This window comes from Ciconia boyciana, chromosome 4, assembly GCF_034638445.1.
Source record: "Ciconia boyciana chromosome 4, ASM3463844v1, whole genome shotgun sequence".
NCBI lineage: Eukaryota > Metazoa > Chordata > Aves > Ciconiiformes > Ciconiidae > Ciconia > Ciconia boyciana.
The window spans coordinates 1,286,605-1,358,072 of NC_132937.1; the positions used below are offsets into that span (position 1 = coordinate 1,286,605).

The window sequence follows — 71,468 nt, forward strand, 5'->3', positions numbered from 1 at the left end:
AAAACAGTTGGGTTTTTTAGGTGACAGTGCTGCAAGGTATTTGTTCTCATACACTCAAGTGTTGGTTTTGAAATTGTGTATAACTTTTAGAAGAGGAAGAATTTTACTTAACATTTAAGTTTAGTTTGGGGTGGGTGGGTTTCAGTGTGTGTGCTTTGTTTGATGCAGTCAGCAAGTATCAAAGATTCCATCTACTTGTGTTCTGGCTTTTTGTTAGTAACTTACAAGTTTTGTTAGGATACTCTCAGGACTCCAAGGTGTTTCTTTTTCTTTTCCAAATTTTTAATTACTGAGTTAGTATTTGTCTCTGGAAGGCTTGCTTTCGATTTTTACTCTGTTTAGGAACTAATTAAGTCTTTGGATATTGCATAGCTCTAAGTAGATCACTAATAGTTTCTGCTTTTGAAATATGCATGTGACTTATGGTTAGTACAAAATAACATAGTGATTCATGGTATTGTAATGAATATCTGCTAATTTATCAAACAGATTTTTGCTAATATATTTTCATGCACTTCTGTTTTAGTGGAGTAGAAGCTAAGCAGCCTAACTCTGCCATCAGGAAATGTGTCAGAGTCCAGCTGATCAAGAATGGCAAAAAAATAACAGCTTTTGTTCCCAATGATGGTTGCCTGAACTTCATTGAGGTGAATAATTTTCAAGAAACAACCTATAGGAAGCTGTGTATGAAAGTAAAGAAGCACATAATTGACAGAATCAGGTGATGGCTAGGCAAGGGTTCATGGCATTCTGAACCCTGTATATCTTAATGCTGTATCTGCAGAAGCAGATGAGAAATGCCAGAGGTGGTTTTGTACTTTTCACTTGCTAAGGTAAGCTGGTCCTCAGCAGTACTCCTGCAAGCTAAATGACACCTCGGCTTATGTTTCCCTTCTCCAAAATACTGAAGGGGATAATCCATAATTCATGTATATCTATCAATAGACTTCAGTATTTACTGTCTTTCCACCCTTTCCTTAGAAAGTCTGTGATGTGGCTCAAATTTAATGTAAACTAGTTTAGAATTATGTACAGGTTTAATGATTATAGCTCTGTATTTGCACTGTCTTTCATTCTAGGAAAATGATGAAGTTCTGGTTGCTGGTTTTGGTCGGAAGGGTCATGCTGTTGGTGACATTCCTGGAGTTCGCTTCAAGGTTGTCAAAGTAGCCAATGTTTCTCTGTTGGCCTTATACAAGGGCAAGAAGGAGAGACCAAGATCATAAATTGATGTGCCAAGAATATAAATAAAATTTGTAATTGGAAAAACTCTTCTACTTGGTATGTAAGGCTTATGATGTGGGGTTTTGTTGTTGTGGTGGTGTCTTTTGGTGGTGTGTGTGTGTTTGGTTTTTTTAATGTGCTATTGTAGTCAATCAGGAGCTGGTGGAACACGCTGATGTTTTGGCTGTTGCTAAGCGGTGTTCACTGGTCAAGGACTTTTCAGCTTCCCCTGCTCTGCCAGGTGCACAAGAAGCTGGGAGGGGGCACAGCCAGGACAGCTGACCCCAACTGGCCAAAGGGCTATTCCATACCATATGGCGTCATGCTCCGTGTATAAACTGGGGAGGGTTGGCCAGGGGGGCAGCGATCGCTGCTCGGGGGCTGGCTGGGAGTCGGTCGGCGGGTGGTGAGCGGTTGTATCACTGGTTTTGTGTGTGGTCCGTCCCCCCCGTCCCCCCCCCGGGTTTTGTTCCTCTCTCGCTCTCTTGTTGTTTTCCTTCTCATTACAATTTTGTTGTTGTTGTTGTTGTTCCAATTATTAAACTGTTCTTATCTCAACCCACGAGTTTTCTTACTTTTGCTCTTCTGATTCTCTCCCCCATCCCACCGCGGGGGGGGGAGGGTGAGCGAGCGGCTGTGTGGTACTTAATTGCCGACTGGGGCTAAACCACAACAGTCATCAGGAGTAGTCAGCATGGCTTCACCAAGGGGAAGTCATGCTTGACTAACCTGATAACCTTCTGTGGTGAAAAGATGAGGGAGAGCAGTGGATATTGTCTACTAGACTTCAGGAAGGCTTTTGACACTCTCCCATAAGATCCTCATAGAGAAGCTGATGAAGTACGGGCTGTGGAGACAGTGAGGTGGATTGAAAACTGGCTGAATGGCCGGGCCCAGAGGGTGGTGATCAGTGGCACGAAGTCTAGTTGGAGGCCAGTAACTAGCAGTGTACCTCAGACATCAATACTAGGTCCAGTCCTGTTCAATGTCTTCGCTAATGATCTGGATGATGGAGTGCACCCTCAGCAAGTTTTCAGATGACACAAAAGTGGGAGCAGTGGCTGATAGGCCAGAGGGTCGTGCTGCCATCCAGAGGGACCTTGACAGGCTGGAGAAATGGGCTGACGGGAACCTCATGAAGTTCAACAAGGGGAAGTGCAAAGTCCTGCACCTGGGGGAGGAACAACCCCAGGCACCAATATATGCTGGGGGCAACCCAGCTGGAAAGCAACTTTGCAGAAATGGACCTGGGGCTCCTGGTGGACACCAAGTTGAACATGAGCCAGCAGCGTGCCCTTGTAGCAAAGGTGGCTAATGGTATCCTGGGCTGCATCAGGAGGAGTGTTGCCAGCAGGTCGAGGGAGGTGATGCTTCCCTTCTACTCAGCACTGGTGAGGCTACACCTGGAGTACTGCGTCCAGTTTTGGACTGCCCCGTGCAAGAGAGACATGGAGGTACTGGAGAGAGTCCAACGAAGAGCCACTAAGATGATTAAGGGACTGGAGCATCTCTCCTATGAGGAAAGGCTGAGAGAGTTGGGACTGTTCAGCCTGGAGAAGACATGGCTCAGGGGGGATCGTCAAGGTATATAAATACCTGAAGGGAGGGTCCAAAGATGATGGAGCCAGGCTCTTTTCTGTGGTGCCCAGTGACAGGACCAGAGGCAATGGATGCAAACTGAAACACAGGAGGTTTTGCCTGAACATCAGGAAACACTTTTTGACTGAGGGTGACCAAGCACTGGCACAGGTTGCCCATAGAGACTGTGGAGTCTCCCTCCTTGGAGATATTCAAAAGCTGTCTGGACGTGGTCCTGGGCAACCGGCTCTAGGTGGCCCTGCTTGAGCAGGGAGTTGGACAAGATGACTTCCGGAGGTCCCTTCCAACCTCAACCATTCTGCGATATGTCTTGTTTTCTCTTATTTGTTGTTCTCCCAGTCCTGCTGTCATCTGTCAAGTTCACCAGTAACGGTTTTATGTTTTTCCCTGGATCGTTCATAAAATATTATATAGTAGGTCAATAACTAATTGCAGTAAAAGCACATCTACTTGGTTTTGGTTGTCTGTTTACAATTACCCTTAGAAATCTGTTGTTTAATGTATGACGTGTATGGGTTATTTTCATGTTATGTTGTGTGGTTGCAAGTGAAATATGTAGAAGAATATGATTACATCAGTTATTAGAATGGATTAATTATTTTGTATAAGTATTTGAAAATAATTTTTTCTGTTGACCTAAAGATTTTGTGAATTTATGATTAATTCAACAAAGAGTTTAGGTTCTTGCAAATTTTTAAAAGCCAAAATGTTTAATCAAAATTTTTATACTGGAACATTTCAACTATGTGTCAAAACAATACTTTGATACCAAAATGTGATTTTAAAAAAAAGGTTAAAACTTCTCAAAGCATAACGGAACATGTATTTTACTGGATGAAATATGATCCAAAATAGTTTTTGGTTTTTTTTTTTTTTTTACTTGGGTTAAAAAAATCCTGGCTCCTGCACTTTTGTCAGGCAGAATTTGTTTATCAACCTTCACAGTTTTATAAGGGGCGGAAGGCTGATGGCTGATACTGTAGAAACTTAGAAAACTATGATAAAGTGTTGTCCAAAGCTAACTACGAGGCAAAAACATCAGGACTTTAGTTGAAAGATACCTGAGTAAACAAAATATAACAAAATAATATAACATGGCCAAGAGGAGTCAATAGAAAGGTAAAAGATAGATAATCACAATCGACTACCTCATCAAGCTCCGACCATTATCCTGGCAAGCAGCTACGTCGTATAATCCTGATGATTCATTTATCACATGCCAATTTAAAACTTCCTAATTTCTGCCCTTCATTGCTTTTGTTGGAAGGAACCTTGCTGCTCTGGTGTGTAAAAGCCATCAAATTTGAAGTCCAATACTATTCATAGATAGTTTATACACTTTTGTTGCTATGCCAATACTGTAATTTAATTTAATAATTATTCTTCCTCCCTGAGGTTTACCCACTGGTGTATTTTAAGAGATCAGTCATATTCCCTCTTGATGGTGACTTGGATATACTAAACAAGCTGTGGTGGGTTAACCTTGGCTGGCTGCCAGACCCCTACCCAGCTGCTCTCTCAGGAGGACAGGGGGAGAAAATAAGATGGAAAAGCTCATGGGCTGAGATAAAGACAGGGAGATTGCTTACCGATTACAGTCACAGGCCAAAAAGACTCGACTGGGGAAGATTAATTTAATTTATTGCCAAATAAAAATAGAATAGGACAGTGAGAAACAAAGACAAAACTCAAAACACCTTCCCTCCACCCCCACCTTCTTCCCAGGCTCGACACTCCTTCATTCCTGACTCTTCTACCTCCTCCACCCTGCCGAGCGGTGCAGGGGGGATGGAGAACGGGGAGCTGTGGTCAGTTCGTAACAGTTTGTCTCTGCCAATCCTTCCTCCTCACGCTTTTCCCCTGCTGGAGCAGGGTGAAGGCAGTGGTCCATCCTGGAAGACAGATGTATGTCTGATAACACTTCACAGGTGGCTTTCAATACAATAAGCAACTCTTTAGACTTGCCTGTAAAGGTATGTCATGTAGATGCTCACATGCGCAAGAACTGCGCCACCAAAGAACATCAAAACAATGAACAGGTAGATCAGGCTGCCAGAATTTAAGTGGCTTAGGTGGATCTGGACTGGGAGTGAAGGGGGAGCTATTCATAGCTCAGTGGGCCCATGAAACATCGGGACATCTAGGGAGAGATGCAACGTACAGGTGGGCTCACGATCGAGGGATGGATCTGACCATTGAGGCCATCACACAGGTAACACAAGAATGTGAAACATGAGCCATAATCAAGCAAGCCAGATGAATAAAGTCTACCTGGAACAGCGGGCGGTGGCTGGGATATCAATATGGTGAGGCCTGGAAGATCGATTATTTTGGATCACTGCCACGAACCCGCCAAGGCAAGCGCTACATGCTTAGCATGATGGAAGTGACTACCATCTGGCTGTAAACCACTACCCTGTAAACCATTCCACAACCCAAAACACCATCTTGGGCTTTGAAAGGCAATTCTGTGGCAACATGGAACCCTAGAAAGAATTGAGTCAAAGGGACTCATTTCTGAAATAACCGTATAGACTCCTGGGCCAAGGATCATGGCATTGATTAGGTGTATCACATCCTCTGTCACCCATAAGCCTCTGGAAAGACTGAACGATATAGTGGACCGTTAAAGACTATACTGAAAGCGATGGGCACTGGGGCATGGAAGCACTTGGATGTAAATTTAGCAGAAACCACTTGGCTGGTTAACACCAGAGGGTCTGCTAACTGACCTGGTCCTGCCCAAACAAAGCCCCTACATACTGTAGAAGGAGGTAAGGTCCCCATAGCGCATGTAGGAAATTGGCTGGGCAAGACCGCATGGGTTGCTCCTCCCTCTGGAAAAGACAAACCCATTTGTGGGATTGCTTTCTCTCAAGGGCCCAGGTACACTTGGTGGGTAACGCAGGAGGATGGGGAAATCCAGCGTGTACCTCAAGGAGATTTAACCCTGTGGGAAAATAACACATAATTTCAGTTGGATGTTGTAAGAAGTTGTGATGGGTTGACCCTGGCTGGACGCCAGGTGCCCACCAAGCCGCTCTATCACTCTCCCTCCTCAACTGGACAGGGGAGAGAAAATATAACGAAAGGCTCGTGGGTCAAGATAAGGACAGGGAGATCACTCAGCAATTACCGTCACGGGCAAAACAGACTTGACTTGGGGAAAATTAATTTAATTTATTGCCAATCAAATCAGAGTAGGGTAATGAGAAATAAAACCAAATCTTAAAACACCTTCCCCCCACCCCTCCCTTCTTCCTGGGCTCAACTTCACTCCCAATTTCTCTACCTCCTCCCCCTGAGCGGCACAGGGGGACGGGGAATGGGGGTTGCGGTCAGTTCATCACATGTTGTCTCTGCCGCTCCTTCCTCCTCACACTCTTCCCCTGCTCCAGCGTGGGGTCCATCCCACGGGAGACAGTCCTCCACGAACTTCTCCAACGTGGGTCCTTCCCATGGGCTGCAGTTCTTCACAAACTGCTCCAGCGTGGGTCCTTTCCAGAGGGTGTAGTCCTTCAGGAACAGACTGCTCCAGCGTGGGTCCCCCACAGGGCCACAAGTCCTGCCAACAAACCTGCTCCTGCATGGGTTCCTCTCTCTCCATGGGATCACAGGTCCTGCCAGGAGCCTACTCCAGCGCGGGCTTCCCATGGGGTCACAGCCTCCTTCGAGCGCGTCCACCTGCTCCAGCGTGGGGTCCTCCATGGACCTACTCCACCGTGGACCTCCACGGGCTGCAGGGGGACAGCCTGCCTCACCATGGTCTTCACCACGGGCTGCAGGGGAATCCCTGCTCCGGCGCCTGGAGCACCTCCTCCCCCTCCTTCTTCCCTGACCTTGGTGTCTGCAGAGTTGTTTCTCTCACATATTCTCACTCCTCTCTCCAGCTGCTGCTGGTGTTGCGCAGGGTTTTTTTTCCCTCCTTCTTAAATATGTTATCACAGAGGCACTACCACTGTCGCTGGTTGGCTTGGCCTTGGCCAGCGGCGGGTCCGTCTTGGAGCCGGCTGGCATTGGATCTATCAGACATAGGGGAAGCTTCTGGCGTCTTCTCACAGAAGCCACCCCTGTAGCCCCCCGCTACCAAAACCTTGCCACGCAACCCAATACAGAAGTACTACAGAAGGAACCACCCAAACCAATGGAGAATGAGCCTTGCAAGAAATGGGGCAAGCACAGTGGTGACCCAACTTGAGCTGGTTTTGGCACCCAACAATCCAACACAACACACTGCCTCTTCTGTCCTGAATGACCACTGTAACAGATGGAGCCCAAGTCATGGACTAAATGAAATGAACATATTTTTGTGGACATTTGGGGGATGGCCCATAGAATACAGGAATTATATTTGTGTATATGTCAAAGGACAGGGAGGAGGGTGGTGGCTGATGAGGATGTATTGGATAGTGTAGGACCTGAGCATGATGCAAATGATTTGGAATTGTGGTGGAGATTATACTAGGTGTACTAGGTCTGGCTGGGATGGAGTTAACTTTCCCCATAGCAGCCCATATGGTGCTGTGCTTTGCATTTGTGGCTAAAATAGTGTTGATAACACACCAGTGTTTTGGCTATTGTTGAACAGTGCTTGCACAGCATCAAGGCTTTCTTGATGCTGTGCAAGCACTGTGCACTGTGCACCCCAGCAAGTAGGCTAGGGGTGATCAAGAGACTGGGAGGGGATACAGCCAGGACAGCTGATCCAAATTGACCAAAGGGATATTTCATGCCCTATATATTTCATGCTCAACAATAAAAACTGGGGGTAGAGGAAGAAGGGGATGGGGTTTTTTTGGCTTCCGAGGTGGCCGTTGCTCTGAGACTGGCTGGGCATTGATCTGCTTGTGGAAGGTGGTGAGTGATTGCCTTTGCATCACTGTGGGGTTTTTTTTCCTCTTTCCTTCACCTATTAAACTGTCTTTATCTCGACCCATGGGTTTTCTCGGTTTTGCTCTTCCTATTCTCTCCCTCGTCTTGCTGGGGGAGTGAGCGAGCAGCTGTGTGGGTGTTTGGCTGCTGGCTGGGGTCAACCCATAACGTCACTGAAGTATAGCACCTTGGTTTTGGATTGTCAGACTGAGACATCAGGGTCATTCTCACAGGGATACATGGCACGGGTATCTCTTCTATAGACCCTCTGTCCTAGTCGACCTAATCAAAATATACATCAGCTGTGTCTTCCTCTGTGATGGTAAAGAAGAGGGCAAGGCACATTAACTGATTCCTCTCTAGATCTTCCTCTCCAGACATTCAAGTCACATGCTTGAATGGAACGTCTGAAATCATAAGGCTGGCCTTTGCTATTTTACATCATTCCTGCTCAGGTTGCTTCCTATATTCCTAGCAGTTTTCAAGTGATCTTTCTCAGTCCCCAGTCCTTTTATTTCTTTCTGTTCCTGAACTACTCATATTTTTGCCTGTCCTACCGTTCCCACACCCTTTTCTCGAGAATTCTTTGCCTTACTTTCCTTCTCTGAATTAACACTTTATAAAATCATAGAATCATAGAATGGTTTAGGTTGGAAGAGACCTTAAAGACCATCTAGTTCCAACCCCCCTGCCATGGGCAGGGACATCTTTCACTAGATCAGATTGCTCAAAGCCCCATCCAACCTGGCCTTGAGCACTTCCAGGAGGGGCATCCACAACTTCTCTGGGCAACCTGTTCCAGTGTCTCACCACCCTCACAGTAAAGAATTTCTTCCTATATCTAATCTAAATCTACCCTCTTTCAGTTTAAAACCATTACCCCTCATCCTATCACTACACTCCCTGATAGAGTCCCTCCCAATCTTTCCTGTAGGCCCCCTTTAAGAGCTGGAAGGTCGCTATAAGATCTCCCCAGAGCCTTTTCTTCTCTGGGCTAAACAACCCCAACTCTCTCAGCCTTTCTTCATAGGAGAGGTGTTCCAGCCCTCTGATCATTTTCGTGGCTCTCCTCTGGACCCGCTCAAGCAGGTCCATGTCCTTCTTATGCTGGGGGCCCAATCTATACTAGACTGCAAAATGCTGCTACACTTCTAATTGGGTTTTCCCTTTCCCACCTCAAATTTTCTCCCTTTCTACCTGTGAAAAAGTTAGCATATTTGTCAGAGTCCAATACTCTCTGACCAGGTTCTTTTAGATATTCCACACGAGGAGGGTTTAATGTTTAATATCAAATTTACTTATTTGAAGATATTTGGTGATACATGGGATTTTGATTTAGAAGAGTGATACAGCAACATACTGAAATTACAACACAAGCATAATATAGCAATTGCAATATGCAGTTGAATCATAATACAAGTGATTCTCATTACCAGTCTCTATATGCTCACTGTCATGACACTGGGCGTCCCCAGTCACCAGGAAGGAATATGTGGGTTGAAGCCAGCTCAATCCCGTTGCTCTCTTCAAAGTTTGTTTTATTAGTTGTCCAGTTTTTATACTTTATGTTGGGCTGAGCTGTAGTCAATCAGATTCAGTGTTATACAGGTATACGCGGAAGGTCGGTCTGATCTAAATTTTTAGATGTCAGAAGTATACTAGAGCTGGCGGAAGGCCGGGACTTACGTAAAGTTGATAATGGGGATTCAGACCGGGATGTGGAACGTCTAATCAAAAATTATTGTCCTTGGGAGTGAAACGCATCCTGGAGAAATATGTAAGCCAAGTAAGATGTTTTGGGAACAATCTGAAGCTGCTAGCAGAAGTGTGATAAGAAGCACCCTCACGTGAACTATCCTCATTATAATACTAAAAGTCACACCCCTTGAGCTGGAGACCCTGGCCCAAGCAGAGACCCCTCACCTCTGGGCATGCGTAGAATATTAAAGTAGTAAGACAAGAAAATGTAGACCAATAGAAAACTGCTTTGCGTAATTACTTATGCATATGTATAACTAGACTGTATAAATACTGCACCTGTATGAACGAGCAGTGTGCTAGCTTTGTGGAGCTACCACCTAGCACCCGGTCTTGCGCAAAACTTGAAATAAACTGATATGTCGGCTCTGTGTGCGTATTGGGTGTTGCACACCGGGCAACGAACTCCGTTTGTGAGACGACAGAGCCACTTATACGCTTCCCCCCATTCTGGTCTGTCTGGCTCAGGAAGACATTACTCCCTACTAATTATCTCAGGGAACCTGATGACTCACTGGTACAGCTGTATATCTAAAACAAAGGTTAGCCTCCAGTCCCCTTTGTGCTGAGATAAATTCAGCTTTCTTTACAATACTTGGCAGTCATCCTTTACATTCTTCCCTGAGCTCATTATTTTTTCCCTTCTCCTCTGAGCCTTCTTCCATTGTGGGGGTGTGTTGGTCAGTCACAATGTTATAAATAGCTAAGCAAATTTTAGGATCTCCTAGTTCACTCCCCTAGGTCTCTCTGTTTTCCCATGTAGCTAATGATTAATTCCACCAGAAAGAAGTTAGATCCTCCTTTCCTCTGTTCTCCATAGTCCATGAGCCAGTCCTTGAGGAAGGATTCGCTTTGCCTCTGCAGCAATGTGAAGGGTAGACTGGAGCATGCCAAATCCTATGACCTACATGCTTTTTCCCCACATTGCTCACTAACTGCAGCCTGAGTTCAAAGTGTCTACACTGGACTGGATATTTGCTGGTAGATCAAGTGCCATTTTAGCACTCCAGCCTGCTCATGTCCAGTCTGGCCACATTCATGAACAGAGCTATGGACCTATGATCGAATTTGGAAGGAACTCTGGGACTCTGGCTGAAATGAGCTCTTTGTACAGGCCTTCAGTGTGGACAGCTTACTCTTGAAAGGAAGCCTGGACCAGTGCTTAGCTGACATTTGTACCCATACTACACCCTTCTCCACTTAAATATTCGCACAGGAGATAGTCCCAGTCTGCTCCTGCAAACAGCTATGTATATAAATATATACACATAGCTATGTATATACGTACACCCCCCCACACACAAACATTCCTTTCTTGCTTGGCAGCTAATGGCAGGTACCTGCTGATGTGATGACAGAAGTCAGCCCTACTTCACTGACCAAGAGCTCCTGTCTATTGCATTCCAGATGCAAGATTAAGATAGGGTCTTTAGTATTTTAACTATCAAAAAGGACTTACCATCTTAATAATTTCTCTTTGAATGATAGAGTATTCACTAATCTCTCAACAGCTTGACTTCAATAGTACTGCTTCTATCCAATTTAAGGAGGAATCTGGATACTTATGTGAGAATCCCAGCTTGAAAAATGAGATGAGGAGGGTAGTGATAAACAAGTACTGGTTAAAAACAATCTCTAAATTTTCTGTGAAGTACCAGAAATGTATGATGCTAAATTTAGAATAATTACACCAGTAAAGACACACAGCTCAGCTAAGTGTTAGAAGAAAATATATCACGCTGGATCCAACAGCCTGAGAGAGGCGAGGCTGCTGCCACTCCATGTCCCCATGTCCAACCAGTAGTGAGGCTGGAGATGTATTCCCAGCAGGCACATGCACACAGAACACACTACATATATACGTATATATGTATATACGCGTATACATGGCCAGCCACACAGATCACAGACAGACACTCAGACCATTCACATGAACACGGACAGCACCAACAACCTCATCCTGCTCCCCTCTCTGTCTGAGCAGGATGGAAGTCCACTACTGAGAATATATATACACACATGTGTTGCAAATTAAGTTTAGTTAACTGAATTCTTTTAACTGTATTCTTTTGTCTGAATAGTTTTGCTTAGCATGAGTAGCTAAAGTTGCTGAAGCCTTAGGCCGCAAGCTGCGAACTTTCACCTAGAAAAGTTGAACTTATCTTGAACTGTTGCTTAGTTATGTGAAGGAAGGCCCTGAGACCAATGCAAACTGGAAAATAAGAAGGCCACGATTGTCAGCAGAAGTTGCAACCCGTCCAGATAAGAACAGCCAATGGCCCGTCTGGAGTCAGAGAAAGAATCCAATAAGGAACAAGAAGACTCCAAACCAGAAATTGCCATTGGACCAAGAGGCGCGTGCAAGGCGCGTGAAGAGCGCGTGAAGAACAGGTGCATAGATTGTAAGGGTATAAATACCCAGGGATTTCTTTGTTCTGGGTCCCTCTCCAGAGGCACCCAGCTCGAGCTGCTCCTATTGCTGTACCACTCAATTACATTATTTATTTTTTTTCCTGGGATCAGACATCTGAGACTCTGCTGCGGGAAACCTAGGGCAAAGAAATTTCTTTAACATATGTACAAGGTGGATCCCTCCAGCAACTGGTCTCAGACACTCAGTCTGCCCAGTAGCTTCCCCTGGATCCCAGTCTCCCTAGTTGCTGGCACCTGGACATAAGAGCCCCTAAGGCCGCAGCCCTACTCCAGTGGCTGGTACAGACAATAGGGGTTTTTTTGTTTTTAAATGTACAGACTTGATTATTCTATCCAGACTGAATGTAAAAAAGAAAAGCAGCCCTGCCGCTTTTGAAAAAACACAATGTGTTTTCTTTTCCTTTTTGAAAACACACAAAATATGTGTTTTCTATTTAATCTGTAAACATAGGTTGCTTTAATAAATATACATTTGGATCTAATTACTGCCCCTTCACAGTAATCCCAAAAAGGGAAATGAATGTTTTTTCTTTTAGGGAATGGATTCCTTGATGAGGCAGCTGTGCCTGTTCAGTTGGCATCTGCAGAATGCTAGAGTTTGGCAGTATTGACGAAAAGTAGCTTTCAAAATTAATAAATCGTTGTTTCTGTGGCAGAATTTTACCCTGGTCTAGACCCACTAAAAGATTTAGGGGAAATGTAGGTATTTAAGTCCAACATCGCAGTAAGAAATCCTTGCTTAGTGTCGTGGTTTAACCCCAGCCAGCAACTAAGCACCACACAGCTGCTCGCTCACTTCCCCCAAGCAGGATGGGGGAGAGAATCAGAAGGGTAAAAGTGAGAAAACTCGTGGGTTGAGATAAAGACAGTTTCATAGGGAAAGCAAAAGCTGCGCATGCAAGCAAAGCAAAATAAGGAATTCGTTCACTCCTTCCCATGGGCAGGCAGGTGTTCAGCCATCTCCAGGAAAGCAGGACTCCATCACGCGTAATGGTTACTTGGGAAGACAAAACGCCATCACTCCGAATGTCCCCCCCTTCCTTCTCCTTCCCCCAGCTTTATATTGCTGAGCGTGACGTCATATGTTGTGGAATAGCCCTTTGTTCAGTTGGGGTCAGCTGTCCCGGCTGCGTCCCCTCCCAACTTCTTGTGCACCCCCAGCCTACTCACTGGTGGGGTGGTGCGAGAAGCAGAAAAGGCCTTGACTCTGTGTAAGCACTGCTCAGCAATAACTAAAACATCCCTGTGTTATCAACACTGTTTTCAGCACAAATCCAAAACACAGCCCCATACTAGCTACTATGAAGAAAATTAACTCTATCCCAGACAAAACCAGCACACTCAGTTACCATCTAAACTCCTTGGGTATCTTCCTAGTTCATTCTAAATATACCATTCCTGAGTTTTCTGCTTTTTCTCGTGTTGTGAACAGCTTGGCACATGTCTGCTGCACAAATCTGATGAAGATGTAGAACTTCCTGGAGAAGAGAAGGCTCCGGGGAGACCTTATTGCAGCCTTTCAATATATAAACGGGGCTTATAGGAAAGATGGAGAGAGACTTTTTACCAGGGCCTGTACTGACAGTACAAGGGGCAACGGTTTAAACTGAAAGAGGGTAGATTTAGATTGGACATTAGGAAGAAATTTTTTACAATAAGGGTGGTGAGACACTGGAACAGGTTGCCCAGAGAAGTTGTGGATGCCCCGTTGTCCTGGTTTTGGCTGGGATAGAGTTAATTTTCTTCCTAGTAGCTGGTATAGTGCTGTGGTTTGGATTTAGTATGAGAATAATGTTGAGAACACACTGATGGTTTAGTTGTTGCTAAGTAATGCTTACACTGGTCAAAGACTTTTCAGCTTCCCATGCTCTGCCAGGTGCACAAGAAGCTGGGAGGGGGCACAGCCAAGACAGTCGATACAAACTGGCCAAAGGGCTATTCCATACCATATGGCGTCATGCTCAGTATAGAAACTGGGGGGAGTTGGCCAGGGGGACAGTGATCGCTGCTCGGGGACTGGCTGGGCATCGGTTGGCGGGTGGTGAGCGGTTGCATCACTTGTTTGGTTGGTTTTTTTCCCCCTGGGTTTTGTTCCTCTCTCTCTCTCTCTCTCTCTTGTTATTTTTGTTTTCTTTACATTATTATTATTATTGTTGTTGTTGTTGTTGTTATTTCAATTATTAAACTGTTCTTATCTCAGCCCACGAGTTTTCTTACTTGTGCTTTTCCGATTCTCTCCCCCCTCCCAGTGGGATGGGGGAGGGTGAGCGAGCGGCTGCGTGGTGCTTAGTTGCCGACTGGGGCTAAACCACGACACCCATCATTGGAAGTGTTCAATGTCAGGTTGGACCGGGCTTTGAGCAACCTGATCTAGGGAAAGATGTCCCTGCCCATGGCAGGGGGGTTGGACTAGATGATCTTTGAAGGTCCCTTCCAACCCAAACCATTCTATGATTCTGTTATTCTAATTTAGGGATTTCCCTCCATACTTAATTTAATGAGCTCTAAGAGGGCAGAAATAAGGGGCCTTTCAGGCTCCAGTTGAGGCCATTCCATTAAAAATCATAGTGATGTCACCATGCCCTCCAAACCAATGAACAGTATTACACATGCACCTCTTTCCTCAGGTTAATAGGGTCAAAACCCCTTCATTTTTAAGACTTCCATGCCTAAAACTGTTCCAATTGCTAGACTGATAGTGTGTGGGAGTTGTTCTCCATTTCTCTTAACTATGGAAAATATTGCAAGCATCCATCATGCTACAGAAAATACAAGGGGAGCATGAGTAGCATTTGGTTACGGTAATCTAGACTTCTGGTTCCTTTTACAAGTTACAATTTTTGTATCTCTGTGTCACTGGATAAAGGAGCAATCCACGTTGAACAGGAAAACTAAACCCAGGTTCCTAATTCCTGGGCTAATGCTAATAAGCAGGAGGCTTTTACACTAAAACAAACACCTCACCCCTGCCGTGTTACCAGTTTCACGAAAGAACAAACAAGAGTTTCATAAAGTCAGGATCTAGTTCCCTAATGTGGGGGACAATTATGATGACTTCAGATGTGCTTGACAAGAGGTAGGAAAGAGAAGTTCAATTCTTGCACTGCTTCTACAGACAAGCTTGCGTACTTCATTCTACTCTCTCACCTCAGCAAGGAAGATGACATTTTATATTCAGTGCTTTCACCAGCTTCCCGCCCTAACGAGGTCTGTAATTCCCAAAGAAACTAGATTAAAGAAAGAAAAAAAAAAAGACAAGTCACTACTGGTATCGAGATGTCATCACCTGCTTTTAAACTGCAAGAGGGAAAGAAATTCTCTGCTGCTGTGGGCGCTCACCTCACACCATTGAGGAACGACGGCCCCCGCGCCGCTGGGTAATGGCTGCCGTTACACAACAGCACAGGCTGTGTGCCCAGCCAAGGACTGCGGGGTGTGCTGCTAAAATTAGAAGTGACAGTAGAGCTACTTATCCCCTCTTCCCGCCTCGGTGTGCAGGGTTATGGGGTGATTTGGTTCTGCAGCTGCACGGGGACGCCCCCTGGGCGGGCCCGTAACAGCCCCTTCCTCGGAGGAGCCTCATGCGAGTGGTGGTGACCGGTGCTGGTCCCGGATGGGAGTTTCCAGTCAGGCGCGACATGGTCACCCCAACGCGGGTCCTTGCGGCCGCAGCTAACCGGCGCGGCGCACGAGGGGCCTCTCTTTTTTCGGCTTGGCAGGCGTGGTGGCAGGATGGGTGAGTGTTGTAGCGGCGACCTTGGAGGGGATGGGGGAGAGGTAGAGACGGAGACGTAGCGACGACCTTGGGGGGTATGGGGGGAGGGAGAAGGAGAAGAGCGCGAGAGTGAGTGAGCGCGAGAGTCGTAGCGGCGACCTTGGGGGGACTGGGGGGGGGAGTGGGGGAAGTGTTGTGTGTGTGTGCGTGTGCGCGCGCGCGGAGAGGCGGCCCAGAGCGCTCCCCCTCACTGTCCCGCGAGCCTCCTCCACTGGCTCTGGGCCCTCGCGACGTCCTTAGGCTTCGGTGTTAGCAGCGCCTCCGTTAGCCTTTCTTCCCTACTCCCCCTTGCTGCCTGTTGGTAGTGATATTGTCAGTCCCTGTTGTGGCCCCCTCCCCCCCCCCCCACACACACACACAGGCGAGGAGGTCTGCGGTCTCGCGTGCCCCGTGGCCGTTGGGTTGCTTCCCGAGGCCCGCAAGGGGCGGTGACGGCAGGAGCTGCTCGGTGACCTCCAGCTCTCTCTGCCGGTGTTTTCTAGGGAAGTGCCGTGGGCTCCGTACCGCTCGGAAACTCCGCAGCCACCGCCGCGATCAGAAGTGGCACGACAAACAGTATAAGAAGGCCCACTTGGGCACTGCGCTGAAGGCCAACCCCTTCGGCGGCGCTTCTCACGCCAAGGGAATTGTTCTGGAAAAAGTGTGGGTAAAGCTCCCCGGAGCGTGCCTTTACGGCCTCGCGGGCGGTGGGGGTAGTTTGCCGTGGGATGGGGACAACTTGTGCTTGTGCCGGGTTAGGGGTTTGCGAGAGCATGGTCTCAGCAGTGAGCTAAGTCGTGGCACAAGCACCTGGTGCTTGTGTCTGACTCACAGCCACCTAATGTGCAGGGTAGGATATTCTGGGTTGTAGTCCTTGGAGTCACCAGGAAAATTCCTGGTAATTTGGGACCTTTGAAAGATCCCATATGTGACTTTAAAGAAGAAACCCCTCTAAGTTGTTTCTTCTAAATATGTTAGAGTTTTTCTACCTGAAGTATGACAAATTTTTATTATTTTGTAGCTTCTATGTACTAGATTGAAAACAGTTGGGTTTTTTAGGTGACAGTGCTGCAAGGTATTTGTTCTCATACACTCAAGTGTTGGTTTTGAAATTGTGTATAACTTTTAGAAGAGGAAGAATTTTACTTAACATTTAAGTTTAGTTTGGGGTGGGTGGGTTTCAGTGTGTGTGCTTTGTTTGATGCAGTCAGCAAGTATCAAAGATTCTATCTACTTGTGTTCTGGCTTTTTGTTAGTAACTTACAAGTTTTGTTAGGATACTCTCAGGACTCCAAGGTGTTTCTTTTTCTTTTCCAAATTTTTAATTACTGAGTTAGTATTTGTCTCTGGAAGGCTTGCTTTCGATTTTTACTCTGTTTAGGAACTAATTAAGTCTTTGGATATTGCATAGCTCTAAGTAGATCACTAATAGTTTCTGCTTTTGAAATATGCATGTGACTTATGGTTAGTACAAAATAACATAGTGATTCATGGTATTGTAATGAATATCTGCTAATTTATCAAACAGATTTTTGCTAATATATTTTCATGCACTTCTGTTTTAGTGGAGTAGAAGCTAAGCAGCCTAACTCTGCCATCAGGAAATGTGTCAGAGTCCAGCTGATCAAGAATGGCAAAAAAATAACAGCTTTTGTTCCCAATGATGGTTGCCTGAACTTCATTGAGGTGAATAATTTTCAAGAAACAACCTATAGGAAGCTGTGTATGAAAGTAAAGAAGCACATAATTGACAGAATCAGGTGATGGCTAGGCAAGGGTTCATGGCATTCTGAACCCTGTATATCTTAATGCTGTATCTGCAGAAGCAGATGAGAAATGCCAGAGGTGGTTTTGTACTTTTCACTTGCTAAGGTAAGCTGGTCCTCAGCAGTACTCCTGCAAGCTAAATGACACCTCGGCTTATGTTTCCCTTCTCCAAAATACTGAAGGGGATAATCCATAATTCATGTATATCTATCAATAGACTTCAGTATTTACTGTCTTTCCACCCTTTCCTTAGAAAGTCTGTGATGTGGCTCAAATTTAATGTAAACTAGTTTAGAATTATGTACAGGTTTAATGATTATAGCTCTGTATTTGCACTGTCTTTCATTCTAGGAAAATGATGAAGTTCTGGTTGCTGGTTTTGGTCGGAAGGGTCATGCTGTTGGTGACATTCCTGGAGTTCGCTTCAAGGTTGTCAAAGTAGCCAATGTTTCTCTGTTGGCCTTATACAAGGGCAAGAAGGAGAGACCAAGATCATAAATTGATGTGCCAAGAATATAAATAAAATTTGTAATTGGAAAAACTCTTCTACTTGGTATGTAAGGCTTATGATGTGGGGTTTTGTTGTTGTGGTGGTGTCTTTTGGTGGTGTGTGTGTGTTTGGTTTTTTTAATGTGCTATTGTAGTCAATCAGGAGCTGGTGGAACACGCTGATGTTTTGGCTGTTGCTAAGCGGTGTTCACTGGTCAAGGACTTTTCAGCTTCCCCTGCTCTGCCAGGTGCACAAGAAGCTGGGAGGGGGCACAGCCAGGACAGCTGACCCCAACTGGCCAAAGGGCTATTCCATACCATATGGCGTCATGCTCAGTATAGAAACTGGGGGCAGTTGGCCGGGGGTAGCGATCGCTGCTCGGGGACTGGCTGGGCGTCGTGCGGGGGGTGGTGAGCGGTTGTATCACTGGTTTTGTGTGTGGTCCGTCCCCCCCGTCCCCCCCCCGGGTTTTGTTCCTCTCTCGCTCTCTTGTTGTTTTCCTTCTCATTACAATTTTGTTGTTGTTGTTGTTGTTCCAATTATTAAACTGTTCTTATCTCAACCCACGAGTTTTCTTACTTTTGCTCTTCTGATTCTCTCCCCCATCCCACCGCAGGGGGAGGGTGAGCGAGCGGCTGTGTGGTACTTAATTGCCGACTGGGGCTAAACCACAACAGTCATCAGGAGTAGTCAGCATGGCTTCACCAAGGGAAGTCATGCTTGACTAACCTGATAACCTTCTGTGGTGAAAAGATGAGGGGAGAGCAGTGGATATTGTCTACTAGACTTCAGGAAGGCTTTTGACACTCTCCCATAAGATCCTCATAGAGAAGCTGATGAAGTACGGGCTGTGGAGACAGTGAGGTGGATTGAAAACTGGCTGAATGGCCGGGCCCAGAGGGTGGTGATCAGTGGCACGAAGTCTAGTTGGAGGCCAGTAACTAGCAGTGTACCTCAGACATCAATACTAGGTCCAGTCCTGTTCAATGTCTTCGCTAATGATCTGGATGATGGAGTGCACCCTCAGCAAGTTTTCAGATGACACAAAAGTGGGAGCAGTGGCTGATAGGCCAGAGGGTCGTGCTGCCATCCAGAGGGACCTTGACAGGCTGGAGAAATGGGCTGACGGGAACCTCATGAAGTTCAACAAGGGGAAGTGCAAAGTCCTGCACCTGGGGGAGGAACAACCCCAGGCACCAATATATGCTGGGGGCAACCCAGCTGGAAAGCAGCTTTGCAGAAATGGACCTGGGGCTCCTGGTGGACACCAAGTTGAACATGAGCCAGCAGCGTGCCCTTGTAGCAAAGGTGGCTAATGGTATCCTGGGCTGCATCAGGAGGAGTGTTGCCAGCAGGTCGAGGGAGGTGATGCTTCCCTTCTACTCAGCACTGGTGAGGCTACACCTGGAGTACTGCGTCCAGTTTTGGACTGCCCCGTGCAAGAGAGACATGGAGGTACTGGAGAGAGTCCAACGAAGAGCCACTAAGATGATTAAGGGACTGGAGCATCTCTCCTATGAGGAAAGGCTGAGAGAGTTGGGACTGTTCAGCCTGGAGAAGACATGGCTCAGGGGGGATCGTCAAGGTATATAAATACCTGAAGGGAGGGTCCAAAGATGATGGAGCCAGGCTCTTTTCTGTGGTGCCCAGTGACAGGACCAGAGGCAATGGATGCAAACTGAAACACAGGAGGTTTTGCCTGAACATCAGGAAACACTTTTTGACTGAGGGTGACCAAGCACTGGCACAGGTTGCCCATAGAGACTGTGGAGTCTCCCTCCTTGGAGATATTCAAAAGCTGTCTGGACGTGGTCCTGGGCAACCGGCTCTAGGTGGCCCTGCTTGAGCAGGGGAGTTGGACAAGATGACTTCCGGAGGTCCCTTCCAACCTCAACCATTCTGCGATATGTCTTGTTTTCTCTTATTTGTTGTTCTCCCAGTCCTGCTGTCATCTGTCAAGTTCACCAGTAACGGTTTTATGTTTTTTCCCTGGATCGTTCATAAAATATTATATAGTAGGTCAATAACTAATTGCAGTAAAAGCACATCTACTTGGTTTTGGTTGTCTGTTTACAATTACCCTTAGAAATCTGTTGTTTAATGTATGACGTGTATGGGTTATTTTCATGTTATGTTGTGTGGTTGCAAGTGAAATATGTAGAAGAATATGATTACATCAGTTATTAGAATGGATTAATTATTTTGTATAAGTATTTGAAAATAATTTTTTTCTGTTGACCTAAAGATTTTGTGAATTTATGATTAATTCAACAAAGAGTTTAGGTTCTTGCAAATTTTTAAAAGCCAAAATGTTTAATCAAAATTTTTATACTGGAACATTTCAACTATGTGTCAAAACAATACTTTGATACCAAAATGTGATTTTAAAAAAAAGGTTAAAACTTCTCAAAGCATAACGGAACATGTATTTTACTGGATGAAATATGATCCAAAATAGTTTTTGGTTTTTTTTTTTTTTTTACTTGGGTTAAAAAAATCCTGGCTCCTGCACTTTTGTCAGGCAGAATTTGTTTATCAACCTTCACAGTTTTATAAGGGGCGGAAGGCTGATGGCTGATACTGTAGAAACTTAGAAAACTATGATAAAGTGTTGTCCAAAGCTAACTACGAGGCAAAAACATCAGGACTTTAGTTGAAAGATACCTGAGTAAACAAAATATAACAAAATAATATAACATGGCCAAGAGGAGTCAATAGAAAGGTAAAAGATAGATAATCACAATCGACTACCTCATCAAGCTCCGACCATTATCCTGGCAAGCAGCTACGTCGTATAATCCTGATGATTCATTTATCACATGCCAATTTAAAACTTCCTAATTTCTGCCCTTCATTGCTTTTGTTGGAAGGAACCTTGCTGCTCTGGTGTGTAAAAGCCATCAAATTTGAAGTCCAATACTATTCATAGATAGTTTATACACTTTTGTTGCTATGCCAATACTGTAATTTAATTTAATAATTATTCTTCCTCCCTGAGGTTTACCCACTGGTGTATTTTAAGAGATCAGTCATATTCCCTCTTGATGGTGACTTGGATATACTAAACAAGCTGTGGTGGGTTAACCTTGGCTGGCTGCCAGACCCCTACCCAGCTGCTCTCTCAGGAGGACAGGGGGAGAAAATAAGATGGAAAAGCTCATGGGCTGAGATAAAGACAGGGAGATTGCTTACCGATTACAGTCACAGGCCAAAAAGACTCGACTGGGGGAAGATTAATTTAATTTATTGCCAAATAAAAATAGAATAGGACAGTGAGAAACAAAGACAAAACTCAAAACACCTTCCCTCCACCCCCACCTTCTTCCCAGGCTCGACACTCCTTCATTCCTGACTCTTCTACCTCCTCCACCCTGCCGAGCGGTGCAGGGGGGATGGAGAACGGGGAGCTGTGGTCAGTTCGTAACAGTTTGTCTCTGCCAATCCTTCCTCCTCACGCTTTTCCCCTGCTGGAGCAGGGGTGAAGGCAGTGGTCCATCCTGGAAGACAGATGTATGTCTGATAACACTTCACAGGTGGCTTTCAATACAATAAGCAACTCTTTAGACTTGCCTGTAAAGGTATGTCATGTAGATGCTCACATGCGCAAGAACTGCGCCACCAAAGAACATCAAAACAATGAACAGGTAGATCAGGCTGCCAGAATTTAAGTGGCTTAGGTGGATCTGGACTGGGAGTGAAGGGGGAGCTATTCATAGCTCAGTGGGCCCATGAAACATCGGGACATCTAGGGAGAGATGCAACGTACAGGTGGGCTCACGATCGAGGGATGGATCTGACCATTGAGGCCATCACACAGGTAACACAAGAATGTGAAACATGAGCCATAATCAAGCAAGCCAGATGAATAAAGTCTACCTGGAACAGCGGGCGGTGGCTGGGATATCAATATGGTGAGGCCTGGAAGATCGATTATTTTGGATCACTGCCACGAACCCGCCAAGGCAAGCGCTACATGCTTAGCATGATGGAAGTGACTACCATCTGGCTGTAAACCACTACCCTGTAAACCATTCCACAACCCAAAACACCATCTTGGGCTTTGAAAGGCAATTCTGTGGCAACATGGAACCCTAGAAAGAATTGAGTCAAAGGGACTCATTTCTGAAATAACCGTATAGACTCCTGGGCCAAGGATCATGGCATTGATTAGGTGTATCACATCCTCTGTCACCCATAAGCCTCTGGAAAGACTGAACGATATAGTGGACCGTTAAAGACTATACTGAAAGCGATGGGCACTGGGGCATGGAAGCACTTGGATGTAAATTTAGCAGAAACCACTTGGCTGGTTAACACCAGAGGGTCTGCTAACTGACCTGGTCCTGCCCAAACAAAGCCCCTACATACTGTAGAAGGAGGTAAGGTCCCCATAGCGCATGTAGGAAATTGGCTGGGCAAGACCGCATGGGTTGCTCCTCCCTCTGGAAAAGACAAACCCATTTGTGGGATTGCTTTCTCTCAAGGGCCCAGGTACACTTGGTGGGTAACGCAGGAGGATGGGGAAATCCAGCGTGTACCTCAAGGAGATTTAACCCTGTGGGAAAATAACACATAATTTCAGTTGGATGTTGTAAGAAGTTGTGATGGGTTGACCCTGGCTGGACGCCAGGTGCCCACCAAGCCGCTCTATCACTCTCCCTCCTCAACTGGACAGGGGAGAGAAAATATAACGAAAGGCTCGTGGGTCAAGATAAGGACAGGGAGATCACTCAGCAATTACCGTCACGGGCAAAACAGACTTGACTTGGGGAAAATTAATTTAATTTATTGCCAATCAAATCAGAGTAGGGTAATGAGAAATAAAACCAAATCTTAAAACACCTTCCCCCCACCCCTCCCTTCTTCCTGGGCTCAACTTCACTCCCAATTTCTCTACCTCCTCCCCCTGAGCGGCACAGGGGACGGGGAATGGGGTTGCGGTCAGTTCATCACATGTTGTCTCTGCCGCTCCTTCCTCCTCACACTCTTCCCCTGCTCCAGCGTGGGGTCCATCCCACGGGAGACAGTCCTCCACGAACTTCTCCAACGTGGGTCCTTCCCATGGGCTGCAGTTCTTCACAAACTGCTCCAGCGTGGGTCCTTTCCAGAGGGTGTAGTCCTTCAGGAACAGACTGCTCCAGCGTGGGTCCCCCACAGGGCCACAAGTCCTGCCAACAAACCTGCTCCTGCATGGGTTCCTCTCTCTCCATGGGATCACAGGTCCTGCCAGGAGCCTACTCCAGCGCGGGCTTCCCATGGGGTCACAGCCTCCTTCGAGCGCGTCCACCTGCTCCAGCGTGGGGTCCTCCATGGACCTACTCCACCGTGGACCTCCACGGGCTGCAGGGGGACAGCCTGCCTCACCATGGTCTTCACCACGGGCTGCAGGGGAATCCCTGCTCCGGCGCCTGGAGCACCTCCTCCCCCTCCTTCTTCCCTGACCTTGGTGTCTGCAGAGTTGTTTCTCTCACATATTCTCACTCCTCTCTCCAGCTGCTGCTGGTGTTGCGCAGGGTTTTTTTTCCCTCCTTCTTAAATATGTTATCACAGAGGCACTACCACTGTCGCTGGTTGGCTTGGCCTTGGCCAGCGGCGGGTCCGTCTTGGAGCCGGCTGGCATTGGATCTATCAGACATAGGGAAGCTTCTGGCGTCTTCTCACAGAAGCCACCCCTGTAGCCCCCCGCTACCAAAACCTTGCCACGCAACCCAATACAGAAGTACTACAGAAGGAACCACCCAAACCAATGGAGAATGAGCCTTGCAAGAAATGGGGCAAGCACAGTGGTGACCCAACTTGAGCTGGTTTTGGCACCCAACAATCCAACACAACACACTGCCTCTTCTGTCCTGAATGACCACTGTAACAGATGGAGCCCAAGTCATGGACTAAATGAAATGAACATATTTTTGTGGACATTTGGGGGATGGCCCATAGAATACAGGAATTATATTTGTGTATATGTCAAAGGACAGGGAGGAGGGTGGTGGCTGATGAGGATGTATTGGATAGTGTAGGACCTGAGCATGATGCAAATGATTTGGAATTGTGGTGGAGATTATACTAGGTGTACTAGGTCTGGCTGGGATGGAGTTAACTTTCCCCATAGCAGCCCATATGGTGCTGTGCTTTGCATTTGTGGCTAAAATAGTGTTGATAACACACCAGTGTTTTGGCTATTGTTGAACAGTGCTTGCACAGCATCAAGGCTTTCTTGATGCTGTGCAAGCACTGTGCACTGTGCACCCCAGCAAGTAGGCTAGGGGTGATCAAGAGACTGGGAGGGGATACAGCCAGGACAGCTGATCCAAATTGACCAAAGGGATATTTCATGCCCTATATATTTCATGCTCAACAATAAAAACTGGGGGTAGAGGAAGAAGGGGATGGGGTTTTTTTGGCTTCCGAGGTGGCCGTTGCTCTGAGACTGGCTGGGCATTGATCTGCTTGTGGAAGGTGGTGAGTGATTGCCTTTGCATCACTGTGGGGTTTTTTTTCCTCTTTCCTTCACCTATTAAACTGTCTTTATCTCGACCCATGGGTTTTCTCGGTTTTGCTCTTCCTATTCTCTCCCTCGTCTTGCTGGGGGAGTGAGCGAGCAGCTGTGTGGGTGTTTGGCTGCTGGCTGGGGTCAACCCATAACGTCACTGAAGTATAGCACCTTGGTTTTTGGATTGTCAGACTGAGACATCAGGGTCATTCTCACAGGGATACATGGCACGGGTATCTCTTCTATAGACCCTCTGTCCTAGTCGACCTAATCAAAATATACATCAGCTGTGTCTTCCTCTGTGATGGTAAAGAAGAGGGCAAGGCACATTAACTGATTCCTCTCTAGATCTTCCTCTCCAGACATTCAAGTCACATGCTTGAATGGAACGTCTGAAATCATAAGGCTGGCCTTTGCTATTTTACATCATTCCTGCTCAGGTTGCTTCCTATATTCCTAGCAGTTTTCAAGTGATCTTTCTCAGTCCCCAGTCCTTTTATTTCTTTCTGTTCCTGAACTACTCATATTTTTGCCTGTCCTCCCGTTCCCACACCCTTTTCCCCAGAATTCTTTGCCTTACTTTCCTTCTCTGAATTAACACTTTATAAAATCATAGAATCATAGAATGGTTTAGGTTGGAAGAGACCTTAAAGACCATCTAGTTCCAACCCCCCTGCCATGGGCAGGGACATCTTTCACTAGATCAGATTGCTCAAAGCCCCATCCAACCTGGCCTTGAGCACTTCCAGGGAGGGGGCATCCACAACTTCTCTGGGCAACCTGTTCCAGTGTCTCACCACCCTCACAGTAAAGAATTTCTTCCTATATCTAATCTAAATCTACCCTCTTTCAGTTTAAAACCATTACCCCTCATCCTATCACTACACTCCCTGATAGAGTCCCTCCCAATCTTTCCTGTAGGCCCCCTTTAAGAGCTGGAAGGTCGCTATAAGATCTCCCCAGAGCCTTTTCTTCTCTGGGCTAAACAACCCCAACTCTCTCAGCCTTTCTTCATAGGAGAGGTGTTCCAGCCCTCTGATCATTTTCGTGGCTCTCCTCTGGACCCGCTCAAGCAGGTCCATGTCCTTCTTATGCTGGGGGCCCAATCTATACTAGACTGCAAAATGCTGCTACACTTCTAATTGGGTTTTCCCTTTCCCACCTCAAATTTTCTCCCTTTCTACCTGTGAAAAAGTTAGCATATTTGTCAGAGTCCAATACTCTCTGACCAGGTTCTTTTAGATATTCCACACGAGGAGGGTTTAATGTTTAATATCAAATTTACTTATTTGAAGATATTTGGTGATACATGGGATTTTGATTTAGAAGAGTGATACAGCAACATACTGAAATTACAACACAAGCATAATATAGCAATTGCAATATGCAGTTGAATCATAATACAAGTGATTCTCATTACCAGTCTCTATATGCTCACTGTCATGACACTGGGCGTCCCCAGTCACCAGGAAGGAATATGTGGGTTGAAGCCAGCTCAATCCCGTTGCTCTCTTCAAAGTTTGTTTTATTAGTTGTCCAGTTTTTATACTTTATGTTGGGCTGAGCTGTAGTCAATCAGATTCAGTGTTATACAGGTATACGCGGAAGGTCGGTCTGATCTAAATTTTTAGATGTCAGAAGTATACTAGAGCTGGCGGAAGGCCGGGACTTACGTAAAGTTGATAATGGGGATTCAGACCGGGATGTGGAACGTCTAATCAAAAATTATTGTCCTTGGGAGTGAAACGCATCCTGGAGAAATATGTAAGCCAAGTAAGATGTTTTGGGAACAATCTGAAGCTGCTAGCAGAAGTGTGATAAGAAGCACCCTCACGTGAACTATCCTCATTATAATACTAAAAGTCACACCCCTTGAGCTGGAGACCCTGGCCCAAGCAGAGACCCCTCACCTCTGGGCATGCGTAGAATATTAAAGTAGTAAGACAAGAAAATGTAGACCAATAGAAAACTGCTTTGCGTAATTACTTATGCATATGTATAACTAGACTGTATAAATACTGCACCTGTATGAACGAGCAGTGTGCTAGCTTTGTGGAGCTACCACCTAGCACCCGGTCTTGCGCAAAACTTGAAATAAACTGATATGTCGGCTCTGTGTGCGTATTGGGTGTTGCACACCGGGCAACGAACTCCGTTTGTGAGACGACAGAGCCACTTATACGCTTCCCCCCATTCTGGTCTGTCTGGCTCAGGAAGACATTACTCCCTACTAATTATCTCAGGGAACCTGATGACTCACTGGTACAGCTGTATATCTAAAACAAAGGTTAGCCTCCAGTCCCCTTTGTGCTGAGATAAATTCAGCTTTCTTTACAATACTTGGCAGTCATCCTTTACATTCTTCCCTGAGCTCATTATTTTTTCCCTTCTCCTCTGAGCCTTCTTCCATTGTGGGGGTGTGTTGGTCAGTCACAATGTTATAAATAGCTAAGCAAATTTTAGGATCTCCTAGTTCACTCCCCTAGGTCTCTCTGTTTTCCCATGTAGCTAATGATTAATTCCACCAGAAAGAAGTTAGATCCTCCTTTCCTCTGTTCTCCATAGTCCATGAGCCAGTCCTTGAGGAAGGATTCGCTTTGCCTCTGCAGCAATGTGAAGGGTAGACTGGAGCATGCCAAATCCTATGACCTACATGCTTTTTCCCCACATTGCTCACTAACTGCAGCCTGAGTTCAAAGTGTCTACACTGGACTGGATATTTGCTGGTAGATCAAGTGCCATTTTAGCACTCCAGCCTGCTCATGTCCAGTCTGGCCACATTCATGAACAGAGCTATGGACCTATGATCGAATTTGGAAGGAACTCTGGGACTCTGGCTGAAATGAGCTCTTTGTACAGGCCTTCAGTGTGGACAGCTTACTCTTGAAAGGAAGCCTGGACCAGTGCTTAGCTGACATTTGTACCCATACTACACCCTTCTCCACTTAAATATTCGCACAGGAGATAGTCCCAGTCTGCTCCTGCAAACAGCTATGTATATAAATATATACACATAGCTATGTATATACGTACACCCCCCCACACACAAACATTCCTTTCTTGCTTGGCAGCTAATGGCAGGTACCTGCTGATGTGATGACAGAAGTCAGCCCTACTTCACTGACCAAGAGCTCCTGTCTATTGCATTCCAGATGCAAGATTAAGATAGGGTCTTTAGTATTTTAACTATCAAAAAGGACTTACCATCTTAATAATTTCTCTTTGAATGATAGAGTATTCACTAATCTCTCAACAGCTTGACTTCAATAGTACTGCTTCTATCCAATTTAAGGAGGAATCTGGATACTTATGTGAGAATCCCAGCTTGAAAAATGAGATGAGGGAGGGTAGTGATAAACAAGTACTGGTTAAAAACAATCTCTAAATTTTCTGTGAAGTACCAGAAATGTATGATGCTAAATTTAGAATAATTACACCAGTAAAGACACACAGCTCAGCTAAGTGTTAGAAGAAAATATATCACGCTGGATCCAACAGCCTGAGAGAGGCGAGGCTGCTGCCACTCCATGTCCCCATGTCCAACCAGTAGTGAGGCTGGAGATGTATTCCCAGCAGGCACATGCACACAGAACACACTACATATATACGTATATATGTATATACGCGTATACATGGCCAGCCACACAGATCACAGACAGACACTCAGACCATTCACATGAACACGGACAGCACCAACAACCTCATCCTGCTCCCCTCTCTGTCTGAGCAGGATGGAAGTCCACTACTGAGAATATATATACACACATGTGTTGCAAATTAAGTTTAGTTAACTGAATTCTTTTAACTGTATTCTTTTGTCTGAATAGTTTTGCTTAGCATGAGTAGCTAAAGTTGCTGAAGCCTTAGGCCGCAAGCTGCGAACTTTCACCTAGAAAAGTTGAACTTATCTTGAACTGTTGCTTAGTTATGTGAAGGAAGGCCCTGAGACCAATGCAAACTGGAAAATAAGAAGGCCACGATTGTCAGCAGAAGTTGCAACCCGTCCAGATAAGAACAGCCAATGGCCCGTCTGGAGTCAGAGAAAGAATCCAATAAGGAACAAGAAGACTCCAAACCAGAAATTGCCATTGGACCAAGAGGCGCGTGCAAGGCGCGTGAAGAGCGCGTGAAGAACAGGTGCATAGATTGTAAGGGTATAAATACCCAGGGATTTCTTTGTTCTGGGTCCCTCTCCAGAGGCACCCAGCTCGAGCTGCTCCTATTGCTGTACCACTCAATTACATTATTTATTTTTTTTCCTGGGATCAGACATCTGAGACTCTGCTGCGGGAAACCTAGGGCAAAGAAATTTCTTTAACATATGTACAAGGTGGATCCCTCCAGCAACTGGTCTCAGACACTCAGTCTGCCCAGTAGCTTCCCCTGGATCCCAGTCTCCCTAGTTGCTGGCACCTGGACATAAGAGCCCCTAAGGCCGCAGCCCTACTCCAGTGGCTGGTACAGACAATAGGGGTTTTTTTGTTTTTAAATGTACAGACTTGATTATTCTATCCAGACTGAATGTAAAAAAGAAAAGCAGCCCTGCCGCTTTTGAAAAAACACAATGTGTTTTCTTTTCCTTTTTGAAAACACACAAAATATGTGTTTTCTATTTAATCTGTAAACATAGGTTGCTTTAATAAATATACATTTGGATCTAATTACTGCCCCTTCACAGTAATCCCAAAAAGGGAAATGAATGTTTTTTCTTTTAGGGAATGGATTCCTTGATGAGGCAGCTGTGCCTGTTCAGTTGGCATCTGCAGAATGCTAGAGTTTGGCAGTATTGACGAAAAGTAGCTTTCAAAATTAATAAATCGTTGTTTCTGTGGCAGAATTTTACCCTGGTCTAGACCCACTAAAAGATTTAGGGGAAATGTAGGTATTTAAGTCCAACATCGCAGTAAGAAATCCTTGCTTAGTGTCGTGGTTTAACCCCAGCCAGCAACTAAGCACCACACAGCTGCTCGCTCACTTCCCCCAAGCAGGATGGGGGAGAATCAGAAGGGTAAAAGTGAGAAAACTCGTGGGTTGAGATAAAGACAGTTTCATAGGGAAAGCAAAAGCTGCGCATGCAAGCAAAGCAAAATAAGGAATTCGTTCACTCCTTCCCATGGGCAGGCAGGTGTTCAGCCATCTCCAGGAAAGCAGGACTCCATCACGCGTAATGGTTACTTGGGAAGACAAAACGCCATCACTCCGAATGTCCCCCCCTTCCTTCTCCTTCCCCCAGCTTTATATTGCTGAGCGTGACGTCATATGTTGTGGAATAGCCCTTTGTTCAGTTGGGGTCAGCTGTCCCGGCTGCGTCCCCTCCCAACTTCTTGTGCACCCCCAGCCTACTCACTGGTGGGGTGGTGCGAGAAGCAGAAAAGGCCTTGACTCTGTGTAAGCACTGCTCAGCAATAACTAAAACATCCCTGTGTTATCAACACTGTTTTCAGCACAAATCCAAAACACAGCCCCATACTAGCTACTATGAAGAAAATTAACTCTATCCCAGACAAAACCAGCACACTCAGTTACCATCTAAACTCCTTGGGTATCTTCCTAGTTCATTCTAAATATACCATTCCTGAGTTTTCTGCTTTTTCTCGTGTTGTGAACAGCTTGGCACATGTCTGCTGCACAAATCTGATGAAGATGTAGAACTTCCTGGAGAAGAGAAGGCTCCGGGGAGACCTTATTGCAGCCTTTCAATATATAAACGGGGCTTATAGGAAAGATGGAGAGAGACTTTTTACCAGGGCCTGTACTGACAGTACAAGGGGCAACGGTTTAAACTGAAAGAGGGTAGATTTAGATTGGACATTAGGAAGAAATTTTTTACAATAAGGGTGGTGAGACACTGGAACAGGTTGCCCAGAGAAGTTGTGGATGCCCCGTTGTCCTGGTTTTGGCTGGGATAGAGTTAATTTTCTTCCTAGTAGCTGGTATAGTGCTGTGGTTTGGATTTAGTATGAGAATAATGTTGAGAACACACTGATGGTTTAGTTGTTGCTAAGTAATGCTTACACTGGTCAAAGACTTTTCAGCTTCCCATGCTCTGCCAGGTGCACAAGAAGCTGGGAGGGGGCACAGCCAAGACAGTCGATACAAACTGGCCAAAGGGCTATTCCATACCATATGGCGTCATGCTCAGTATAGAAACTGGGGGGAGTTGGCCAGGGGGACAGTGATCGCTGCTCGGGGACTGGCTGGGCATCGGTTGGCGGGTGGTGAGCGGTTGCATCACTTGTTTGGTTGGTTTTTTTCCCCCTGGGTTTTGTTCCTCTCTCTCTCTCTCTCTCTCTTGTTATTTTTGTTTTCTTTACATTATTATTATTATTGTTGTTGTTGTTGTTGTTATTTCAATTATTAAACTGTTCTTATCTCAGCCCACGAGTTTTCTTACTTGTGCTTTTCCGATTCTCTCCCCCCTCCCAGTGGGATGGGGGAGGGTAATGACGGCTGCGTGGTCCTTAGTTGCCGACTGGGGCTAAACCACGACACCCATCATTGGAAGTGTTCAATGTCAGGTTGGACCGGGCTTTGAGCAACCTGATCTAGGGAAAGATGTCCCTGCCCATGGCAGGGGGGTTGGACTAGATGATCTTTGAAGGTCCCTTCCAACCCAAACCATTCTATGATTCTGTTATTCTAATTTAGGGATTTCCCTCCATACTTAATTTAATGAGCTCTAAGAGGGCAGAAATAAGGGGCCTTTCAGGCTCCAGTTGAGGCCATTCCATTAAAAATCATAGTGATGTCACCATGCCCTCCAAACCAATGAACAGTATTACACATGCACCTCTTTCCTCAGGTTAATAGGGTCAAAACCCCTTCATTTTTAAGACTTCCATGCCTAAAACTGTTCCAATTGCTAGACTGATAGTGTGTGGGAGTTGTTCTCCATTTCTCTTAACTATGGAAAATATTGCAAGCATCCATCATGCTACAGAAAATACAAGGGGAGCATGAGTAGCATTTGGTTACGGTAATCTAGACTTCTGGTTCCTTTTACAAGTTACAATTTTTGTATCTCTGTGTCACTGGATAAAGGAGCAATCCACGTTGAACAGGAAAACTAAACCCAGGTTCCTAATTCCTGGGCTAATGCTAATAAGCAGGAGGCTTTTACACTAAAACAAACACCTCACCCCCTGCCGTGTTACCAGTTTCACGAAAGAACAAACAAGAGTTTCATAAAGTCAGGATCTAGTTCCCTAATGTGGGGGACAATTATGATGACTTCAGATGTGCTTGACAAGAGGTAGGAAAGAGAAGTTCAATTCTTGCACTGCTTCTACAGACAAGCTTGCGTACTTCATTCTACTCTCTCACCTCAGCAAGGAAGATGACATTTTATATTCAGTGCTTTCACCAGCTTCCCGCCCTAACGAGGTCTGTAATTCCCAAAGAAACTAGATTAAAGAAAGAAAAAAAAAAAGACAAGTCACTACTGGTATCGAGATGTCATCACCTGCTTTTAAACTGCAAGAGGGAAAGAAATTCTCTGCTGCTGTGGGCGCTCACCTCACACCATTGAGGAACGACGGCCCCCGCGCCGCTGGGTAATGGCTGCCGTTACACAACAGCACAGGCTGTGTGCCCAGCCAAGGACTGCGGGGTGTGCTGCTAAAATTAGAAGTGACAGTAGAGCTACTTATCCCCTCTTCCCGCCTCGGTGTGCAGGGTTATGGGGTGATTTGGTTCTGCAGCTGCACGGGGACGCCCCCTGGGCGGGCCCGTAACAGCCCCTTCCTCGGAGGAGCCTCATGCGAGTGGTGGTGACCGGTGCTGGTCCCGGATGGGAGTTTCCAGTCAGGCGCGACATGGTCACCCCAACGCGGGTCCTTGCGGCCGCAGCTAACCGGCGCGGCGCACGAGGGGCCTCTCTTTTTTCGGCTTGGCAGGCGTGGTGGCAGGATGGGTGAGTGTTGTAGCGGCGACCTTGGAGGGGATGGGGGAGAGGTAGAGACGGAGACGTAGCGACGACCTTGGGGGGTATGGGGGGAGGGAGAAGGAGAAGAGCGCGAGAGTGAGTGAGCGCGAGAGTCGTAGCGGCGACCTTGGGGGGACTGGGGGGGGGAGTGGGGGAAGTGTTGTGTGTGTGTGCGTGTGCGCGCGCGCGGAGAGGCGGCCCAGAGCGCTCCCCCTCACTGTCCCGCGAGCCTCCTCCACTGGCTCTGGGCCCTCGCGACGTCCTTAGGCTTCGGTGTTAGCAGCGCCTCCGTTAGCCTTTCTTCCCTACTCCCCCTTGCTGCCTGTTGGTAGTGATATTGTCAGTCCCTGTTGTGGCCCCCCTCCCCCCCCCCCCCCCCCACACACACACACACACACAGGCGAGGAGGTCTGCGGTCTCGCGTGCCCCGTGGCCGTTGGGTTGCTTCCCGAGGCCCGCAAGGGGCGGTGACGGCAGGAGCTGCTCGGTGACCTCCAGCTCTCTCTGCCGGTGTTTTCTAGGGAAGTGCCGTGGGCTCCGTACCGCTCGGAAACTCCGCAGCCACCGCCGCGATCAGAAGTGGCACGACAAACAGTATAAGAAGGCCCACTTGGGCACTGCGCTGAAGGCCAACCCCTTCGGCGGCGCTTCTCACTGTCGCCAACCAGCGACAGTGGTAGTGCCTCTGTGATAACATATTTAAGAAGGAGGGAAAAAAAACCCTGCGCAACACCAGCAGCAGCTGGAGAGAGGAGTGAGAATATGTGAGAGAAACAACTCTGCAGACACCAAGGTCAGGGAAGAAGGAGGGGGAGGAGGTGCTCCAGGCGCCGGAGCAGGGATTCCCCTGCAGCCCGTGGTGAAGACCATGGTGAGGCAGGCTGTCCCCCTGCAGCCCGTGGAGGTCCACGGTGGAGTAGGTCCATGGAGGACCCCACGCTGGAGCAGGTGGACGCGCTCGAAGGAGGCTGTGACCCCATGGGAAGCCTGCGCTGGAGTAGGCTCCTGGCAGGACCTGTGATCCCATGGAGAGAGAGGAACCCATGCAGGAGCAGGTTTGTTGGCAGGACTTGTGGCCCTGTGGGGGACCCACGCTGGAGCAGTCTGTTCCTGAAGGACTACACCCTCTGGAAAGGACCCACGCTGGAGCAGTTTGTGAAGAACTGCAGCCCATGGGAAGGACCCACGTTGGAGAAGTTCGTGGAGGACTGTCTCCCGTGGGATGGACCCCACGCTGGAGCAGGGGAAGAGTGTGAGGAGGAAGGAGCGGCAGAGACAACATGTGATGAACTGACCGCAACCCCCATTCCCCGTCCCCCTGTGCCGCTCAGGGGGAGGAGGTAGAGAAATTGGGAGTGAAGTTGAGCCCAGGAAGAAGGGAGGGGTGGGGGGAAGGTGTTTTAAGATTTGGTTTTATTTCTCATTACCCTACTCTGATTTGATTGGCAATAAATTAAATTAATTTTCCCCAAGTCAAGTCTGTTTTGCCCGTGACGGTAATTGCTGAGTGATCTCCCTGTCCTTATCTTGACCCACGAGCCTTTCGTTATATTTTCTCTCCCCTGTCCAGTTGAGGAGGGAGAGTGATAGAGCGGCTTGGTGGGCACCTGGCGTCCAGCCAGGGTCAACCCATCACAACTTCTTACAACATCCAACTGAAATTATGTGTTATTTTCCCACAGGGTTAAATCTCCTTGAGGTACACGCTGGATTTCCCCATCCTCCTGCGTTACCCACCAAGTGTACCTGGGCCCTTGAGAGAAAGCAATCCCACAAATGGGTTTGTCTTTTCCAGAGGGAGGAGCAACCCATGCGGTCTTGCCCAGCCAATTTCCTACATGCGCTATGGGGACCTTACCTCCTTCTACAGTATGTAGGGGCTTTGTTTGGGCAGGACCAGGTCAGTTAGCAGACCCTCTGGTGTTAACCAGCCAAGTGGTTTCTGCTAAATTTACATCCAAGTGCTTCCATGCCCCAGTGCCCATCGCTTTCAGTATAGTCTTTAACGGTCCACTATATCGTTCAGTCTTTCCAGAGGCTTATGGGTGACAGAGGATGTGATACACCTAATCAATGCCATGATCCTTGGCCCAGGAGTCTATACGGTTATTTCAGAAATGAGTCCCTTTGACTCAATTCTTTCTAGGGTTCCATGTTGCCACAGAATTGCCTTTCAAAGCCCAAGATGGTGTTTTGGGTTGTGGAATGGTTTACAGGGTAGTGGTTTACAGCCAGATGGTAGTCACTTCCATCATGCTAAGCATGTAGCGCTTGCCTTGGCGGGTTCGTGGCAGTGATCCAAAATAATCGATCTTCCAGGCCTCACCATATTGATATCCCAGCCACCGCCCGCTGTTCCAGGTAGACTTTATTCATCTGGCTTGCTTGATTATGGCTCATGTTTCACATTCTTGTGTTACCTGTGTGATGGCCTCAATGGTCAGATCCATCCCTCGATCGTGAGCCCACCTGTACGTTGCATCTCTCCCTAGATGTCCCGATGTTTCATGGGCCCACTGAGCTATGAATAGCTCCCCCTTCACTCCCAGTCCAGATCCACCTAAGCCACTTAAATTCTGGCAGCCTGATCTACCTGTTCATTGTTTTGATGTTCTTTGGTGGCGCAGTTCTTGCGCATGTGAGCATCTACATGACATACCTTTACAGGCAAGTCTAAAGAGTTGCTTATTGTATTGAAAGCCACCTGTGAAGTGTTATCAGACATACATCTGTCTTCCAGGATGGACCACTGCCTTCACCCCTGCTCCAGCAGGGGAAAAGCGTGAGGAGGAAGGATTGGCAGAGACAAACTGTTACGAACTGACCACAGCTCCCCGTTCTCCATCCCCCCTGCACCGCTCGGCAGGGTGGAGGAGGTAGAAGAGTCAGGAATGAAGGAGTGTCGAGCCTGGGAAGAAGGTGGGGGTGGAGGGAAGGTGTTTTGAGTTTTGTCTTTGTTTCTCACTGTCCTATTCTATTTTTATTTGGCAATAAATTAAATTAATCTTCCCCCAGTCGAGTCTTTTTGGCCTGTGACTGTAATCGGTAAGCAATCTCCCTGTCTTTATCTCAGCCCATGAGCTTTTCCATCTTATTTTCTCCCCCTGTCCTCCTGAGAGAGCAGCTGGGTAGGGGTCTGGCAGCCAGCCAAGGTTAACCCACCACAGCTTGTTTAGTATATCCAAGTCACCATCAAGAGGGAATATGACTGATCTCTTAAAATACACCAGTGGGTAAACCTCAGGGAGGAAGAATAATTATTAAATTAAATTACAGTATTGGCATAGCAACAAAAGTGTATAAACTATCTATGAATAGTATTGGACTTCAAATTTGATGGCTTTTACACACCAGAGCAGCAAGGTTCCTTCCAACAAAAGCAATGAAGGGCAGAAATTAGGAAGTTTTAAATTGGCATGTGATAAATGAATCATCAGGATTATACGACGTAGCTGCTTGCCAGGATAATGGTCGGAGCTTGATGAGGTAGTCGATTGTGATTATCTATCTTTTACCTTTCTATTGACTCCTCTTGGCCATGTTATATTATTTTGTTATATTTTGTTTACTCAGGTATCTTTCAACTAAAGTCCTGATGTTTTTGCCTCGTAGTTAGCTTTGGACAACACTTTATCATAGTTTTCTAAGTTTCTACAGTATCAGCCATCAGCCTTCCGCCCCTTATAAAACTGTGAAGGTTGATAAACAAATTCTGCCTGACAAAAGTGCAGGAGCCAGGATTTTTTTAACCCAAGTAAAAAAAAAAAAAAAACCAAAAACTATTTTGGATCATATTTCATCCAGTAAAATACATGTTCCGTTATGCTTTGAGAAGTTTTAAGCTTTTTATAAAATCACATTTTGGTATCAAAGTATTGTTTTGACACATAGTTGAAATGTTCCAGTATAAAAATTTTGATTAAACATTTTGGCTTTTAAAAATTTGCAAGAACCTAAACTCTTTGTTGAATTAATCATAAATTCACAAAATCTTTAGGTCAACAGAAAAAATTATTTTCAAATACTTATACAAAATAATTAATCCATTCTAATAACTGATGTAATCATATTCTTCTACATATTTCACTTGCAACCACACAACATAACATGAAAATAACCCATACACGTCATACATTAAACAACAGATTTCTAAGGGTAATTGTAAACAGACAACCAAAACCAAGTAGATGTGCTTTTACTGCAATTAGTTATTGACCTACTATATAATATTTTATGAACGATCCAGGAAAAAACATAAAACCGTTACTGGTGAACTTGACAGATGACAGCAGGACTGGGAGAACAACAAATAAGAGAAAACAAGACATATCGCAGAATGGTTGAGGTTGGAAGGGACCTCCGGAAGTCATCTTGTCCAACTCCCCTGCTCAAGCAGGGCCACCTAGAGCCGGTTGCCCAGGACCACGTCCAGACAGCTTTTGAATATCTCCAAGGAGGGAGACTCCACAGTCTCTATGGGCAACCTGTGCCAGTGCTTGGTCACCCTCAGTCAAAAAGTGTTTCCTGATGTTCAGGCAAAACCTCCTGTGTTTCAGTTTGCATCCATTGCCTCTGGTCCTGTCACTGGGCACCACAGAAAGAGCCTGGCTCCATCATCTTTGGACCCTCCCTTCAGGTATTTATATACCTTGACGATCCCCCCTGAGCCATGTCTTCTCCAGGCTGAACAGTCCCAACTCTCTCAGCCTTTCCTCATAGGAGAGATGCTCCAGTCCCTTAATCATCTTAGTGGCTCTTCGTTGGACTCTCTCCAGTACCTCCATGTCTCTCTTGCACGGGGCAGTCCAAAACTGGACGCAGTACTCCAGGTGTAGCCTCACCAGTGCTGAGTAGAAGGGAAGCATCACCTCCCTCGACCTGCTGGCAACACTCCTCCTGATGCAGCCCAGGATACCATTAGCCACCTTTGCTACAAGGGCACGCTGCTGGCTCATGTTCAACTTGGTGTCCACCAGGAGCCCCAGGTCCATTTCTGCAAAGCTGCTTTCCAGCTGGGTTGCCCCCAGCATATATTGGTGCCTGGGGTTGTTCCTCCCCCAGGTGCAGGACTTTGCACTTCCCCTTGTTGAACTTCATGAGGTTCCCGTCAGCCCATTTCTCCAGCCTGTCAAGGTCCCTCTGGATGGCAGCACGACCCTCTGGCCTATCAGCCACTGCTCCCACTTTTGTGTCATCTGAAAACTTGCTGAGGGTGCACTCCATCATCCAGATCATTAGCGAAGACATTGAACAGGACTGGACCTAGTATTGATGTCTGAGGTACACTGCTAGTTACTGGCCTCCAACTAGACTTCGTGCCACTGATCACCACCCTCTGGGCCCGGCCATTCAGCCAGTTTTCAATCCACCTCACTGTCTCCACAGCCCGTACTTCATCAGCTTCTCTATGAGGATCTTATGGGAGAGTGTCAAAAGCCTTCCTGAAGTCTAGTAGACAATATCCACTGCTCTCCCCTCATCTTTTCACCACAGAAGGTTATCAGGTTAGTCAAGCATGACTTCCCCTTGGTGAAGCCATGCTGACTACTCCTGATGACTGTTGTGGTTTAGCCCCAGTCGGCAATTAAGTACCACACAGCCGCTCGCTCACCCTCCCCCCCCCGCGGTGGGATGGGGGAGAGAATCAGAAGAGCAAAAGTAAGAAAACTCGTGGGTTGAGATAAGAACAGTTTAATAATTGGAACAACAACAACAACAACAAAATTGTAATGAGAAGGAAAACAACAAGAGAGCGAGAGAGGAACAAAACCCGGGGGGGGGACGGGGGGGACGGACCACACACAAAACCAGTGATACAACCGCTCACCACCCGCCGACCGACGCCCAGCCAGTCCCCGAGCAGCGATCGCTACCCCCCGGCCAACTGCCCCCAGTTTCTATACTGAGCATGACGCCATATGGTATGGAATAGCCCTTTGGCCAGTTGGGGTCAGCTGTCCTGGCTGTGCCCCCTCCCAGCTTCTTGTGCACCTGGCAGAGCAGGGGAAGCTGAAAAGTCCTTGACCAGTGAACACCGCTTAGCAACAGCCAAAACATCAGCGTGTTCCACCAGCTCCTGATTGACTACAATAGCACATTAAAAAAACCAAACACACACACACCACCAAAAGACACCACCACAACAACAAAACCCCACATCATAAGCCTTACATACCAAGTAGAAGAGTTTTTCCAATTACAAATTTTATTTATATTCTTGGCACATCAATTTATGATCTTGGTCTCTCCTTCTTGCCCTTGTATAAGGCCAACAGAGAAACATTGGCTACTTTGACAACCTTGAAGCGAACTCCAGGAATGTCACCAACAGCATGACCCTTCCGACCAAAACCAGCAACCAGAACTTCATCATTTTCCTAGAATGAAAGACAGTGCAAATACAGAGCTATAATCATTAAACCTGTACATAATTCTAAACTAGTTTACATTAAATTTGAGCCACATCACAGACTTTCTAAGGAAAGGGTGGAAAGACAGTAAATACTGAAGTCTATTGATAGATATACATGAATTATGGATTATCCCCTTCAGTATTTTGGAGAAGGGAAACATAAGCCGAGGTGTCATTTAGCTTGCAGGAGTACTGCTGAGGACCAGCTTACCTTAGCAAGTGAAAAGTACAAAACCACCTCTGGCATTTCTCATCTGCTTCTGCAGATACAGCATTAAGATATACAGGGTTCAGAATGCCATGAACCCTTGCCTAGCCATCACCTGATTCTGTCAATTATGTGCTTCTTTACTTTCATACACAGCTTCCTATAGGTTGTTTCTTGAAAATTATTCACCTCAATGAAGTTCAGGCAACCATCATTGGGAACAAAAGCTGTTATTTTTTTGCCATTCTTGATCAGCTGGACTCTGACACATTTCCTGATGGCAGAGTTAGGCTGCTTAGCTTCTACTCCACTAAAACAGAAGTGCATGAAAATATATTAGCAAAAATCTGTTTGATAAATTAGCAGATATTCATTACAATACCATGAATCACTATGTTATTTTGTACTAACCATAAGTCACATGCATATTTCAAAAGCAGAAACTATTAGTGATCTACTTAGAGCTATGCAATATCCAAAGACTTAATTAGTTCCTAAACAGAGTAAAAATCGAAAGCAAGCCTTCCAGAGACAAATACTAACTCAGTAATTAAAAATTTGGAAAAGAAAAAGAAACACCTTGGAGTCCTGAGAGTATCCTAACAAAACTTGTAAGTTACTAACAAAAAGCCAGAACACAAGTAGATGGAATCTTTGATACTTGCTGACTGCATCAAACAAAGCACACACACTGAAACCCACCCACCCCAAACTAAACTTAAATGTTAAGTAAAATTCTTCCTCTTCTAAAAGTTATACACAATTTCAAAACCAACACTTGAGTGTATGAGAACAAATACCTTGCAGCACTGTCACCTAAAAAACCCAACTGTTTTCGATCTAGTACATAGAAGCTACAAAATAATAAAAATTTGTCATACTTCAGGTAGAAAAACTCTAACATATTTAGAAGAAACAACTTAGAGGGGTTTCTTCTTTAAAGTCACATATGGGATCTTTCAAAGGTCCCAAATTACCAGGAATTTTCCTGGTGACTCCAAGGACTACAACCCAGAATATCCTACCCTGCACATTAGGTGGCTGTGAGTCAGACACAAGCACCAGGTGCTTGTGCCACGACTTAGCTCACTGCTGAGACCATGCTCTCGCACTAACAAGGCTAGGGAATTGATTACAATTGTATTGAAAGAAATTATCCCCAGATTCGGTGTTCCAGAAGGTATATTCTCTGATAACGGACCACACTTTATTGCAGAAATAGAGCAGGGAGTTTCTAGATTTCTAGACATTAAATGGGATTTGCATACCCCTTGGAGGCCACAGTCCAGCGGCAAAGTATAAAGAATGAATCAAACTCTAAAAAGACAGAATTCTCGTGTGATATGCAAAATATCCATAGCAACACTGTATAGGAACTTGGCCAAGTGTACCTATGTACAATGTGTACCATTTCTTGAATTTTTTGTAAACTTTCTGCTACGTTGTTTTTGGCTGGTCATTGTATTTATATAGTATTGTTGACCATTACAGGTGTTTTCAACCTGCTGTTGAACTATGTAAATATTCATAATTCTCCTCCCCCTGAGGAGGAAGGAGTGGCAGAGACAACATGTGATGAACTGACCACAACCCCCATTCCCTGTCCCCCTGCGCTGCTCGGGGTGGTGGAGGTAGAGAAGTCGGGAGTAAAGTTAAGCCCGGGAAGAAGGAAGGGGTGGGGGGGTAGGTGTTTTAATGAAGTAGAATTTTTAGTTGATACAGGGGCAACATATTCGGTATTAAATATATGCAAAGGGGGGTTTAGTCATAAAACTATAAGTGTTGTTGGGGCGACAGGGCAGAAGGAAAACCGGCCATTTTTACAACCTTTGAAATTCAAATTGGGAAAGCAATGGGTAACCCATCAATTTTTGTATATGCCAGAATGCCCATCATCTTTGTTAGGAAGAGATATATTGAGCAAATTGAATGCACAAATAATTTTTTAAAAATGGGGAGACTCAGCTGTTAATACCTGAATCAAAAGCTGTGGAAGCGAGAATTTTTATGTTACAGGATACACCAGGGGTGGAGGAAATCCCTGTAGAAGTGGAGAATGCTGTAACACCCTTGGTATGGGCAAGTGGAATTCCAGGTCGGTCTAAATTGGCGGAACCAGTAAAGGTTGTTCTAAAATCTGGAACTAAACCGGCAAGACAAAACCAGTATCCTATCAAGGGGGAAGCTAGAAAGGGATTGGAAGAATTAATAACAAAATTTTTGAATGATGGATTATTGATAGAGTGTGAATCAGAATATAACACCCCGATATTGCCAGTGAAAAAGCAGAATGGCAAGGAATATAGGTTAGTTCAAGATTTAAGAGCCGTGAATCAGATTGTTCAAGACATTCACCCAGTAGTAGCTAACCCATATACCTTGCTGACATCCTTAAAAGAAAAACATAAGTGGTTTACTGTACTTGATCTCAAGGATGCTTTCTTCTGCATACCTCTAGACAAAGATAGCCAGGCATATTTGCCTTTGAATGGGAAAGCCCCACCACTGGATGCAAGACACAACTCACCTGGACGGTGCTACCTCAAGGGTTCAAAAATAGTCCTACAATGTTTGGTAATCAGTTGGCAAAGGAATTGGAAGTGTGGAAAAAAGAAAATTCAGAAGGAATAATATTGCAGTATGTAGATGACATCTTGATAGCAGCAGAGACTCGAGAGGACTGTTTACCAGTGACCATCAGCTTGTTGAATTTTTGGGACAAGCAGGATACCGAGTATCAAAAAGCAAGGCCCAGATTGGGAAAGAGACTGTGATATATTTAGGCTTTGAAATTTCGCAAGGACAAAGAAGATTGGGAGCAGGCAGAAAGGAAGCAATTTGTCAAGTTCCAGAACCCAGAACGATACAGGTATTGGGGACATTTTTGGGTATGGTCGGGTGGTGTCCATTGTGAATCCTCAATTATGCAGCTTTGAAAGGATCCCAGGAGAATCACCTGTTGTGGACACCTGAGTGTTGGACAGCTTTTAAAAAATCTGAAGGCGGCTTTGATGTCCGCACCTGCGTTAGGACTCTCAGATTTAGCAAAGCCTTTTGAATGTTTGTACATGAGCGATAACATCTTGCTTTGGGTGTGTTGACTCAAAAATTAGGAACCTGGAAATGGGCCATTGGGTATTTTTCTAAGCAACTGGATAATGTCAGCAAGGGATGGCCTGGATGTTTGTGAGCTGTGGCAGCAACTGTACTCTTAATCCAAGAAGCAAGGAAATTAACCATGGGGCAGAAGATTATGGTTTATGTCCCACATATGGTAATTTCTGTCTTGGAGCAAAAAGGGGGGCAATGGCAGTCCCCGAGCCGCATGCTCAAATACCAGGTCACTCTCTTGGAACAGGATGATGTGGAACTTAAAACTACAACAGCAGGGAACCCAGCAATGTTTTTGAGCTCAGAAATGGGTGAGTCTTTACACCAGGATTGTTTGCAAACTACTGAACAGGTATATTCTAGCAGACTGGGCCTGAAGGACGAACCGCTGCCTAATCCTGATTTGGAGCTGTTTATGGATGGAAGCAGCTTCGTCCGAGATGGAAAATGAATGGCGGGGTATGCAGTGGTCACCACCACCCAAGTGATGAAAGCTGAAGCTCTCCCTGTGAATACATCAGCACAGAAAGCAGATTCACACACATGGAGCTATCTGGAAGGAAAGAGGACTGTTGTCAGCTCAGGAAGAAATTCTTCAACTCCTCCAGGACATCCAGCAGCCCAAGGAAGTAGTGGTAATGCATTGTAAAGCACATCAATTTGGACAAACCGTGGTAAATGTGGGCAACCGATTGGCTGATAAAACTGCTAGAGAGGCAGCGGAGCAAAGCATCCTTGCCCTGGTACCAGTAAAACAGGTAAAACTTCCAACCCCGAAACCAAATTATGGTAAGTTGGATAGATTATTGGCAGAACAGTTGAGAGCAGTAGAAAATGAGGATGGATGGTGGGTAACATCCACCTGACAAGTTATATTTACCCCACAAATAATGATAAAAATAGCAGAGGAAAAACAGAGAGAAACACATGGGGGAATTGAAGTGATGATTGTGGATTTACAGAAATCAAAATTGCTGTGTGCACATCCCAAATGTTACAGCTGCTTTGAATGAACAAATAGATGACATGAAGAGGGTGGCACAGCAGACTCAAGGTTTAAGAAACAAAATGCAAACAAATTGGTTAGGCCAAATTTTGGGACATTTTGGATTTCCTCTTAAAGGATGGATAACTGAGTTGTTACAGACACTAATCATTTTGATTACAGTTGTTTTGATGATTTGTTTGGTTTATCAATGTTTAAAGAAAATGTTGACACAGACAATGACTAGGAATTCTGTAGCAATTTAAAAATCAGTGATGAAGCATTGTACACCAATGCCGGGAGAGAAGCCACCTGCTTATGTTGAGATATGAAAGATTAAGAGTGGAAGTATTGAAAAGATGATTATTTCAAAACTTCCAAAGGGGGGAAATGTAACCAGATGTAACCAAAATGATTAGTTTGTTCTTTTATAACTAAGCAACATAGAGATAGGAGCAGGTTAGACAATGCTTTAATGTTGTGTTTATACATCTATGGCTATGGATATGCTACTATGCCCAAAGACAATTGGACAAGGAGTAGTATGGACATGCTGCTATGCTCCCAGTACAGACCCAGCCCATCTTGACAAAGAGTCGAGGGTGGTTAGAATAATTGGTTTGTGTTAAGGGTGCCAAATCATTGTTAGGGACCATGCACCATGAAGAAGGGAAGCAAGTTACATAAGCAAGGTGATATTGCGCATGTCCAGAAGGAGGGGTCAACTAAAGGACACACCTGTACGACCACCAAGGACCACCAGAGACCCCCACAGAAGCCCCTCAGAGCTCAAGGATGCATGCGTAATGACCATGCAAATATGATAATTAGTTCTGGGAAATAGAATGAATATGCATGATCATTCCAGGAAATTTGATGTATATGTATGTAATCAGACAATATAAGTTTTGGTTGATGCAACCTGCGGTATGCACGCTAGGTGGAACGATCCCCCGTGCATCCGGTGCTGTAATAAAGAATGCCTGCTTCTTAATACTACATTGGTGTTAAGGAGTTTGATTCCCGATTTCGGTGACAATACTGTACTGTATAAATATTGCACTAGCAGTAACATGTCTCAGTCCTTTGCATAGCAACAGAACACCAGGGTGGACTGTGCTTCTTAGAGGGTTATGTAAGCATCAATTTATGTCATGGGTTGTCTGGAGTGGGGTTTTGCTGATTTGCAAAGCTCTTTGAATATATTCAAACTTTTGGAATTTTTGTCCCCAAAATCAGAGTTCATTTACCTGGTGTGCAAAATGCCGATATACACACAGAGCAGAGGTATTTTATTGCATATTTGCGCAGATATGGGTGCCTGTCCCAAGACAGCACACACAGCTTTCAAATTAACAGCTATTTATACACAAAGCATTAACATATTCAACTTCCTAATACATATGCAGTAGTAAACCTTCATGGTTTACTAACTGGGCTAGTAATACATCAGTTACACTTCTGCTTTCGACAGCCACATCCTGCTTATTAGACAAAGGCACATTGTCTAAGTTCCTATGGAGATAGGGTAGGGCTCTACAGTGGATTTCTATAGCAGCATCAATCTTTATGTGAATTGTATACCTACATTTGATAATTACAACAGTAGTATCTGCTGTATTGTATGTTGATTAGAAATAACAAATAATGCCTATAGGTAAGAACTGAAAAATAAATCTAGATGAAGTTTAGATAAACTTTAGAGAAACAGTCCATAAACTAACAGTCTTGAATTAGGGATTGATTTTTCAGCTATTTTTTTCTTCCCCCACAATGAAGTCCTTTTGTTAACACATTGTACTACTTTTGTCTGGGATAGAATTTCTTCATAGTAGTTGTTATGGTGTTATGTTTTGTATTTCTGACCAAAACAGGGTTGATAACAATGGATGTTTTAGCTATTGCTGAACAGTGATTACACAGCATCAAGGCCTTCTCTGTTTCTCACGCTTCCCTGCCAGCGAGTACTGGCTGGGGGGTGCACAAGAAGTTGGGAGGGTATACAGCTTGGACAGCTGACCCCAACTGACCAAAGGGATATTCCATACCATATGACATCGTGGTCAGCAATAAAAGCTGGGGGAAGAAGGAGGAAGGAGGGGGATGTTCGAGGTTATGGCATTTATCTTCCCAAGTAACCATTACGCGTGCTGAGGCTCTGCTTTCCTGGAGATGGCTGAACACCTGCCTGCCCATGGGAAGGAGTGAATGAATTCCTTGCTTTGCTTTGCTCGCCTGTGCGGCTTTTGCTTTCCCTATTAAACTGTCTTTATCTCAACCCTCGAGTTTTCTCACTTTTACTCTTCTGATTCTCTCCCCCATCCCACTGGTGGGGGAGTGAGTGAGCAGCTGTGTGGTGCTTTAGCTGCCTACCGGGATGAAGGAGCCTCCACAAAGGTGACCTGGTAAACATACTGACAAAGAAGGATATCTCCTTAGCCAGAGTCAGGAGATATCCCTGATAAGCTCAGATGAAACCTCCTTGATGGGGAGCAGTTGGCAGGACAAAGAAACCCTGATGGGTGCAGGACAAAGAAACTGTGATAACCAGTTGATCTTCCAGGAAAACAGGAGTCAGCAACAACTATGTAACTGATGTCCAATGCCCACTTATGTATCTACACCAACATGGAATAAAAGGTAACTCGCTACTTACCCTAAATGAGCTTCTCTGCAAGAGCTTCCGTGCACATGATCTCCCGGACAGACCGGACCATTGCAGGGATGCCTGGCTGACTCTGGACTCCATGACATGGCATCTTTGAAGTAAGACTTTTCTGTCGTCGATTAGCCCCACTCCTGGGAGTGGTTTGGTGAGTGTCGTACCAGTAATACCTCACAATATTTTTATAGGTGCACACACAGGTAAAGGTTCATAAGTATATACTTGCTTCACTAGTTGGAATTCTGTAATAACTTGTAATATACATATATTTGCTTTACTCTTGTAATATATACACACTTGTTTTCCTAGTGGTAATTTTGTAGTGACTTGTAGTGTGTGTGTGTGTGTGTATATATATATATATAATTTTACTAGTAGTAGTATTGCAGTAATTTGTAATAAAGAAATTCTCAGAAACCCAGACTTCCATCTCCTCATGTACTGCGGACGCCTGAGAATCCCACGGTCATGATCTTTACACACCCATGGGTCCTGTAACCCTCATAGGTCGTGACTGTGACCACTACAAATTGGTGGCAGTGATGGGATTCTGTAAATACACAGGTCATGGACACTTGAGAGAAGACTGTAGGATAACAGTGAAAACAGCAAGAGAGTAAGGGATGGAAAACACCTAGGTGGGACAGGAGATGGGTCGCTAAAATTGTCTTGACTGGGAGACCCTGCAAACACAATTTCAGAATTGGCAGAAAATTTCCATATGTAAAGCAAAGGAAGTCAAGGGAGCCTTTGCTGGGCTTTTCACAGAGGCCTTCGTGGCTGCAGGTACTTTGCTAAAAGCCACTGAGCAGCAAGCTCAGGATGCTGAACAATGAGCTAAGGATGCAGAGCAGCTGCATTTGAATCTCACAGTCATGTTAAGATCCAACAACTTCAATGATTAGAAACTAACCTCAGACCCCTGGCTTTGCAAAAGCTACAGCAAGAGCGTACCCACCCAGTGTCAGAAAGTGAGATTTTTTTCAAAAGATATATGCACTAGGAGTTGGTGATTAGGAGGATGATTCTGATTTTGATTATGATAACGAACCTTTTGCCCTCACCTTTACCTCACCATTACCTGAGCCTAATCCAGATGAGGTAATGGGAGCCACTCTGGTAATCCCCTTGTACCCTATTATTAAAACTGCCAGGGTACAACTCTGGCTCCTGCCTGGGGGGCATATAGTGCAAACCAGTTAAGGCAGATGTCCTTACAGTATGGTGTCCTGGTTTTGGCTGGGATAGAGTTAATTTTCTTCCTAGTAGCTGGTATAGTGCTGTGGTTTGGGTTTAGGATGAGAATAATGTTGATAACACGCTGATGTTTTGGCTGTTGCTAAGTGGTGTTTACACTGGTCAAGGACTTTTCAGCTTCCCCTGCTCTGCCAGGTGCACAAGAAATGGGAGGGGGCACAGCCAGGACAGTTGATCTAAACTGGCCAAAGGGCTATTCCATACCATATGGCATCATGCTCAGTATAGAAACTGGGGGCAGTTGGCCGGGGGGTAGCAATCTCTGCTCGGGGACTGGTTGGGCGTCGGTCAGCAGGTGGTGAGCGGTTGTATCACTTGCTTTTTTTCCCTGGGTTTTGTTCCTCTCTCTCTCCCTCTCTTGTTGTTTTCCTTCTCATTACAATTTTTTATTATTTTTTTTCCAATTATTAAACTGTTCTTATCTCAACCCACGAGTTTTCTTACTTTTGCTCTTCTGATTCTCTCCCCCATCCCACCGGGGGGGAGGGTGAGCAAGCGGCTGGGTGGGGCTTAGTTGCCGACTGGGGCTAAACCACAAGAACATAAACTCTTAGAGATCCACAGTCCTGCAAACAAGGAGAGGCAAAGAACAGAATATTGTTGCTTCCCAAAGCTGTGGATGCTTTTAGCTCGAATCTTTTCCTATGCACAAAGGAATGTATAAACAGTCCACAACAATTAAAGAGATCATCAGGAAGTTTGCAATTTTAGTTCATTTCACTTAACTAGTGTCAAACACTTTTGACATTGCTGTTTCAACTCATACACCTTTGAGAGACATAAAAAAACCCAAATCCTACATGTAAATTGTTTAGTAGCTTCATCTTCGTGGCCTGCTTGAATAAATACAAAGTCATACAAAACAAAGCAAGAGAAACACTGTTAGGAATCTTTAGTTAAAAAAAAAGACTAAGTAAACACTTGTTTACTATTTAAAAGCTATTATTGTTATGAGTATCCTCCAAGATAATTTTAATTGAAAAAATTTAGAGTAGAAGGCTTTTCCCTGTTTATTTTGTATTTTTGATAACAGCTTACCTCTAGTCAGTTTCACAATTTAGTCTGTCACAACTAACCAGGGAAAGAAAACACTTTTTCAGAAACAGAGAAATGTGACTGTAAATTTACTGAAGGTCAAACAGTACAGAAATAATTTTAACTTTAAAAACATCCCCCTCAAAGCAAAACATTGACTTGAAGTACAGATTGTAAGGGTATGTGGAAGGAGAGTGTCTGCTTCTTTAAGGGTATCTGGTCAAGGACCTTTCTCATCAACACCAGTTGATGGGCTATCAAGAAACCACAGGTGCCACTTCCAAGAAGATGCAACTAATAAGACTGTAAACCAGGGGGAGATCCTGGACTGGGAGGGGTGTGGGAATTGATAGAGCTGTACAAACGCATGAGGGGATGTGCAGGGGAAGGGAGAGCAGGGAGGAACAAAGAGAGGGGTAGACAGAAAAGAGTATAAAAGGTGCCAGTCACATGTAAAACAGGGGCTGGTCAGTACACTTGTCTGACTGAGCCCTGTGCCTGATCACTGCAGTCTGTCCTATCTTCTTATATCTTCTTATTAAATCCTTTCTTAACTATCTCTGTGCGTAATCTCACTATCTGGTGTGTATGTGTGCTGCATGGACTAAGTGCCAGCTACTGGTGAGACCTGTATGTATGTGAGTGGATTTGGTGCCAGCTACTGGAGTCAGACCAGGAGTGTGGGTGCCCCAGCCTGTGGTGTCAGCTACTGGAGCAAGTGGGGTCTCTCAGCGTCAGCTACTGGAGTGAGTGGGGGTCTTTAAATTCCAGCCACTGGGGTGGGAATGGTGTGTGTTCCCAAAACCAGATACTGAGGGGACTGGCGTGAGTGAGGCAAAGGAGGGGCTCAGTGCTAGAGGCTGGAGCAGGACCATGGGTCACAGCCTGTGTGCCTGGTGCTGGCTGCTGTCAGGGGGGCAAGTGTCTGTATCTTCTCCAAACTTGGTGCATGTGTATTCACTAGCAAACTTCAAGCTGGACTAGCAGGTGAGTAGGGGACCCATGAAGCGGGTAAGGGGGCCTGGGATCTGGGCAGGGGTGCCAGGCAGACAGAGGGGCTGTACCGGTACTCAAGGGATCTGCAAATGTGCGAGTGCTTGTGAACCTAGAGAGTGGTGTGTGTGTGTGTGTGCCTTCACTAGTGACCTTCTATCTCTACCAGCCAAAGAGGAGGAAGGGGACTTGGCTGGCTGTGTTTATGTTTTATGTGAGTCCTATATGTAGGTGCTGTTGAAGGCAGCACCTTGTCTATGGAAATCTGTGTGACTGGCTGTGTCAGTGTTCTCTGTGTGTGTGTGTGTGTCTGGGATACATGCACAGCTTTGTTACTGGATGAACCTGCAAACAGGAAAGCAGCAGCTGCGTCCCTCAGCCAGGGCAGAGGTCCTGGGTCCCCAGGCATTGGGATGGGCTCCAGTAGCCGGGCAGGAGAGGTCCCAGGACAGAGTGTCTGGAGGAAGCAGCTGCACACTCTCTACATCACTTAACACAGATAATTAATTAAAATGATATAATGGACACAAATGTGTTATTTACTCACACATTATTTCAGATCCCTTCTCATTGAATATAATTATAATTTAAGCATTACTATCTGATATATCTATCCTGTATAGTAAATACTGAGTGACATGTTGCCAGATACAACAAGCCTACAGGACTGTTCAGTAGTAATGATCTATTTTTAAAAAAATGTATGCCTTTATTTGGGCTCCAAAATTTATGCCTTTTTTTACCACACCACCTCCCCTCCTCCCAAAAAGGGGTTCCTATTTTATTTGATGTATTTATCATTGTACTGGGTCTGGCTGGGATGGAGTTAACTTTCTTCAGAGCAGCCCATTTGGTGCTGTGTTTTGCATTTGTGACCAAAACAGTGTTGATAACACAGCAATGTTTTAGCTATTGCTGAACAGCGATTGCACAGCATCAATGCCTTCTCTGTTTCTTACTCTGCCCCCCCAGGGAGTAGGCTGGGGGTGGGCAAGAGGCTGGAAGGGGACACAGCTGGGACAGCTGACCCCAACTAACCAAAGGGATGTTCCATACCATATAACATCATGCTCAGCAATAAAACTGGGGGTTAGTCTTTCCAAGGTAGTCATTGCTTGGAGACTGGCTTGGCATCTGTCTGCTGGTGGGAGGTGGTGAGTGATTGCCTTTGCATCACTTTTCACAGTGCCCTAGAAAAGATGATGATAATTCCTAAACTTTGCACAGGAATTGGAAGGAACAGAAGTTTAGGAAAAAGTTCTTCATGGCTTAAGGCTCTTCTAAACATTCAGATAATGTTAGCAGCGGAAAAGTCACATCTCAGTATGGAACTGGCAAACCTGACACAGTCAGCATGAGATTGCTGTATTTGATGTCTGGCTGACACTTTGCAACCTATTTGAGCCTCCACTTGTAGCACTGAAAGCTCCTCCTCTGGACTACAAATGTTCTAAAGTTGGAGAAGTCATGGAATTACAGAGGCCAAAGCTGTGGTCTTCCTGGTCACGTAACCCAATGTACCTATCAGTTATGTGACCTCAGGCTGTCCTTGGCCATTGAACCCCCAGAATGCAGAATCTCAGAACTGGCCCTGCAAGTAGGAGAACATAAGGAATCAGTACAGATTCAAGCATATTTAGTATTTGGTGTTGTCAACTCCCACGTCTCTTTCATAGCTTGAAGCTTAATTCAGTGTTTGCCTTAAAGTCTCAGCCCTTAGGATACTGTAGTTACAACAGAATCTAAGTTTTCTTTTTAAAAAAGAAGTATTTTTAGCTTCAGTGTTGCAGTTGGAGTATGACAGTATAACTTGAACGTCCATTGAAATTTCAAAACCCAAGATGTAAATCAGAAGGGCCACACTTGGTTTAGTTTGTCATGAGGGAGAGGGATAGTCTCAGGCCTTTTTGTGGGCAAACATATATTTTTAATATACCAGATTGGGTTGAGCTTGAGCTCACTCACTCTTGTTGAAAAGACTCAAACATCATCTCTTATAAAACTTTACTGAATGCATTCTATTTGGAACACTACACACCCCTCTATAAGAAACTTTAAAAAAATATATATAATTTCTAATATAGTTTTTATTTTGCAATGCAGTATTGTCTTTCTATCATTCTGCTTGTATACTCTCACAAACAGTATAGCCATACTATTTAAAGGGTAGCAGATAGCTAACAGGATACAGACCCTTTTATCTCTAAGTCAAAATCAACCACTGCTCCAGCAGTTAAAAAATATGATGGATTTGTGTTTATAAAGGGAGTTAAAAACAAAATGGAGAGGAACTTCCTGATGCCACTATGGGGAAGTATACAGAAGACAAGCAGTTTTCTCAGTCTAATTAATACTATGAGAACCAGTGTACATTTTGTAACAATTACTGTCTTGGTTCATATTCTCAGCAGAAAGATCAAACTCAGGAAGGTTAAACAAATCTTTTCAGGTCAGAGTTCTACCAATTCTGGTCCTTAATTCATTTACAAGGACAGTCAATACAGTTGATGCACAATTTCAAAAAAGCATGTGAAGTGACACAGAAGGCAAAAAACCCCACCCTGAACTGCAAGAACATATTTGAATCATAATTACAAATTCATCTAAAGGGAGTAATATAATTTGCATATTTTCCTGATGGCATAAATAGATATATCCATACTCCTACAGCACTCAAACCCAGAGCCTTTCCATTGAACTTAAATCTGTATCAACTAAACTCCCCGTGACAAAGATTCTTCAGCCTAATGTGTTTTATGTATATATTTCTGGCAATTCAGGTATATGTCAGCAGAGGGCATATACAAAGTTAGAAAGATTTTATTTGTAATCTAATCCCAAAATACCTTTAAATAATTGTTGTGGGTTAACCCCAGTAGGCAGCTAAGCATCACACAGCCACCTGCTCACTCCAGATGGGGGAAGAGAATAGGAAGAGCAAAAGCAAGAAAACTCATGGGTCAAGATAAAGATAGTTTAATAAGCAAAGGACAGAGGAAAAAGAAAGTAAAATAAATAAACTAAAAAACCAAACCAAGTGATGCAAAAGCAATCACTCACCACCCCAGTCTCCACATAATGGCTACCTTCCCAAATAAAAAACCTCCCCTCCATTTTTATTGCTGAGCATGAGATCATATGGCATGGAATATCCTTTTGGTCATGTATTTGGGTCTGGTTGGAATGGAGTTATGTTTTGGCTACTGCTGAGCAGTGCTTGCAAAGAATCAAGGTTGTCTCTCTGTCCTGGTTTCGGCTGGGATAGAGTTAATTTTCTTCCTAGTAGCTGGTACAGTGCTGTGTTTTGGATTTTAGTATGAGAATAATGTGATAACACACTGATGTTTTAGTTGTTGCTAAGTAGTGTTTACACTGGTCAAGGACTTTTCAGCTTCCCATGCTCTGCCAGGTGCACAAGAAGCTGGGAGGGGGCACAGCCAAGACAGTCGATCCAAACTGGCCAAAGGGCTATTCCATACCATATGGCGTCATGCTCAGTATAGAAACTGGGGGCAGTTGGCCGGGGGGCAGCGATCACTGCTTGGGGACTGGCTGGGCATCGGTCGGCAGGTGGTGAGCGGTTGCATCACTTGCTTTTTTTCTTGGGTTTTGTTCCTCTCTCTCTTGTTGTTTTCCTTCTCATTACAATTTATTATTATTATTTTTATTTTATTTTGTTTCAATTATTAAACTGTTCTTATCTCAACCCACGAGTTTTCTTACTTGTGCTTTTCAGATTCTCTCCCCCATCCCGGTGGGGGAGGGTGAGCAAGAGGCTGCGTGGTACTTTAGTTGCCGACTGAAGCTAAACCACGACACTCTCCAACCCCTCTCTGCAAAAGGTCAGTAGGCTGGGGGTGGGAAAGAGGTTGGGAGGGGACATAGCTGGGACAGCTGAAACAAAGCGACCAAAGGGATATTCCATACCATATGACATTGTGCTCAGCAATAAAAGCTCGGGAAAAGGAGGGGGGGGGCATTCATTATTAAGGTGTTTGTCTTCCGAAGCAATCGCCAAGCATACTGAGGCCCTGCTTCCCAGGAAGTGGATGGACAGCACCTGCTGATGGGAAGTAGAGAATAAATCTCTACTGTGCCTGGCCTTTCCTTTTATTCTCTTTAAACTGCCTTTATCTCGAACCACAAGTTCTTGCCGCTAAACTGGAGAGAGATGGGTTTGATGGATGGACTATTAGATGGATAAGGAATAGGCTGGATGGCCGCATACAAAGAGTTACAGTCAATGGCTCACTGTCCAAGTGGAAGCCAGTAACGAGTGGTGTCCCTCAAGGGCCCATACTGGGACCTATACTATTTAATATCTTCATCAACGACATAGACAGTGGGATTGAGTGCACCCTCAGCAAGTTTGCAGATGACACCAAGCTGAGTGGTGCAGTTGATTTGCTTGAGGGAAGGGATGCCATCCAGAGGGACCTTGACAGGCCTGAGGAGTGGGCTATGTGAACCTCATGAGGTTCAACAAGGCCAAGGGCAAGGTCCTGTACCTGGGTCGGGGCAGTCCCCAATATCAGTACAGACTGAGGGATAAATGGATTGAGAGCAGTCCTGCAGAGAAGGACTTGGGGATACTGGTGGATGAAAAAGTGGACATGAGCCAGCAGTGTGTGCTCGCAGCCCAGAAAGCCAGTTGTATCCTGGGCTGCATCAAAAGAAGCGTGACCAGCAGGTTGAGGGAGGTGATTGTCCCCCCTCTACTCTGCTCTGGTGAGACCCCACCTGGAGTACTGCCTCCAGCTCTGGGGTCCCCAGTACAAGAAAGACATGGACCTGTTGGCGCGGGTCCAGAGGAGGGCCACGAAAATGATCAGAGGGCTGGAACACCTCTGATATGAAGAAAGGCTGAGAGAGTTGGGGTTGTTCAGCCTGGAGAAGAGAAGGCTCCGGGGACACCTTATTGTGGCCTTTCAATACTTAAAGGGGGCTTATAAGAAAGATGGAGAGAGACTTTTTACCAGGGCCTGTAGTGACAGGACCAGGGGCAATGGTTTTAAACTGAAAGAGGGTAGGTTTAGATTGGACGCAAGGAAGAAATTTTTTACGATGAGGGTGGTGAGAGACTGGAACAGGTTGCCCAGAGAAGTTGTGGATGCCCCATCCCTGGAAGTGTTCAAGGTCAGGTTGGATGGGGCTTTGAGCAACCTGATCTAGTGAAAGATGTCCCTGCCCCTGGCAGGGGGGTTGGACTAGATGATCTTTAAAGGTCCCTTCCAACATAAAGCATTATACAATTCTATGATCTTCTTTCCCCCACTGTCCTGCTGAGGAGGGCAAGTGAGAGAGCAGCTTGGTGGGCAGTTGGTGGCCAGCCAAGGTCAACCCACCACAGTCCTTTGTGGCACCCAACATGGGGTCTGAGACAACGGCAGTTTTGAATTGAGCGTGCTATAGCTATAGTAGTTATTAAGTGGTAAGCTTCTGTGTGGGTCACGGAGTTTGCTGGCTGCACTGCTTATCTCTTTATTTTGCTGAGCTTGGGAACATGTTAATACAAACAATGGCTATGTGCTTTGCCATGGCACTGATGCCCTTATTGTGCTGGGGGAGCTGTCTTGTGGAGAGGATGAGGGAATACACCTCCCTCTTCCCATCCAGGACTGATGTGGGAGGTTTTATTGAGCAGGGTCCTGAGGTCCTTGTTCACCCTTACGTCAGCTATTTAATACAACTAATTATCACCATTGGCTTATTGTCGGGTTTGTGATATCTGGTGTCATCCTGGCATAAGAGGAGACAACTTTTGGGTGAGGCGATGCTGAAACATGCCCTGAGGCAGCCGGTCCCTGGGTGGCAGGGTGTGTGGAAGGATTTGGGCAGGTGCCTAGGGCAGTTATCACCTCCCATAGCCTGGGATTTTACACTTGAACAGGCAAGTAATTCGGGTAAACTGACACGGCAACTGATAGAAGGGTGCCTTGCCTAGCCCAATAAAAACCAGCAGCTTCTAGCACTGTACTGGGGCCTGGCCTGTGCCTATCAAGCCACAATTCAGTACTATCAGAGGAGCATGATTAAGGCAGGGACCCAAACCACCTCTGAGGATGCCATGGTTGAGACAGGGACCCGAACCACATCTGAGGACACCATGGCTGAGATAGGGACCCAAATCCCAACTACAGTAATTGTCCCAGTAGTGAAAAAGAAACAATGGACATGGAGGTCAACAGGTCCATATCATTGATTAGTAAGGGAGGAGGAGTAGGAGGAGGAAGGGTCTGATCAGGAAGCTGGTCCTTCATCAAAGAAATAGGAGGAAAAGGTGAGAGAAACCACACGAGGTGGAAACTACCCAGTCCCTAACCTTGTCAGAACTTTGAGACATGCGGAAAGATTACAGACGCCAGCCAAGTGAGTGGACTGCTGCCTGGCTGCTCCAATGCTGGGATAACGGGGCCAACAGTCAGCAATTGGAAGGTAAGGAAGCCCAACAGCTGGGATCCCTTGCTAGGGACCATGAAATTGACAGAGGAATTGGAAAAGAGGCAGCAATTTGGAGTCTCTGGAGGCAGCTCCTGTCAAGGGTCAAGGCAAGATGTCTGTTCAAGGAAGACCTTGTGAATTACCAAGGAAAGTGGACTACTGCTGAGGAAAGCATCCAGTACCTGAGAGAATTAGCAGTGCTGGAAGTCATCTACAGTGACCTAGACAATGATGAGGTCTCCAAAGATCCAGATGATGTCCTGTGCACATGGGCCATATGGAGGAAGGTGGTCCAAAATGCACCAGCATCATATTCCAACAGCTTGGCAACAATGTATTGCCCAGATACGGATACACCAAGTGTGGAGAGAGCATCTTCCTGGCTCCAAAATTTTGAAGAAAATCTCTCTTCATCCTCGATCCATGGGCCAGCGCCTCGGTTGTCGGGGCGCCCCATGGAGCCAGTCCCCTCCTGCCTCAGTCAGAGGGAAAGGGAGCCCCAGGTGCATGCCGTGTGGCACACTCTGGTTCTGCCTGTGTGACCAAGGGGAGGACATGAGGAAGTGGGATGGTGAGCCCACCTTTAAGCTGGAAGCCAATGTACACAAACTGAGGGGGAAGACAGCTGCTAAGAAGGGGCCACCCAAGAAGGCTGTCAGCTTAGTTGCTGTCTAGACAGAAGGCGGCAATCAGCGATCCTCCAGAGGTAGAAGAAGGACTGAGATCACCTCCCTTGGTTCTGGTGAAGGGACCTCTGGTCTGGCACTGCGAGGGTCAGACAGTGAATACTCTGACCAGGAACAGGAATAGAGGGTTCCTGCCTCCAGCCAGGAGGAGGAAAGGGATGACTGGATATACTGTACTGTGTAGATTCAATGGCCTGGCACATTGGACCCAAAGAAATATAAAGTTTTGGTAGGCACCAGTGCACAGTGTGCGCTGGTGCCATCAGGGTATAGCAGCATGGAACCCATCTGGATCTCTGGAGTGACAGGGGGATCCCAACAACTGTCTATATTGGAGGCTGAGGTGAACTTAATGGTACAAATGGCAAAAGCACCCCTTTGTGACTGGCCCGGAGGCCCCATGTATCCTTGGCATAGACTACCTCAGGAGAGGGTACTTCAAGGACCCAAAAGGGTACTGATGGGCCTTTGGTGTAGCCACCGTAAACACAGAGAAGATTAAACAGCTATCTACCCTGCCTGGCCTCTCAGAAGATCCCTCTGTTATGGGATTGCTGTCAGTCGAAGAACAGCAGGTGCCAATTCCTACCATGATGGTGCACCAGCAGCAATATCACATGAAACTGAGACTCCCTGGCTCCCATCCATGAGCTGATTCATCAATTGGAGAGCCAAGGAGTGATCAGCAAGACTCACTCACCCCTTAATAGTCCCATATGGCCAGTGCAAAAGTCTGACGGAGAGTGGTGGTTAACAATAGACTATCGTGGCCTGAACTAAGTCATGCCACCGCTGAGTGCTGCTGTACCAGACATGTTAGAGCTCCAATATGAACTGGAATCAAAGGCAGCCAAGTGGTGTGCTACAATAGACATTGTCAATGCGTTTTTCTCGGTTCCTTTGGCAACAGAATGCAGGCCACAGTTTGCTTTCACATAGTGGAGGGTTGTCCAGTACTCCTGGAATCAACTGCCCCAGGGGTGGAAGCACAGTCCTACCATCTCTCATGGACTAATCCAAGCTGTACTGGAACAGGGTGATGCCCCTGAACATCTACAATACATCAATGACATCATCATGTGGGGCAACAAAGTAGAAGTGGTTGAAAAGAGAGTGATTCAAATTCTTCTGAAAGCTGGTTTCGCCATAAAAAGAAGCAAGGTCAAGGGACCTACACAAGACATCCAGTTCTTGGAAATAAAATGGCAGGATGGACATTGTCATGTCCCTATGGATGTGATCAACAAGATAACTATGTGCCCACCAGCTAACAAGAAAGAAACATAAGCTTTCCTAGGCCTTGTGGGATTCTGGAGAATGCATATTCCAGGTTATAGGCAGCTTGTGAACCCTCTCTATCGAGTAACCTGAAAGAAGAACTATTTTGAGTGGGGCCTTGAACAACAGAATCACAGAATCGTATAGGTTGGAAAAGACGTTTAAGATCATCATCAAGTCCAACTGTAAACCTAACACTACCAAGACCACCACTAAACCATGTCCCTAAGCACCTCATCCAAACATCTTTTAAATACCTCCAGGGATGGCGACTCAACCACTTCCCTGGGCAGCCTGTTCCAATGCTTGACAACCCTTTCAGTGAAGTAGAATTTCCTAATATCCAGTCTAAACCTCCCCTGGCGCAACTTGAGGCCATTTCCTCTCCTCCTATCACTTGTTACCTGGGAGAAGAGACCGACCCCCACCTCTCTACAGCCTCCTTTCAGGTAGATGTAGAGAGCGATAAGGTCTCCCCTCAGCCTCCTTTTCTCCAGGCTAAACAACCCCAGTTCCCTCAGCCGCTCCTCATAAGACTTGGCCTCCAGACCCTTCACCAGCTTCATTGCCCTTCTCTGGACATGCTCCAGCACCTCAATGTCTCTCTTGTAGTGAGGGGGGCCAAAAATGAACACAGTATTCGAGGTGCGGCCTCACCAGTGCTGAGTACAGGGGCACGATCACTTCCCTACTCCTGCTGGCCACGCTATTTTTGATACAAGCCAGGATGCCATTGGCTTTCTTGGCCAGCTGGGCACACTGCTGGCTCATATTCAGCCGGCTGTCAACCAACACTCCCAGGTCCTTCTCTGCCAGGAGGCTTTCCAGCCACTCTTCCCCAAGCCTGTAGCACTGCATGGGGTTGTTGTGGCCCAAGTGCAGGACCCGGCACTGAGACTTGTTGAACGTCATACAATTGGCCTTGGCCCGTCGATCCAGCCTGTCCAGGTCCCTCTGTAGAGCCTTCCTCCCCTCAAGCAGATCAACACTCCCGCACAACTTGGTGTCATCTGCAAACTTACTGAGGGTGCACTCGATCCCCTCGTCCAGATCATTGATAAAGATATTAAACAGGACTGGCCCCAACACAGAGCCCTGGGGGACACCGTTTGTGACCAGTCACCAACTGGAGTAAACTCCATTCACCACCACCCTTTGGGCCCGGCCATCCAGCCAGTTCTTTACCCAGCGAAGAGTACACCCGTCCAAGCCATGAGCAGCCAGTTTCTCCAGGAGAATGCTGTGGGAAACCATGTCAAAGGCTTTACTGAAGTCTAGATAGACAACATCCACAGCCTTCCCCTCATCCACTAGGCAGGTCATCTTGTCATAGAAGGAGATCAGGTTAGTCAAGCAGGACCTGCCTTTCCTAAACCCATGCTGGCTGGGCTTGATCCCTTGGTTATCCTCTACATGCCATGTGATGACACTCAGGATGATCTGCTCCATCAGCTTCCCCAGTACCAAGGTCAGGCTGACAGGCCTGTAGTTCCCCGCATCCTCCTTCCGGCCCTTCTTGTAGATGGGCGTCACATTAGCTAATCTCCAGTCAACTGGGACCTCCCCAGTTAGCCAGGACTGCTGGTAAAGGATGGAAAGGGGCTTGGTGAGTACTTCTGCCAGTTCCTTCAGTACTCTCAGGTGGATCCCATCAGGCCCCATAGCCTTGTGAGTGTCTAAGTGGTGCAGCAGGTCACTAACCATTTCCCCCTGGATTATGGGGGCTCCATTCTGGTCCCCGACCCTATCTTCTGACTTGGGGGGGCTGGGTACCCAGAGAACAGTTGGCCCTGCTATTAAAGACTGAGGCAAAGACGGCATTAAGTACCTCAGCCTTTTCCTCATCCTTGGTCACTGTGTTCCCTCCCCCGTCTACTAGGGGCTGGAGATTCTCCTTAGCTCTCCTTTTGAATAGAATAGAATAGTTCAGTTGGAAGGGACCTACAAGGATCATCTAGTCCAACTGCCTGACCACTTCAGGGCTGACCAAAAGCTAAAGCATGTTATTAAGGGCATTGTCCAAAGGCCTCTTAAACACTGACAGGCTGGGGGCATCGACCACCTCTCTAGGAAGCCTGTTCCAGGGTTTGACCACCCTCTCAGTAAAGAAATGCTTCCTAATGTCCAGTCTGAACCTCCCCTGATGCAGCTTTGAACCATTCCCACGCGTCCTGTCACTGGATCCCAGGGAGAAGAGATCAGCACCTCCCTCTCCACTTCCCCTCCTCAGGAAGCTGTAGAGAGCAATGAGGTCGCCCCTCAGCCTCCTTTTCTCCAAACTAGAGAAACCCAGAGTCCTCAGCCGCTCCTCATAGGACATGCCTTCCAGCCCTTCCACCAGCTTTGTTGCCCTCCCCTGGATGCATTCAAGGACCTTCACATCTGTTTTAAATTGCAGGGCCCAGAACTGCAACCAGTATTCAAGGTGAGGCTGCACCAACGCTGAACACAGTGGGATCATCACCTCTTTTGGCCGGCTGGTTATGCTGTGTTTGATGCACCCCAGGCTGCGGTTTGCCCTCTTGGCTGCCAGGGCACACTGCTGACTCCTCTTGAGCCTGCTGCCAACCAGCACCCCCAGATCCCTTTCTGCAGGGCTGCTCTCCAGCCACTCCTCTCCCAATCTATACTTGTGCCCGGCGTTACTCCGTCCTAGGTGCAGATTCCAGCCATCAATAGGGATGCTGCCCAGTTGTGTAGGGATGGGGTCAGGAAGGCCAAGGCACGGCTGGAGCTGAACTTGGCAAGGGATGCAAAGAATAATAATAAGGGCTTCTACAGGTGTGTCAGCCAGAAAAGGAAGGTCAAAGAAAGCGTACCCCCCAATGAACACGACTGGCAAAGTGGTAACAACAGACAAGGAGAAGGCTGAGGTACCCAACAACCTCTTTGCCTCAGTCTTCACTGGCAACCTCTCTTCCCACACCTCTCGAGTGGATGGACCTCAAGGCAGGGACTAGGGGAGCAAAGTCCCTCCCACTGTAAGAGAAGATCAGGTTCATGACCACCTGAGGAACCTGAACATACATAGGTCTATGGGGCCTGATGAGATGCATCCCAAAGTCCTGAGGGAATTGGCTGATGTAGCTGCCAAGCCACTCTCCATGATATTTGAAAAGTCATGGCAGTCAGGTGAAGTCCCTGGTGACTGGAAAAAGGGAAACATTGCACCCATTTTTAAAAAGGGTAGAAAGGAGGCCCCTGGGAACTACCGACCTGTCAGCCTCACCTCTGTGCCTGGGAAGAGCATGGAACAGATCCTCCTAGAAGCTATGCTAAGGCACATGGAGGACAGGGAGGGGATTCGAGACAGCCAACATGGCTTTACCAAGGGCAAGTCTTGCCTGACCTAGTGGCCTTCTATGATGGAGTGACTGAAGGGAATGAGACATGGACTCCCGTGCTGGGGTTAAATCGAAGACCCTTTATTGAACTATTACATGGCTTATATACTTTCTAATTGTTTGTACATGCGCTACTGAGAGAACTCTTATTGGTTTATATGTCTTGTCCACGCGTCCTTCATGCGTTCCTTCAGCTAATACAATTGGCTATCTTTTTGCAACTTTGCAGCTCCTTTCTTCACAACAAAAAATCACGCGCTCGCCTATCTCTCTCCAATCCCATCCACTCCTGCTCCTGACACACAGCCTCCTTCCCTCAGGCATAACCCAAACCCTCAGTACTTCAATCTTGTTAACCCTTTCACTCCTGCTATGCCTAATTCCTCCTTAAGTGACTACATCAATGGACAAGGGAAGAGCTACAGATGTCATCTATCTGGACTTCTGTAAGGCCTTTGACATGGTCCTCCACAACATCCTTCTCTCTAAATTGGAGAGAGATGGGTTTGATGGATGGACTGTTCGGTGGATAAGGAATTGTCTGTATGGCCACATCCAGAGGGTAGTGGTCAGCGGCTCAATGTCCAGATGGAGATCGGTGACAAGTGGTGTCTCTCAGGGGTCTGTATTGGGACCAGTCCTGTTCAATATCTTCATCAGTGACATAGACAGTGGGATTGAGTGCACCCTCAGCAAGACTGCAGACGACACCAAGCTGAGTGGTGCAGTTGACATGCCTGAGGGATGGGATGTCATCCAGAGGGACCTGGACAAGCTGGAGAAGTGGGCCCAGGTGAACCTCATGAGGTTCAACAAGGCCAAGGGCAAGGTCCTGTACCTGGGTCGGGGCAGTCCCCAATATCAGTACAGACTGAGGGATAAATGGATTGAGAGCAGTCCTGCAGAGAAGGACTTGGGGATACTGGTGGATGAAAAAGTGGACATGAGCCAGCAGTGTGTGCTCGCAGCCCAGAAAGCCAGTTGTATCCTGGGCTGCATCAAAAGAAGCATGACCAGCAGGTTGAGGGAGGTGATTGTCCCCCCTCTACTCTGCTCTGGTGAGACCCCACCTGGAGTGCTGCAACCAGCTCTGGGGTCCCCAGTACAAGAAAGACATGGACCTGTTGGCGCGGGTCCAGAGGAGGGCCACGAAAACGATCACCTCTGCAGAACACCTCTGCTATGAAGAAAGGCTGAGACAGCTTGGGTTGTTCAGCCTGGAGAGAAGGCGGCTGCAGGGAGACCTTATTGCAGCCTTTCAGTACTTAAAGGGGGCTTCTAAGAAAGATGGAGAGAGACGTTTTAGCAGGGCCTGTTGCGATAGGACAAGGAGTAATGGTTTTAAACTGAAAGAGGGTAGATTTAGATTGGACGCAAGGAAGAAATTTTTTACAATGAGGGTGGTGAAACACTGGAACAGGTTGCCCAGAGAGGTGTTAGATGCCCCATCCCTGGAAACATTCAAGGTCAGGTTGGACAGGGCTCTGAGCAACCTGATCTAGTTGACGATGTCCCTGCTCATTGCAGGGAAGTTAGACTAGCTGACCTTTAAAGGTCCCTTCCAACCCAAACTATTCTATGATTCTATGACCTCCCAGTTTGGTATCATCAGCAAACTTGCTAAGGGTGCATTCAACTCCTGCATCCAGATCATTGATAAATATATTGAACAGAACTGGCCCTAGAATTGAGCCCTGAGGAACACCACTGGTGACTGTTCACCAACCAGATGTAGCCCCATTCACTACAACCCTTTGAGGTCTGCCCTCCAGCCAGTTCTTCACCCAGCGCAGCGTGTACCTGCTCATCCCACAGTTGGACAATTTGTCTAGAAGGATGCTGTGAGGGATGGTATCAAAAGCCTTACTAAAATCCAGAAAGACTACATCCACCGCCTTCCCTTCATCCACTAGGTGGGTGGCCATATCGTAGAAGGAGATCAAATTAGTTAGACAGAACTTTCCCTTTGGGAACCCATGTTGACTGTGCCTGAGGATTGCATTGTCCTTTAAATGCCTTTCAATAGCACCCAGTATGATCTTCTCCATAATTTTTCCAGAAACTGAGGTTAGACTCACAGGTCTGTAGTTCCCTGGGTCTTCCCTCACACCCTTTTTGTAAATTGGAATAACGTTGGCTAGCTTCCAGTCAGCAGGGACCTCCCCAGACTCCCAAGTCCTTTGGTAGATGATCAAGAGGAGCCCTGCCATAACATCCGCTAGCTCCTTCAGTACTCTGGGGTGAATCCCATCAGGCCCCATGGACTTGTGAACATTCAGCTGATACAGCTGGTCCCTTACAATTTCAGTGCCCACAAATGGAAAGGCACTGTTCCCACACTCGTGGTCCTCCGACTCAGGGGACCGGGCAGCCCAAGGTCTGTCAGTATTATTAAAGACTGAGGCAAAAAAAGCATTGAATGCCTCTGCTTTGTCTTCATCCCTATTTGTCAGGTGACCATCTTCAACAAGTATCAGTCCAATGTTTTCTTTAGACCTCCTCTTGCTATTAACGTACTTTTAAAAAGCCCTTCTTGTTATCTGACACAACACTGGCCAGTTTCAACTCTAATTGAGCTTTGGCCTTTCATGTCTTCTCCCTGCATATACAAACCACGGCTCTGTAATCTTCCTGCAAAGCCTGACCTTGCTTCCAGAGATCATACAATTTCTTTTTCCTCTTGAGCTCCACGAGGAGTTCCCTCTTCAGCCAAGCTGGTCTTCTGCCCCACTTGCTTGACTTTCGACACAGTGGAATTGCCTGCTCCTGTGCTTCTAAAAGGTGGCTCTTAAAGGCTGACCAGCACTCGTGGACTCCTAAGCCCTCAAAAGCAGATTCCCAGGGGACTCTGCTAAGTAGCTCCCCGAGTAGCTTAAAGTTTGCTCTCCTGAAGTCCAGGGTAGCAACTCTGCTGTCCTTTTTTCTCATTACACTGAGAATTTTAAACTCAACCATTTCATGATCACTGTGGCCAAGACAGCCACCTACCATCACATCCACCACAAGTCCTTCTCCATTCACAAATAGCAAGTCTAGGAGGGCATCTTTCCTAGTTGGCTCACCGAGTACTTGTGACAAGAAGTTATCTCCTACAAACTTCAAGAATTTCCAAGACCTGCTCGTCTCAGCAGTATGGCTTTCCCAGTTGATGTCTGGGAAGTTGAAATCTCCCATAAGGACCAGGGCTTCCATAAGGACAAGGGCTTGAATGTCACATTAACGTGCTACATTAAACACATTCAAAATTTAAGTCATCATATGCAAAGTAAGTTATCCCTGAAGCAGTTCATCTAATCTTATTTGTGCAACTGAAAGCATGATCAAAGATCTACTTCAAAGGGCTTACAAAACACACCTTAATTTGCAGATCCTTCTTTGAGTAGAATATTAGGAGAATATACAAGATCCTAAATAGAATAAAATTGTCAATGTCTTTAGCAACATTTTTTGGTTTAAATTGTTGTTGTAGCAGGACTAGAAACTTTTAAAGCGATGGCCACCAAATACAGTAGGACTTGTGCATATTTTTGGAAGACTGTAATTTTGGTCCTTCTAGCATTGTTGTGGTTTAACCCGGCAGGCAGCTAAACACCACACAGCCATTCAGGTTCGTTCATTCAGAGTGGGATGGGTGAGAGAATCAGAAAAAAAAAAGTAAAATTCATGGGTTGAGATAAAAACAATTTAATAGGACAGAAAAGGAAGGGAAAATAATAATAATAATAATAATGATAAAAGAATATACAAAACAAGTGATGCACAGTGCAATTGCTCATCACTCACCGACCGATGCCCAGCCAGGTCCCGAGCAGCGATTGCTGCCCTCCGGCCAACTGCCCCCAGTTTATATACAGAGCATGATGTCCTATGGTATGGAATAGCCCTTTGGCCAGTTTGGATCAACTATCTTGGCTGTGCCCCCTCCCAGCTTCCCAGTGGCAGGGCATGAGAAGCTGAAAAGTCCTTGACCAGTGTAAGCACTACTTAGCAACAACCAAAACATCAGTGTGTTATCAATGTTATTCTCATACTAAATCCAAAACACAGCTACTAGGAAGAAAATTAACTCTATCCCAGCCGAAACCAGGACAAGCATGTCAAAATAAGATGACAAGAACCTAGAAAATTCAAGTGTGGTCATACTGAATGATCACATATTTATTTTTCTACTATATTTACTATCTATATTAGGATCTGTTCCTGTGCAGTGCTGGAAACACTCAGATTCCACTGCCATGAAGAGCCAAGACAGCTCTGCACCTGGTGGCCAAGGCCACCAGGAATGTCAACAGTAGCTCTGGAGAGAGCTCATAACATAACTTTACACATTACGTTATGGTCTAGCCCTAGTACAGTAGTGGTATCAACAAATAAAAATAGAGGTCTTGTCTTCACATAGGAAGATTTTAAGACATATATGCCATCATTATAATTAACCTCTTTTATCAGAACCAACTATTTCCCCAAGGACATATGACAACACATAGGAATTGGAAAAAGAGAAGTAAATTTGTAGGGCTTCCCTCCACCCCGTTTCCACTTGCCTTTATTTTTCCATTTTCCTTTTTCCCATCTGTTATGAGCAAAAAGCAGGTGCAGATCCCTCAGGGACGAGACACTCAGCGAGTGAAAGCTTTGGCTTTATTGAAAGCATAGTGTTATCACAGTGGGAGCCCCAGGACACTGATGCTAATCAAATGGGGACCCAATGCAGTGGAACCCTGCTCGGGAGTGAGGCTCAAGGGAATGCACTGCAGGGGTGGATAATAAAACTTGTGCTGATTAACATATCATACATATGCAATGTCCTGTTTTGCTCATTAGCAAACTTGCTGATGTAATGCAGGTGCTGTTGTCCGAATTCTGAGATCTGCAGCTGGGTGCCCTCGTTGGCACTAGTGCAGAAGTAAGTGCAGATGGGGGAAGAAGCAAACTATCCTGGGTTACCGTGACAACGAGATAAAAGGTGCTTGGGACTCTACATACTGGGATGGGGGAGGAAAACTATCCTGGGTTACTGAAACAAAGTCTTCTCATGTCTTACACCCTCTGTTTTTAATTTTATTTGGCACATCTCTGTCTAATGCTTTCTTGACTCCCATTTGGATTAGTTTCATTTTTCTTCAAAAACGTTTTATTTTAAAAAGCCAGAAGTTGTTAGCATCTTTTGTCTTTTTTCTCTCATTTTGTCTAGTTCTGTCATAATCTTTCTATATGTATTGGATATATGTGGCAAAGTTTTGGTAGCAGGGGGCTGCAGGGGTGGCCTCTGTGAGAAGAGATCAGGGATTGCCCTGTGCAGGACTGTTGTGGTTTAGCCCCAGCTGGCAATTAAGTACCACACAGCTGCTCACTCACCCTCACCCCCTGGTGGGATGGGGGAAAGAATCGGAAGAGCAAAAGTAAGAAAACTCGTGGGCTGAGATAAGAACAGTTTAATAATTGGGAAAAAGAAAAAAAATAATAAAAAATTGTAATGAGAAGGAAAACAACAAGAGAGCAAGAGAGGAACAAAATCCAGGAAAAAAACCCCAAGTGATACAACCGCTCATCACCCGCTGACCAACGCCCAGCCAGTCCCCAAGCAGTGATCGCTACCCCCTGGCCAACTCCCCCCAGTTTCTATACTGAGCATGACGCCATATGGCATGGAATAGCCCTTTGGCCAGTTTGGATCAACTATCCTGGCTGTGCCCCCTCCCATTTCTTGTGCACCCGGCAGAGCAGGGGAAGCTGAAAAGTCCTTGACCAGTGTAAACACCACTTAGCAACAGCCAAAACATCAGTGTGTTCTCAACATTATTCTCATACTAAAATCCAAAACACAGCACTATACCAGCTACTAGGAAGAAAATTAACTCTATCCCAGCCAAAACTAGGACAAGGACACAGCTGGTTCCAGAGGGCTCCACAACAGACCCACTGCAGGCCACAGCTGAGCTAATCAGTGATGCTGGTGGTACCTCTGTGATACCATATTTAAGAAAGGGTAAAAAAAATACTGTGAAGCAGCTGTGAGAGAGAGGAATGAGAAAAATGTGAGAGGAACAACTATGTAGACACCAAAGTCAGTAAAGAAGGAGGGGGAGGAGGTACTCTAGGTGTCAGAGCAGATTCCCCTGCAGCCCATGGAAGAGACCACAGTGAAGCAGGTTTTTCCCTGCAGCTCATGGAGGACCCCATGCTGGAGCAGTTGAATATTTCCTGAAGGAACTGTGGCCCATGGAGGAGCCCATGCTGGAGCAGACTTTTTTTATTGAAGGACTGCAGCTCATGGAGAGGACCCATGTAGGGGAAAAATGTGAGGCAGAGGGAAAGGCAGAGAGGAACTGTTATATACTGACCACAACTCCCCATTCCCCATGCACTGCTTGGGGGCAGGGAGGCAGAGGAGTCAGGAATGAAGGAGTGAATTTGAGCCTTGGAAAAAGGGAGATGGGTGGGGGAAAGGTGTTTTAGTTTTTGTCTTTTTTTTCTCACCATCCAACTCTATTTTAATTGGCAAGAAATTAATTTTCCCCAAGTCGAGGCTGTTTTGCTCATGATGGTATTTGGTGAGTGATTGTCTTGTCTTTATATTGACCCACAAGCTTTCTCATCTTATTCCCCCCCCCATCCTGTTAAGGAGGAGAAGCGAGAGAGTGATTGGGTGGTTATCTGGCAGCCAGCCAAGGTCAACACACCACACTATAGCTCAAGCACCTCCCCTTTCTCTCTCATTCTACTTTTTTGGCCTCCTTTACCTAACCACAAGCCCCCTTTTTCTTATTTTCAGACCCATCAGTGGGTCTTCCCATTGTCTATTCCCCCGTCCCCCCTTAACTTTTTCTCTTTTCCTAAGCGGGACCTTGATATTTTCCACAGCCACTCTTTCTTGTTAATTTCTTTTTCCATAACAAGATGGAAGAGAAATACCTGGGAGTAGAGACATGCCTTTGTGGTGTTCTGTTTCCTCTAGCTTTCTGGCTACCCTTTGTCTTGGCAACAAATCTCTCCTTATGAAAGCAGGAATAGCTGACTATTTGCTGCAACAAGTCCCTGTCTGACATCCTCCGCACAACTGAAATGCAGAATACAGTATGCAGCTGGTGAAGCCTTATCTACTTCTGTCAGGAGATTGGAAGATTCCTGTGAGTATGTACTGGCTTGTGAAGAACTGAGACTAGCATGGGGACAGCTAGACAGAATGCAAGGGTGAAAAAAGGGAACAGATAAGAATCTGCAACAAGAAATGGTATGTATACATGTATTGGGTTTGTGTGGCAAGGTTTTGGTAGTGGGGGGGCTACAGGGGTGGCTTCTGTGAGAAGATGCTAGAAGCTTCCCTTATGTCCAATAGAGCCAATGCCAGCCAGCTCCAAGATGGACCCACTGCTGGCCAAGGCTGAGCCAATCAGCGACAGTGGTAGGGCCTCTGTGATAACATATTTAAGAAGCAGGGGGGGGAATCCACACAACTACAGCCGGAGAGAGGAGTGAGAATATGTGAGAGAAACAACCCTGCAGACACCAAGGTCAGGGAAGAAGGAGGGGGAGGAGGTGCTCCAGGCACCGGAGCAGGGATTCCTCTGCAGCCTGTGGTGAAGACCATGGTGAGGCAGGCTGTCCCCCTGCAGCCCGTGAAGGACCCCATGCTAGAGCAGGTGGATGCCTGAAGGAGGCTGTGACCCTGTGGGAAGCCCGCGCTGGAGCATGCTCCTGGCAGGATCTGTGGCCCCACGGAGAGAGAGGAGCCCATGCTGGAGCAGGTTTGTTGGCAGGACTTGTGGCCCTGTGGGGGACCCATGCTGGAGCAGTCTGTTCCTGAAGGACTGCACCCCGTGAAAGGGACCCATGCTGGAGCAGTTCGTGAAGAACTGTGGCCCATGGGAAGGACCCACGTTGGAGAAGTTCGTGGAGGACTGTCTCCCGTGGGATGGACCCCACGCTGGAGCAGGGGAAGTGTGTCCTCCCCCTGAGGAGGAAAGAGTGGCAGAAACAACGTGTGATGAACTGACCGCAACCCCCATTCCCCGTCCCCCTGCGCCGCTGGCGGGGAGGAGGTAGAGAAATCAGGAGTGAAGTTAAGCCCGGGAAGAAGGGAGGGGTGAGGGGAAGGTGTTTTTTAAGATTTTTTTCTTATTTCTCATTTTCCTGCTCTGATTTGATTGGTAATAAATTAAATTAATTTTCCCCAAGTCAAGTCTGTTTTGCCCATGACGGTAATTGCTGAGTGATCTCCCTGTCCTTATCTTGACCCATGAGCCTTTTGTTGTATTTTCTCTCCGCTGTCCAGCTGAGGAGGGGGACTGATAGACCAGCTTTGGTGGGCACCTGGCATCCAGCCAGGGTCAACCCACCACAATACATCTGTGGGCTGTAGAGCAAGATAATCTAAACTCAAGGAAAGACAACATTCACAGGTGGAGTAATGACAGCAAATTACATGCCAGAGCACATTAATTAGAGTATTGTTACAACAGCAATCATAACAATAAACAGATTGGCAACATGTGACTTAGTGGTCACAAGTCACAACTATTTGAAGTCTAAGATTATTTATTTAGTTGCTTCTCTGCTGCTATAATTTTCATAATGTCATTGACCTAGGTGTTTCAACATACACAATGGCATAAGAAATTACCAGTTACAATGAAGTGTAAGCCAAAAAATATTAATTTGGATACTAAGGCACTTAATATAGCTTTTTCTTAGAAAAATTCCTGGGGCTAAAAGAAAGGGTCACTACAAGTATTTTCTATGTATGGCCACACCTTTGGTCAAAAAATAACATAGAAAAATATTATAGTACATATCAGATAACTTCACTAACAAATTAAAGATGAATATTTAAATTAGTCCTCAAAATATATGCTGAAACATGGATTTACTGCTTTAACTATGTTAAAAAAAAAAAATATCTAAGTGGAATCATGACTCCAATGAAACTATACAGATATATACCATATATATATACACACACATGCACCATAGCTATATATCTGACAGTCTTTTGTGAACTGCTACTGATATATGTAAATGTATTTTTTTGAAAATGTTAATCAAATACTTATATAAACACACTATACCTTGTAGTCTGTACACAGACTACACCTTAGTGATTCCTTGTTATTTATAAAGTCCAGTTCTTCATCAAAGTCATACAGTATTGATTATGGTTCAGAGTGGGTAACTAAGTTTAAATAGAAGAACAAGTTATTAAACACATATTCTCATGGGTAGTCTAGTCCTCACATATTTAGAAAAAGAGAAAGAGACAACTCTGCCAGGAAGATCTGATAATCACTGCCTAAGCAATAATCAGAAATGAGTCATAATACTTTATTCATAGATGAACATCTTTGTTCATATGTGATTGTTCTTTAGAGTAGCTATTTCCCAAACATCTATGCAAACAAACCTGTTTCTGCAAATTTCTGTAGAAAGCAAGCGTAAAGGTCACAGATCAGAGTCATGGGCAACTGCAATGTGATTTTGCTATTAATGAACAATGTCTTAGATGAAATCCATCTCCTTACTGTTACTAAGTGAAAACTTAGCATGAAAATAACATATTGTTACAGCAGTGTCTGAAATGGCCATGGCGTGGATTTTACATTTACCTTACTGGATTATTTTGGAGTCCTCCTGGACTACACATTCAGATTTGCCAATTCTCATGTTTTTATCATGTGTTATGATATCTCACGTCTCTCACAGCTCCAGCTACTGAAGACAAATGATTATTATCAGAATCTCAGTTTTTCTTTAAAACAGAAGTTTCTAGCCTTTGTGACTAGAGAAACACAAAATGCAGCATACACGTCATCCTAACTCTCAGAATTTCTCCAATTCTTCTTGTTTAGGATTCAGAATGACAGGCTATTTATTTTACACACCTACCATGATGGGTAGACTGAAAGAGTGCTGGGTTCTACCACTACAGCAGAAACAGAATTCATATGCTTTTTTTAGAGTGTATTCTTGATCTATCCTTATGTAATCACTCTATGCAGATGTTCTGTGTTACATCACTAGCATGGCCACAAAACCTCTGACAGGTAGTGGCTTTTATTCAAACGTCTTGCTAACTGTAAATGTCACTACAACATAAACATAAATCTGGTAAATAAGCCATGCAATACTTGGCCCCCTTCTGTGCAGTGCAGTACAAAAGAATTGGCCAATTGCTAAATAAAGGAATAAACTATATATTTATCATCATCACATGCCATCTTGGATAGCAGAACTGGTTGAAAACCACAAGGCCTCTTGTCAGCACTTAGGCTTTATTACCCAAATCTTTTCTAAATATGCTTCTAATGCATTAAAACATTGCTATTAACATAGCAAAATCACACTATCTTGGGAGACCATTTCAGGCCAGTGACCAGCAGATTTGTTCCTATTCTGAACTGTGCAGCATCTTTCAAATGGACCTCAAGAAGTTATTTTAATCAAGAATTGGAGCAAAATCACAGTGCATCATATGTGCCTTTAACTCAGGAATACCCTCAGGTGATTTTCGAGTCCACATTCTTCTCTCCCTAGGATGTCTTACAACCCCTTTACATATAAAGTATATGATCTTTAAAAGTAGATGACTTGACTTTTTGACCTTCTCAATGCTTCAGAAAGATGCTTAAGAAAGACTTGTGCTACCATTATATGTCTTTGAGGTACTACATCAATTACTGATCAAATGATTTCCATCCTTGCATTTGTAATCAACTTATGACACTGCTTTAATTTAAAAATAATTT

General features: G+C 45.7%; 1 protein-coding gene and 4 long non-coding RNA genes across 7 annotated transcripts; 2 read left to right on the plus strand and 3 right to left on the minus strand.

Annotated features, from left to right (window-relative positions):
• Positions 1 to 9,016: 9,016 nt before the first annotated feature.
• LOC140651485 (uncharacterized) lies at positions 9,017 to 15,468 on the minus strand. Its single transcript, XR_012042396.1, has 4 exons — positions 15,226 to 15,468; positions 15,034 to 15,113; positions 10,913 to 11,032; positions 9,017 to 9,460 (listed from the first exon to the last, which is right to left on the minus strand). It is a non-coding gene; the product is annotated as an uncharacterized lncRNA (long non-coding RNA).
• On the plus strand, positions 15,464 to 17,953 carry LOC140651482 (small ribosomal subunit protein uS12). The gene is made up of 4 exons (XM_072860959.1): positions 15,464 to 15,622; positions 16,144 to 16,303; positions 17,206 to 17,326; positions 17,759 to 17,953. The coding sequence occupies exons 1-4, from the start codon at positions 15,619 to 15,621 to the stop codon at positions 17,903 to 17,905; spliced, it is 432 nt and encodes a 143-aa protein (XP_072717060.1). The 5' UTR covers positions 15,464 to 15,618; the 3' UTR covers positions 17,906 to 17,953.
• Positions 17,954 to 25,316: 7,363 nt separating this feature from the next.
• On the minus strand, positions 25,317 to 32,145 carry LOC140651484 (uncharacterized). The gene is made up of 4 exons (XR_012042395.1): positions 31,903 to 32,145; positions 31,711 to 31,790; positions 27,592 to 27,711; positions 25,317 to 26,139 (listed from the first exon to the last, which is right to left on the minus strand). It is a non-coding gene; the product is annotated as an uncharacterized lncRNA (long non-coding RNA).
• Positions 31,996 to 35,338, plus strand: LOC140651483 (uncharacterized). Of its 3 annotated transcripts, XR_012042394.1 has the most exons (4): positions 32,038 to 32,299; positions 32,833 to 33,651; positions 33,994 to 34,180; positions 35,052 to 35,338. It is a non-coding gene; the product is annotated as an uncharacterized lncRNA (long non-coding RNA). The 3 variants fall into 3 exon arrangements; XR_012042392.1 differs by lacking the exon at positions 33,994 to 34,180 and having other exon boundaries at positions 32,066 to 32,299; positions 35,052 to 35,336; XR_012042393.1 differs by lacking the exons at positions 33,994 to 34,180; positions 35,052 to 35,338 and having other exon boundaries at positions 31,996 to 32,299; positions 32,833 to 33,783.
• Positions 35,339 to 38,493: 3,155 nt separating this feature from the next.
• On the minus strand, positions 38,494 to 39,584 carry LOC140651227 (uncharacterized). The gene is made up of 2 exons (XR_012042312.1): positions 39,121 to 39,584; positions 38,494 to 38,688 (listed from the first exon to the last, which is right to left on the minus strand). It is a non-coding gene; the product is annotated as an uncharacterized lncRNA (long non-coding RNA).
• Positions 39,585 to 71,468: the final 31,884 nt, after the last annotated feature.

Bases quoted from the DNA above. Each gene is read 5' to 3' on its own strand.
- LOC140651482 (XM_072860959.1), top strand. The intron at 16,304-17,205 runs GTGGGTAAAGCT...CTTCTGTTTTAG, and splicing joins GGAATTGTTCTGGAAAAAGT to TGGAGTAGAAGCTAAGCAGC. The intron at 17,327-17,758 runs GTGAATAATTTT...CTTTCATTCTAG, and splicing joins GTTGCCTGAACTTCATTGAG to GAAAATGATGAAGTTCTGGT.